Here is a 62,779-nt window from a genome sequence, read left to right as displayed (position 1 = left end):
TGTACAGTGTGTGTATGCTATTCACTCCATGGGAGGATTTCACAAGTGACCCTGAAGTGAGTGTTTTGGTGTTGTAACAGTTTGTCTTCTTGCATTTTCTCACAAGAACATAAGTGCCTGAGGGAAGATCCTGGAGAATTCAATAAAGTCGGAGACAGAATTGGGGGTATGACATGCACAAAGAGGGAGGATGTTTTCAGAGTCGGACCCGTGAGGCTGCACCAGTCGGGAAGGAACACTGAAGTGCCAGCGAGCAGAATCCAAACTGTACACCGTCTGGCAAAATGCAACATGCACTGTGGATGCTGAGGTTTTTTTTGGGGGGGGGGGGGGGGTTTGTTCCACTCTCGAAGCCTTTGGTGTCGCGGTTAGTGCTGCAGCTTCACTCCCAGTTTGATTTAAGGGAGCGATGTTACCGAAGTCTGCATGTTCTCCCTGTACATACGTGGATTTCCTCCATCAATAATAGAAGGATGCAGGTTTATAGAGCCAGACCTCCGTCAAAAAGACGAGCGCATCCAAATACATTCTGGGACTTACAACAAATTATTAAATAAATTGACCTATTGATATACATAGCAAATTCTAAACAACTCAGTTTTAGTGGACATGTGTTGCATATACTCCAGAGTGGAGTTATAACAAAAAAAAAGTCTTTCTGTTGAACTTATTTTCCTAAATTAAACTTTGAATCTTTGGGTATTAAGGCTCTAATCTGAAATAGAGTATATATAAAACACTAAAACTGAGTTTATTTGAATATGAACTCATTACCGGTGTTTGGGGGAAACACTTCAAATATAATAGAAAATAATAACATGTAACCCCTTTTTCCTCTTTTTGAGAACAATTCTATAATATTCATATATTCCATGTAAAAAGTACTGTCGTGTCGTTTAAAACAGATTTTTATATTTATAGTTTACATTCAAAAACCACCTTCCAAGGTCATAATCGTGCAGCTTCACTTGTCGGTACAATAAAAACTTAACAGCACTGTCCGTTCAGCTCAACATAAGGTAATTCCTTTGAATTAAAGTACATAACGACAGGGAAGAAGAACTTCACGCGGATGCCATTCAGATAAATCAGATGATAAAACTTTTTTGATGCAACATAAAATTGGGAGTCACACCAAGAAATGTCTTAACTGCTCCACTTCAACCTTCAATATTTTCAGAGGTACTTTATGTGTTCGCTCGATTGGAAGTGGTCATGAAGAAAAGGTTTCCTGATTATTGTGCAAGTGGATCAACATGAAGATGACTCTTTAGCGTGAAAACACACCATTTATGATATCCAGGTACCAGGTCGCCACATATCAAAGGTATGTTTGTGAGCAAACACAGGGCTTGTTTTTAACTTTACAAGTTGCCATAGTTAAAAGCATATATCCTTTTTTAACATGCTTTCTTTACAGATCTCATAAGACCTCATATTGACCAGCCGCTTCCAAAACGCCACGCATCATTTCTACAGCATAGTTCTCAGGAATACTTGCAAGGTATCAAGTATGCTTTTACTCTTGAGGCCAAAAGAACGCGTTAGCGCTGGATCGTCTATCAAACTGGCAGTCGTTCATTCATGTCAGACGACCACAAAGTAAAACTTGGGTCATCCTCTGAGAAAAATGTATCGAGCAAAAATCACCTGAAATATTTTGCATGAAATAACTCAAAGAAGTCAAGATTGGTATGCGTACCTCTTGTAATCTGCACAAGCACACCATGTGTTGTTCAGCTAATGAATCGGGGACCTTCTCGGTCGTCGAAGTCGTATTTTAGAGCGTCTTGTGAACGAACCAAAGACTCCAAATGGATGATCATCAAGGCAGAATTCATCTTTGGAGAAATGTTGGTGTGAAAGAATTAAAGGCAGTCGACTTTACGCACATTCGTATTAAATCTAGTACAATTGTAGAGCAAATCTGTGAAGTGGAAACACAGAATGACTTTTAAAGTAGCTTCCATCACAAAAGGTTTCTTCATAAATGTCGGATTGAGTGAAATGTTTTCATTTCTAAAAATTAACTGCAATGTTTGGGTTTTTTTCTTTTAGAATGGGAACATAGAGTGGGTGAATTTATCATTGACAGGAACTTGTTCATAAATCCCACTTGTATAATTTGGTCCTTTAACACACTGAACATCAAGGTGCAGTTCAACTGGCTCCACTATACCTCATTTATCTTTGAAATACTTCTTCCATTTGGTGTCAGAGTTCAAATGGCTAAAAGGGTTTTCCAAACTTTGAAATACTTTTTCTCTAACTGACCTGCGTGAGTCTCTGGGATTAATTTTAATATTTGGTCCTGAATATCAGATTGCAGAGCCCCTACAAATTCCTGTAAATTCTCAATTGTATGAAAAAACAAAACTATCTGGTCTACTGCTTCCTAAAAGCTTGGCTACGATGGAAGCGTGTGTCTTCATAAGATGCCTCCTCAATCCACAATAACGAGAGAATTGTGTCGCGGTCCTCTCCAGGCTCTCCAGGCCAGGGACCCGTGTTCAAAAAAAAAATCTGTTTCCACGCTTCTAAAACCGCCTCATGTGGATGAGGGACCGAAAACAGCACATTTATGTGAAACGGCTTCCTGGTGTGGACGGCCCCTAAATCATGTATATATTGTAAATAAAACCAGCTTCACTGCGAACACCCTGCTTTCCTGTCACTTCCTTGAGCCAGTCGTGACAATTGCAAACAAATACCAAATTGTCTGACCGTATTTTAGTCAAACATTTTTTCCCTTTCCCTACAAAACTGTACCAAAAGATGAGGTCCATAGGAAACAACTCAATATTCTGGTTCTAATGGTTCCTGCTGGTTGCACAGCGTCGCTCTGAGCGCTTCCACTCTTCCACTCTTGGGGTTTCAGCAGTTCTACCGATGTCAATGTTGTACTACGTTGTCTGCAAAAATGTGTGGCAGAGAATCCTCACAGTTCACACTGAGGGCAAAATGAGAATGAAATAGCTCATCAAGAGCCTCCAGATCTACGTGACTAACAAGGTTTTTGTTCAAGACAATATAAAAGGTGAAAACCTCTGCTTTTAAAGTCCCTCTGGCGAAAAATATTAAATAAATAAATTTGATTCACCGCAGTATTTTGAATGAAACTGTATTATTCACGAACCTTTTGGAATTTCACGAGATGATCTGTTGCCTCTTCAAGGCTGGTTTTCTTTTGGCGGTGTGAGACGATGCAGCAGGACAAGAAGAGACAATAAATCACCGTCCCTCTCTGGGAATAAAAGGTATTTATTTTAAAATGGTTTATTTTATGCTTGTCTAAATTCAGTCATACCTCCATTTCATTTTGTGATAATCCTTTAAAATAAGAAAGTCAACGTGTGCTACTTATAAGCAAATGTTTGTCAGATAGCAGAAGGTTAAAAAAGAGCGTTCTTGAAATTACTGCAGAAACACTGAGAACCACGTCGTTAGCATGTTGGGCTCCTCGTACCTCCTGGCCCCTCTGAACCTCGACAGAAAATTTAAAGAAAATTATTTTTTTGTACTTTTCATGAAAAGACTAAACTGAGTCAGTTTCCTGGACTGACAGAGACCAAACGACACGTTAAATGTTGACCGTTTTAACGAGGAACGTTTCTGGTTTTCTCTCCTAAATGTGAGGATCAGTTGTTGTTGTCGTTTGTGAGGAGCGATGGTCTGTTGTTTTCAGGAACAATCGGCTCCTGCTAGAAACACCTGTGGCACCCGGTGTGGAGCCTGATCCCATTAAGACCAGCCTGCGTCTTCTAAGACGTCCACGACGTCGTTCTCATTTTGAAAGGACCAATCGGCTTTTAAACATGCCTCTCTAATGAATGTAATAAAAAGCCCAATTAACAGACTGAAGCTTCAAGACTAGTCTATTACACACACATGTGGCAGAGCAGGGACTCCTGTTTGATAACAAATAACACGGTTGGTGGTTTTCAAACTCCCCAGAAGGTCATTTAGCAACACAACGCAATAATCTGAAACTATTAATACTTTAATCCTCGGAGACGCTTCCTCTGTTTGTACGAACAATTCGACCCGCTTTAACCTGCTGTTTGGGCCTCTTCCTGCTATTTCCTTCCTGGGTCTTCTTTTCTCTGCGTTGACGATGAATTCAAAGAACTATGTTACATGTTGGGGGCGGCACAGTGGAACAGTGGTTCACACTGGCCTCCCACGCAATTTCATGGTGCATATTTTGTACAGACCTATGTTATTCATGAATGGAACATCCGCCCTGCCTGCCCATGGCTGGAAAACTTCAATCAGCCTTGAATTCTGATACAGACTCAAATAGTCATATTATCTGTATAAAGTGTTTGGTTTTGAACGATGGAACTCAGAACAGTGGCGTTTGTTGAATTTGCATGTTTATTCCCACCTGACATGCTTTGTTAAGTTTAAAGGTCACTGCGTGCTTGAGTGCGTATAAAAATCATGTCTTGGAAAATCTACGAATAGATTTATTCTTTCGTTAACATGACGTTTCAAGTTAAAACACGTCGTTCTTGTGTTGTCGTTTCAGAAAAGTTTCACGTTTACACTGTGAGACACACTGAAAAATGACGATTTCCATGTTGAGTGGGTGCTGGGTTTTTTTCCCTAATGAAACCACACACACATGTACAGGCCTGGGATGTCAAACATAAGGCCCGTGGTCCAAAACTGGGACCTGAGAGAGGCTCCAATCCAAGCCGCTATTCAAATTGGAAAAATGTTGAGTTGTTTTTTATTGTTTTTTTTTTACATATTCCTTTACAGTAGCAGACACTGAGACCTGAGCTGAGGTATCAGCAATGCTGCCGTGAAAGATAGAAAACTGGCATTAGACTCAAAGCCCTGCCGTCAGGGTGAGTTTGTAAAAACATGAACACTACAACAGCCACAGGAGTTTTTAGGACTTTTCGCTGTATTGCGCTCCATAAATTATCATAAAATTTGGCTTGAGATTGTAGCAATTGTTTGGGGGTTTTTTTTGTGTGAAAATATAGACATTTTCATCGAGTATCCTCTGAGCCACAACAAACAAAAACATTAAAAGTTTAAATTTAAAGGTTATTTATGGCACTATTTTACCATCCTGGCCCATTCAGGAGGAAAGTGGCCTGCATGGATCCTGAATATGTTTGACAATCCTGGTAAAAGGGCTGCGTGTGGTCTGCCAGCTGGACCTGTCCGGGCCAGAAGATATTTCAGAATGATTTTCAAAATGTAGGTTCGTGTGTGTGTGTGTGTGTGTGTTCATATATATATATATATATATAGATAGATAGATAGATAGATAGATAGATAGATAGATAGATAGATAGATAGATAGATAGAGATGTATGCTTTTAAATACTTTTATTACAGACTTTCTTTCAGACTTCTTTCTTTGATATCAGTGCTTATTTATTTTTCAAGAGGAAAATGGCTCCTGTGACTCAAATGTTATGGTAATACACAGGAGGAATAATCCTGGGCGGCTGGAGTTACTGTTGCATATCTCTTTTTCAGAAAGACGCTTGCAGCATTGTGTGTGTGTGTGTGTGTGTGTGTGTGTGTGTGTGTGTGTGTGTGTGTGTGTGTGTGTGTGTGTGTGTGTGTGTGTGTGTGTGTGTGTGTGTGTGTGTGTGTGTGTGTGTGTGTTTGCTATAAGCAAGGTTAAGCATGTGACGGAGGTATTTCTTTACAGGGAGCATAGAGATGTAATTGATATGGCTCTTATCATCTAACTCCTGGCAATCTGGCAAACAAGAGAATTTCCCCGCCATGCCGCAGTTTTCCTCAAATGTCAGAATCAAAAGCGCGAGAAAAGAAAGCACCTCGTCCTCCCGGGTCACAGATTGGAATCTCTGCTTTTAATGTGACTGATATGATTGTTAAAAAAAAAAAAAAAGCGCCGGCGTCTCGGTGGCGTCGCCGAGGGGAGAGGAGGAGATCAATGTGTGCTGCGGGATGTTTGGAGGCCCAGCGGCGAGCGGCGTGCGCTGCGATCCTTTTTGTCATTACACTCTTTTTTTTTTTTTTTTTTCATCTTCCCGCAGAACACTGGCGGAGGCCGGTTCCTGCACAGATCTTTAGGACCCAAAGTGCCACTTGTTTTCTATTGTAGAAGGTAATTAACTGCATTCTCCTGGTATCTCGTGTCTTTTCACTTCTCATTAAACAGCTTGAATGGAAACCATCGCTGCTGAAGCTCCTGATACCCAGAGCCGAGGAGGCGCACGTCTTATAGTAAGAAATTGCCATAAAATACAGAGTCCTGGGGTTTGGGTTTATTAAACTGCTTGAGATAATTTCACTGGGTGTGAACGATCACCCCAGAAATCGACGAGGTCGCGTATCGTTTGCGAGAGTAAAATGCAGCTAAATGTGGCTGCATCAGGTGAGCTCGTAGTAATTCTTCGGTCGTGTCACCCTTTTCCTCTGCAGGACCCAAAGAAATTGCGTTATTTCAAATCCGCCTAAAGAACACTGACTCCCATTTATCAAAGCGAGCCACAATTGGCCCTCGAGGGTGAGCGGCAGTCAACCATAAATCTAGAAATGTCAGATAAAAGCAGCGTATAAAGCACTTCTCTCACCAATTATGTAGAGGGAGTCCTGGTGCATGTAGTAGTTATAGTCAAAGCAAAAAGAAGGCCTGAATATACCTCACCGGGACTAGTGTCACTTCTTTCTGTGCATACCATAGGATCCCCTGGCAGCGACAAGCCCGAATCTTGCAGTACGTTTGTATTGTGTATCAACATCCAGGCTGACATGAGAAGATCGCGACACGCCGCCGCAGGAAGCCGGATGGAGCGGAACAGCTTTGTTTACCCCCCCCCCCCCCCCCCCCCCCCACGGAGACTTTCGCGACTTCACAAGCGACCCATAATCTCCCGATGTTGTGACTGTTTGACTGTTTGCATGCGACCGTGAAGGGAAGGAGGAACAACAGTGGAGAAGATGTCAACATATGCATGCAGAAATGAAGACGCGGCTGCAGGGTGCACTGCTCCTTCCACGTGGAGGATTCCCTGGCAAAGAGCGCCATCTAGTGTCCAACACTCTGACGTTTCCGGGTGGAGCCAAGCAGTTCAGACATACCAAGAGGCTGGTTTACGCACACCTCCGTGCACGTGCGTGTGCCCCTGCCACTGTTTTGTAAAAAAAAAAAAAAAAAAGTCAGTCAGAGGTGGAGTCGTGCTAAAAAGACGGAGAAGGAGGCTTTGTCCATTTTTGCTGATTGGCACCTTCTTAAGGTAAGTAAAACCCAACAGTGATCTTTATAATAAAATACATGACAAAACGAGTGTGCAATGAATGTTAAAAGGGTTAAACAGGCGGTTGCGTGTTGAGCCATCCATGTGCGTCCTGCTGCAGATCCTGGAGGAAGCATTGCGCACAGTGTTGGGAGATGAAGCGCAGCTCAGGCTGACGCAACAAACACCCCGTCCGGGAAACACACACTGAAACTACAACGTCTACAACTTTTTACACACGTATCGTGACGATCCGGAGCGTTAAAAAAAAAAAACAAATTTTAGTGGCACCTTTGCGCACGTTTTGCTATCTGCTTTCAAAAAAAAAAAGAGGGGAGAGGTTTGCGCCCAGGGAAACATTGCCTTTTATAGCAGCACATCATTTTTAGCAGTTTTATCACTCCCAGCTGTTGTCTGGGTGAACTGGTGTGAACCCAGGCTACAAGTAGATGAAGACTCACCCTCGTCGTTTAGTTCTTCAGTAACGTGATTTAAGTTGTGGAAAATATCCCCCAATCAGGTGTCCCATTCCAATTTTCAATGTCATTTTATTTTGAAATGACACATTACAATTCCTTCATACTGACCGAGTGGTATCCTGGGATGGTGTACTATCAGTGTGATGTGGAATGACTCCGGGACAACCTGGAATTTTGGAGTTATTCCGCCTTGAATTAAGGGCGTGTTTGGCTATATTCAAAATTTCGAAGGTATTTTATTTTGCAATGTACCATTGTATAATCAAAAATAGAAATACAAATAAGTTTTACTTGATATCATGTTGAAAAGAACATTTGATTTTCCACACAAACATGAATTAAATTAACCTTTCGTCCCACTACTTGGTTGGGCATTATTTATTTATTTACTTAAATTTGGCTTTGCTTTGCTCTGTTATGTTGGCTTGCTTTGTGTGTTTTGTTTTTTTCAATTTTGTTGTTATTGATGTGAAGCATCAAATTTGTGTCCTCATATTTGCAAATATGGGGGCACAATATTAAAAAAATAATAATTCAAAACCTTTTATAAGTGAGTTGTACTTTGAATAAATCATTCTTTATAGAAATTCACAACCATTTCGGGCGAAGTGATTGGAGCTTTTATTTCGAAATTAGTCGGCGGTAGGATTAATAGTACACTGCATAGTTGATCATTGACAATAGCCCACAGCCGCACAGACGTTTCACCTGACTTCATTTTTGAAACAGCAGCCTGGCTTAATCGTAGTCAAAAAGAGTAAATATGTTTTACATTTTTATCGTACCTTTGCTAAAAACTCTGCTTCGTGACTTGTTTCCTCATTATTGAAATGCATTGTTTAAGGTAGCGTATGATAATTGTTTATGCCATTAAAGCATACACAATTATAAATGTACTATACAAAAATACAAATATTCAGATTAAAACTGGAATTTTCAGTTGGCAAACAAATTGTTCTGTAGGTTTCAGCCAATAACATTTGTTCTAAGACTCGCATGCTAATCCCAAAATAAACAAATTCCTAAGTTTCTGCTCAACTTCATTTAAAAAAAAAAAAATTAAAAATTTTTGAAAACTTCACAAATTTGTCATTTCACCATCGAGGTGTCATTCATGAAGAATACGGGGGCATCAAACAAGTTTTTCTTGTCGTAGTCTAAGGTATTGGTGCTGAAAATGTCTACAAGAATATTAAGAAATGAGAGATCTGAGTTTCAGGATCAGAACGAGCCACTTCATGGTTTTTACTGATCGACTTGAAGCTAAAAGCAGAGTCGTGTAACTTTGCCAAATCGACTGACTCTGGACCAGCTTGTCTTGGTCGTGGACGGAAAGGAAGTCGGAACGACTTCCGAGGTTGAGCCCGGAGGAACAATCAAGATTCTCCGGAAGAGTGAACGACTTGCTGGGATGTGTGGCTGGCGATCGGTGATGGGCTCGGCTTCGGCAACTGAGGATGCATCCGTCAGTTTCGTCTTGAGGAAAGGAAAAAGATGTAAATAAACAAGGTTCTTATAGAGGAGGCTGATTAAAGAATGAAAGAGCTGTTGTCGAAGGAAACTGAAATGGGACGTAGTGAACGGAACTCCATGAAGGTCGTCTCCGTGTGAAACTGCAAAAAAAAAAGAGAGAGTTGACCGACACAGTATTCTGTCCTGCTGTCGACAAAAGACATCGGAGGACTGATAAGCAGTTGTGAGGCCTGCCGGAAACAAAGATACGAGCGAAGCAGAAAAGCCCATGATGCTTACTGATGTGCCTTGCAGCACCGTGGACAAAAAACAAAGTAGGGACGGGACTTGTTTTATCTCAAGGGCAAAGACTGTTTAATCATCGTAGATTAATATTCAAACGTCTCTGAGCATGCAAAGTCGATTTCATACTAAATACAGTCATAGCTGGTGATAGACTTTGCTTCAAGACAAAGAGCGGGATGAGTTTAGAACATTCTGAGACGTGCAGTCCTCTGCGTGCAAAGTCAAGTGGAAACACTCAGAAGAAAGTCCTCCGGAAGAGCGGCTGCAGACGGCGTCTCCAATCCCTACCTTCACTCGGCTACAGAGCGTCGCCACTCGAATGTGGATTGTTACCTGCTGAGCTTTTGATGAATGGGGAAAAAAAAACTTCAAACTGCACCGCCGAGCTGCTCGCTGCGAAACAAACATCCCCCCAAAAAACTGCTGCAAAAATTACAACAGCTTAACATCAAACGGAAATCTTTTGTATGACAAGACAGCCAAGCAGCAATGGCACAGCCGGGATTACATGTCCTCGGGGATTTAAAGCTGCTCTTCTACCAAGAAGTCGCTCCCAAGATCAGTGACTGCGACGATAGAAAGACGGATTCGCCGACGGGAACTCTCCAGGCGCTAAAGACTAATGGACAGCACAGGATAAGGCTGAAACAACGACTGGATTTAACCAACTATAATGGATTGTTTAATTTAGTCATCAAATTGTTGGTTAATCCCTTTTTTTTTTTTTTCATTTTTTCAACCAATGTGTTCCAGAAGCCACCACTGGGTGGCAGTAATGAGCCACCTGTAACTGTTCCAGGGTAAACGACGGTTCAACAAAAATGTTTCCTTACAACAATAACAAAAATATTTAATTATTAAAAATAATTATAATACTACCTACAGATTTGCATGTCGGTGTTTGTCAGTTGTGTGAAGTGATTGTATACGGAGATTTTCATTCATGTCCTCGTCCTTATCTGACCTGTTCTCCCTCTTTCCACCGCTCCAGAGCTTCTATATCTAATGATCTTTAAACACTCAGCTGCTGCTGCTTGTGAACCAGTTTTTCAGAACTTGTTTTATTTAACTACATTTTTGTCGAGTTGGGACGTGTTCAGGTTTGTGCAGTAGATGTCAGATAACGGCGTGGCCAATAAATTCACATTTATCTGCGCTTCTTTATAATAACTTGTTAAACCTCTCGGGACTTTCTTTTAAAAAAAAATTCAATTTGAGAGCATTTTAGAGGATCGATAACTTTGCTTTAATACTTCTGGATCCAGAAATGAAATTATTGATCAGCAGTGTTTTTCTTTGAATCAGTCTGTCCTTAAACTGATACATGACATTTTATTGTCCGGCGTAAACATTTGTCTTGTTCATATTGCCGTTACGGTCGTCTGAGAAGAAGCACTGAATATCTGAGGAAGATTTACAACAAAGAATCAACTATCTGTTTTATACTTTTTTCAAAATGTGCTGCAGTAAAAAGCAGTGACCTGTGAAAACTATGTTTTCCTTCTTCTCCAAGTGCACTTTGAAGGTTTAAACTCTGTTGATGCGTCGGTCTGTTCATAATGATGCAGCGTGCGACACGACCTTGTGTTAACCTCCGCTGCACCACATGTTTTACATTTTAATTCTAACCAAGCAACATGAGGTTTGGATGGGGAATCGGGGGAAGCTGAATTTGCCTCATCTGAAGTTTAAATATACAGAATGTGAATGTGACAAGGCAGCGGGGGGGGGGGGGCAAGGTGTGAGTTCCGTCCTGCATTATGTAGACCCCCTGTTTGCATGACGACGGCGCTCGGAGCCACTGAAAATGCAGGTTCTTGCCACCTGTTTAGTTTAGCCACTAGCGGCTAACCGCAAACGGGACTAGAATAAACTCTGAACCTCATCTGATTTACAAATGACCTCATGTTTTATTTTCAATCTGTCATGAATCATTGCTGTGCGGCATGGAGATGTTTGGCCTCATGATGTTTTTTTTTGTTGTTGTTGTTGTTTTCCGTGTGAGTAAAGCACTACTATGCTATCTCCTTGATTGACAGTTCCTGTGGCCAATCGACGCACGCCGAACATCCGCGCTCAAAATCTCGCTTGTATTCTCCCGAGAGGAAGCTGTTGTAGGAAAAAAAAGTGAACGGGAGCAATTAAAAAAAAATTTTTTTTAATCTAATAAATTTTTTTATGTGATTTAAAGAACAATGGCTTTGTGAAAATACCAGGTGATGACTCCTTTAATATATAAAAATGTGCACAATTACTCTGTGCCTATAGTACTAATATCATATACCAACACTATTTACATCCAAGTCAGTTTAGGAGAATAAGTTGTCATATCTGCTTGTTTGTTTAGTCGTCTCTCTGCACATAAACAATGACACGACCCAAAAGTCGTTTGAAGGAGGAAAAAGTGTTTTGTTTGCAGCTCAATAATGAAGAGCATGTGACTGACTCCCAGATTTACTCGCATGCCGCTGTTATGAGCCGGCGTCGCCTTCAGTGATTGGCTTAGAAAAGGGTCGGGCCCGTCCCTGCCCACTCGCCTTTTTTAGCCCGTCCTGCATGTGCATGCGTCTCTAATCCTGAACCAGTGACATGAATGTTCCCCTGGAAAAAGCCTCTGAGGTCCTGTTTATTCCTGTCATGCACACTCTTGATTCATGGGAGACGTACCTGTTTGTTTGGGTACAAGTGTTGTTTTGCTTTGCGTTTTTATGTTCCATATCTGAAAATGTTCATGTGTGGCTTGAAAGCTACTCAACAGTCTAGAGGAGAGATTATCAGCTGCGTTTTTTCCCCAAGAATATTTTTTTTTTTTTTTTGGAAACTGTGAAAGAAAAAATTTATTATTTTACCCTAAGTCAGTCTTTTCTCAACTGGTTCGGCTTCAGAAGCTATTTTCTTAACAATCTACTTTTCGATCTACAGTTTCAGCGTGAACTAAACTAATCGTACTTTATTAAATCCCCCTTGGAAATTCTCTTTTTTTTTTCCCCACCTTGATCCACCATATTTCTAGGATGCGGAGGTGGGCGTGAACTCACAATCCCAAGTCTGCTTCTCTAACCTTTAGGCCACTTAAATGGTCAGAAAGATTATTTCGATATGTCAACACCAACTTGAATGACAAAATAACCAGTAAAAAGTGAATGGAGAAAAAAACATGCATTATATTCTCAATTAGCTGCATTTTGATGAATACCAAAATGCCTCCTTTCACGAACTTCAGACATTTTTGACAGGCTCAGCCATGTTGTATATTTATTAAGATGTAGTTAAGTACTTAAGTAATACTGTGATATATATATATATATATTCCTCTAAATTCTCATCTCCCTCTGTCAGTGTTGAATTGGTTATATTATCTCTGCAACTAAGAGGCGATTTTCGCCTTCATCATTTTTCAGTAAGCTGTTTTAATATCTTTTTTTTTTTTTTTAAAGGACTCTCAAAGAGAATTGAGCAAAATGTTAAAGCATTAATGAAGAATGGACTTATTAGTCCATCAAGCCAACTTCATGTCATTTGTTAAACTGTTATGTGGCTGAACAATCCAATGTAATCTGATCACAAGCTTTAAACTCTGAATAATCCAATCTCCTCAGCATTAATCCCACCTCAACTTTCAAAAACATGTCTGGTTTGTGTGGAGTACTACTACGTATATCTATATAAATCAAACTTCTCCCGTTAACCCAACATGAATGTTTTAGTTTTGTGATTTATTTTTGTTAATTTGTTGGATCTCAGGCTACTTTAATCTGACGTAAGCGTGGCTTTCCTGCCTATCTCAACCTATTTGCTGATGTGTGAAGCGTCTTATTCAAACATTGTAAAAAGAAAAAAGAAATCTCGGAAAAGAAAAACATTTTCTCCTCTTTTCAAGACGTGAATCTTCAACTCCATCAGTCTGGAAACACAACTTGAAGCCATGGTTCTTATACTCACGCTGTAATAACACACAATTATCCAAGCTCCTGAGTTGCACCCTATCATACTAGGATTTTATGCGTTTGTGCTGTGACACCGTAAACTGTGTGTGTATGTGTGTCATGTTTCATGTTTCAGTCTTTGATGTGGGACACCGCGTGGTGGAACACGTGGTGGTGGTGGTGGTGGTGGTGGTAGTTTTCACCTCGGCTCCTGCGGCCATGTGACAGTGACACCACTGTTCTATTTGTGAGCCGGACACCTGAATGGTTTGTCCACTGAAGAGGCATCGGTGTCACATGTCCAAAGCGGCGTCCCTCTTTTAACGCCATTCTTCTCAAGCTGACCGGAAAGTGACTGCAGCTCCACTCTGCAGAGAGCGAGTAGAGAGGAACCAAAAGAGACTCGGCCAAGGCACGACTTCCTGCTTTGTGTTGTTGTGGAAGTGAGTACGACGCACGCTTGTCTCGATGGATGATCTTTATCTGTCTTTTCTTTTTTAGATGCATACAGGCGGGGCTTCGTGGCTTTATCTTGAAATATTACTCACCGTTTACATGATTTTACTGCTGTCCCGGAATGTTGCATGCAAATTGCCATTTGCGGTGCCAACCAGGAGTGATGTGCCTTGAACATGAAGGAGACTAGAAACAAATCAAAGGAAGGTTGTAACATGACTGATGCTGAAGTGTTGTTAAATCCATCCATCTACTGTTAGAAGTCTTCTGGTAGAAATGCAGACAAATTCCTCTTGGAATGTGAGAATAGCGCCACTAATGTACGACTTGTTGAGCCAAGTTTTTACATTAAATTGACTTAAATCCCATCATTCAAGGTGTTGTTCCTTTAAATGCGCACTTGTTTATGTCATGTCGGTCGTACAGGCTGTGTACGTTTTCCCACACGTGTGACGAGGGAACGCAGAAAACCAGCTGCCGTCGCGTGTCTTTTAATTTTCTCAGGTGACCTTCGTGTCGTAAACGTGTCGCCATGAGCGCGTGAAAGATATTGACCTTGTTTGTCCTGGACGGTGGTCAAAAGACGTTTCCTTCTTTGAATGTGACGTGGGAAGAGATTTATGGGGTACTTCAGACTGTGTACGCACACAGATGTCCTCGTGAACGGTTTTAATTCAGGGTATGCTGGTCAGGCTTAATTTATACATTCAGGATGATATAAGTGCAGTGTGCAGATGCATGGCTCATGTCTGGTGTACAATCTGCTGACATAGTATTCTGCGTTCTGACCGTTTCTTGAATGTTTAAGTGGATTTATAACCATTACAATGCAAAAATACAACAACAGCAGAGCAGAGGTGTGTTTTAACCAGTGCTGTCCAAACTAACAGTTGTATTTACATGAATAAAAAAAACAAAAACCATAGTAAATTATTCATTGTAAGAGGAAAAATCTAGGCATGAAAGTTTTGTTTCCAGGTTAATTTAAAAATTCCAAATATTTATGGGGGAAAGTAATATAATTCTTAATAAAAACACATTTTTGAAGCAAAATAGAGACTAAGTTTATCGAAAGATTTTTGTGTAAATATTATATAGACTCATCCTGTAATCCTGTAGATCAGAGGTCTCAAACTCAGGTGGACTGATTGGACTCTGCTGACATTGGAGGACGGCTTCACAGTTTGTTGTATCAAAAAAATGCATTTATTTCTCAATGTGTTATATATTATATTGGATAACAATAGAATAGTGGAAACAGCACTCAAATCTATTACTGCAACTACTTTTGTCTCTTCTGAGCCAAAGTAATAGATTTATTTTCACATCGTGAATTGGAAAATAAATTATTTTAATTGTCGGAGGATAAAGTCGCAGACTGGAAGTGCTACTTCAAATAACGGAACATTTCAGTGTGTGAGATGTGGCAGGCTCTGTGAGAGCGGCGGTCTCCTCTTATAAAAAAGCTGCCCTTACAAACGGAATCATTTCCTCGACAGATCCGGCGTGCGGGTCCTCGGGTTCACCATGACCCCCAGGTCAATTCCGGAGGCGCTGAAGCAGTTTGGGAAGAAGCTCCTGCGGGTGAAGGTGGTGAACTCCAGCACGGAGGAGACCCGATTGTCTCGATGCATCAACACCTTGGACCTGGTGGCCCTGGGGGTCGGCAGCACGCTGGGCGCCGGCGTCTACGTGCTGGCCGGCGCCGTGGCCCGGGAGAACGCCGGACCCGCCATCGTGGTGTCCTTCTTCATGGCGTCGCTGGCCGCCGTCCTGGCCGGGCTGTGCTACGCAGAGTTTGGCGCTCGCGTCCCCAAAACGGGCTCGGCTTACCTGTACAGCTACGTGACGGTGGGGGAGCTGTGGGCCTTCATCACAGGCTGGAACCTCATCCTCTCCTACGTCATCGGTGAGACTCTTCTGAGCACCGACGCCATCATCAAAACTGACGTGTGCTAATCCCACTTTTTCATGGTGTTGTTGGGCTAAAAAAGTCTCGTAAGAAATTGTCTTATACGACTGAAAACTCACTTTAAAGGACCAAGGAAATGAATAAGCGAAAATATTTTTTATGGAATAACCTGGAATATGTACAATTTGCAAACAAGATTATTATTAACTGGATTATTAGTCATCACACTGTGTGACATGGATTTATTAAACCATGTAATTTAATGTAGACGTACAAAAAAACGTCATCCCTTTATGACACCAATACGCGAGTCATGGGTGAAAGAGCTGCTTTGGAATCTGCACACAGGTGTTTTGGTGCAGCGTTTGTAGCCGTGTTGTTCGATCTTCAGCAGCAGCTCTTGTTGATTCACTAAGTTTCCCCACAGGAACGTCGAGTGTGGCCAGAGCGTGGAGCGCCACCTTCGATGAGATCTTTGGGAAACACATCCAGGACTTCTGCAGACGACACATGGCTATGAGCGCCCCGGGAATCCTGGCGGAGTACCCGGACATATTTGCCGTCTTCATCATCCTCTTCCTGACGGGTACTGAGCAGCTCACCGTCACGTTTCGTCTTCATTTTCACTCTTTCACAATTTGTTCTATTTGGGGTTTTTTTGTAGGAGTTCTTGCAATCGGAGTGAAAGAGTCGGTCAAGCTGAATAAAATCCTCACCTGCATCAACATGCTGGTGCTGGTGTTTGTCATCATCTCTGGCTTCGTGAAAGGAAGCCTCAAAAACTGGAGCTTGAACCCCGAAGACGTCCTCAACAACTCCAGCTTTAACCGTGAACAGAACCTTAGCGCCACGGGCAACTCCAACTCCAAGTGTGTGGAGCTAAAATCCTGCTTGAATATATAAATATTAAGGTTTTTTTTTTTTTTTTTTAATGCATTCCTCTTTTTACTTGTAGCATGTCTCACTTCACACCTGCAGACGTGGTTCTGGGGGAAGGTGGCTTCATGCCTTTTGGCTGGGCGGGAGTCCTCTCTGGTGCCGCCACCTGTTTCTATGCCTTTATCGGGTTCGACTGTATCGCCACCACAGGTGAGAGCGCCTCCATTTATATTCCACACACACGCTTTATAATCTCTTGACATCTCCCGTTATGTTTCCTGCCCAGGAGAGGAAGTGAAGGATCCCCAGAGGGCGATTCCCATCGGAATTGTGGCCTCGCTGCTCATCTGCTTCGTGGCATACTTTGGAGTGTCCACCGCCCTCACTATGATGATGCCGTACTACATGCTGGACGTGAACAGCCCTCTGCCCGTGGCCTTTAAGTACGTGGGCTGGATGCCAGCCACTTACGTCGTGGCCCTCGGCTCAATATGCGCCTTGTCGACCAGGTAAGAGTCTCCGCCTGCCTCTCGGCATGACAACTTGTAATTGTTGAGCATGCTTTAAGATGAATAACTTTGGGGTCTGGCAGTGTATTTTAATATGCTCTCTAATTTGTTCTTGCTGCGGATTTAGTGTCATGAAAGGGCTTTAGAATACCAGAAGGCAGCAAATTTTAATCCTTTTAAAGATTGTATTATTTGCTCACTAGTTTTGTTCACTAAAATGCAACAATAGTGGCAAAAATAATACATTTACAGATGTTTTCAAAGTATTTTAGTCCTAAAATATGCTTGAATCACTAGTTTTTGAACTTGTAATGATTGGAAGAAAAAAAGATAAAATACTGACAACTATGTTTTATTGTTCCACACCTTTAAAACAGTTTAGTTGCAATGAACACATTTAATATTTTTTGGGGCCGCCTTTAATTCAGCGTCATATTTTGTCGTAATTCCTAGAAAATCTGAACAAAATATTAAAAGAAATATCAGTGTGCATGTCTGTGAGATTTTCTCTAATTTACATGCTTAGATTGTTTGGTGTTGTGCTCCCTCACAGTGTGTAGCATTAAATATTATAATATTTAATTAAACATATCATTAAAAACAAAAAATGTGCAAAAGTGACTTATCACATAGGAATTATAAGGGTGCACATTAAAATAGTGTTTGTTTGTCATAACAAAGCAATAACAAAGCATATTCTGCTAAATATAAAGCACTTGACCTCCATTTGTTTCAATTATTAAAAGTACTAATATCATTTGAAGTGTGTACATTGAAGTGCAGAGCATGCGTCTCTCTTTCTCTCTCCTGTACTAGTTTATTGGGCTCCATGATCCCAATGCCCAGAGTCATCTGGGCCATGGCAGACGATGGCCTGCTCTTCAAGTTCTTGGCTCAACTCACCCCGACTAAAAAAACCCCCTTAATAGCCACGGTAATATCCGGTGTGTTGTCAGGTGAGGTCCCGAGCCTGAGCTCGCTAACTGGCTGACGTTTTCCCGTGTGAGACGCACGACTGCAGCTTCACGCAGGCCTCGAAGCGAGTTCTCAACCAAATCCACCGGGACGCAAACGACATGAAGGAGATACTAGGAAAACTAAATATTCTATGTTTTAATTCATGCAACTTTGGCCCCGTTTACATGACAAGGTTTCTTGTGAAAATGCATTGTTTTTGCATTTTATTTTCACAAAAGTTTCACGTTTCCATGACAATGTTTTTAGAAATGATGTACATTTCTATGGACACGGCAAACAAAAAAAACACTGCTGATAATGTCGCAGTTAACGTGCCAGGCCACTAGCGGGTGATGGTGTTTATGTACCGAAACCACAAACACGTGTGCTATAAGCATTGACAGTGGCGACACACAGACTTTCTTATGGACAGACGAAAGAGTTGGATTGTCATTACGGTGACTCTCGATGAATCTACTAAGTTCCAGGAGAACACGACCTGGGAGTCGTGACACTATGGAGGCTATTGGTGGATTAAGGCCGATTCATACTCCATAAGAACAAGAAGAAAGTTGAAGAAACGGCCGAAACTTCTGCACTGCCGGGTGCTGTGCATGCCTGTTCCAGCTCACTAATAACCATCAGTCATATTTTAATCATATTTAGCTTGTAACCTCGCTACTGTATGAGCCCTGCAGCTCGTTAAAATATCGGCGGGCGGGATTACGTGATGCATCTGAACGCACCACTCAGCTCCTGCGGTTAAAACGGGACCGTCATGGTGGCTCAGACACAAACTTTGTGTTTTATGACTGAAACGGTTCAGCGAAATGTATTTCTGAAAACAATGGAAGCGATAAATAAGGTGGGCCGCTTCACAAATGTGTGCCTGCCATGAGGGGGCGTGGCCTACAGGTTCGACAGCTTCTTCAGAGTATGAACTCTCCTGCCAAAATTTTTTTGTTTGTTTTTCAGCAGCTGGCTGACATCACAGCCCAACTTTTCTTCTTGTTCTGGGTTCTTCTACAGGAGCCTTTAGGGTCCATCTTCTCGCACATGTACACAAGAACTATTTGCCACGGCCGTGGTGCGCATGCAAAGTGGCCGTAAAGTCTTTCTAAAAAAGTTGTGTTTTCAGTAACTTGTAAGCCGCCGTTGTCATGGAAACAGAACCTCTAAAATGCGTTTTCACTTGAAAGCGTTGGTTTGCACGGAAACCTTAAACTGATCGGTCTGCTCAGCTGTTCAGGTGGCCGCGGTTGAGGACTTGTGTGAAAGCAGAGATGTTTCCTCAAATTGTAAATCTCTTGCCTCTTTCCCAAATGATAAATAAATCATTTTCTATTCCTCCTCCTCCTCCTCCTCCTCCTCCTCCTCTGGCTCAGCCTCCTTGGCTCCATGTTTCCACTCCCTCGCATTATCTTTGCTATGGCTTGCGACGGTCTGCTCTTCTCCGGTCTGGCTCGTGTCAGCGAGAGGAAGATGCCCATCGTCGCCACCTTGGTGGCGGGGTGTATGTCTGGTAGGTAGCTGACAGGCGGGCAAAGCTGACGGCACCCTCTTGTGGATGGATGATGGTAGTGGGGAAAAAAAACAGCATTTCACTGTGAAGGGAGGATGTTTTTCACAGTTGTGCTTCCTGTGTGTGTGTCTCTCCTGCAGCTGTGATGGCCTTCCTGTTTGATTTGAAGGACCTGGTTGACCTCATGTCCATCGGCACGCTGCTGGCTTATTCTCTGGTGGCGGCGTGTGTGTTGGTCCTCAGGTACACTCCTCTTCCTCCTCTTAAGCTCAACACTTGACAGGATTGACAGGAATCCAGAGGATCAGGTGGCTCAGCTGTATTATACCTTTATATCATCTCGCTGGGGAGTCGAGACACAAACACACACACAACTATCATCTCTGGTGTGTGTGTGTGTGTGTGTGTGTCAAAAAAGCCAGTGAACTGATCTGAAATATATTTGTATATAAACCGGATGCTTTTATAAATAAGATTTATTGAATGAGCATCAGTTTGAGTTTATTGGTTTACTTGAAGCGTTTATTATTATGTTAATTTTATCACCAAATCAACGTGTACATCTCTGCACAATCACCAAGATTACTAAACCCGGCCTGGACTTCCTGTGTTGTCGCAAGGTACCAGCCTGAACGGCCAATCAGCTCCTACCAGATGGCCAACACCCAGGAAGACGCGGACATACAGGAGCCTGACAGCGAGGGAAACCTGGACATCCTGCCCGGGTCCGGAGGTCGCTTCACCGTCAGAAACCTCCTGTTTCCTCCCAACGCCGAGCCGTCCCATCGCTCCGGGTTCGCCGTCAAGATCTGCACCGCCATCCTCGGTCAGGACGCCCGGGAGACGATGAGAAAAAGCAGCCGACTCATCAAAAACTTGTTTTCCTCACCTTTTTTTTTTTCATCCTGCAGGTGTGTTGGTGTGTATTTTCGGCGTCGTGGCCGTTCTGGGCGGTCTGGCGATCTGGTCCGTGGCTCTGCTCTGTGTCGTCATGGCCGTCAGTCTGTTGACCACCTTCGTCGTGGGCAGGCAGCCACAGAGCAAAACCAAGCTGTCCTTTAAAGTAAGTCTCTTTTTTTCATAGGTTTTTCTTTCGGGGGGGGGTTTGTTTTCTTTGGGGGTTTTTTTTTTCACCTCCGCGTTTCCTCCTCAGGTGCCCCTGCTGCCCTTCGTCCCAGTCGTCAGCATGTTTGTGAACGTGTACCTGATGATGCAGCTGGATCGAGGGACCTGGATCCGCTTCTTCATCTGGATGTGTTTAGGTGACGAACACTTTTCCTCACGGTACTTGTGTTCAATAACCAGCCACTTTTCATTTTCCCGTTAACCCCGCCGACGTCTCACCGTCCGCAGGTTTCGCCATCTACTTTGGCTACGGCTTCCGGAACAGTGTGGAAGCGACGTCCCGCAGGTCTGAGGCCTGCACCATCGAAGGAGAGCCCATGGAGAGAGAGAAAGACGACTTCCTGCTCAAAAAGCTGAACATCGACCTAGACAATGAATATGAAGACTCATGAATGAACCCCCCCCCCCAAAAAAAAAAAACAGTTTATCTTTTTGGCCTCAATATGAATCATCAACAAACAACCGTGTTGCTCCGCCGCCATCACTCATTTATTAAGTTTTCAGCACTTCACAATAAAACACTTTGCTTCCTTTGTAAATCGCATGACTACAGAAGTCTCAAAGGCTTTCAACAAAACTTCAAAATAAGATACTGGAATAAATCACAGTAGCTGTTCAGCAGTATTACTCTCATTGATAAAAGGAAGCAAATATAATTTCAATTTCAAACAGTAGTATTCACACATTCTAGATGCAGCTATCAAAGGAAAATGGTGCTGACAGAGAAATACTTAGAAATATATACACATTTAAGGTAAATAATTTTAGATTTGCACTGTGGTACATTCAACTCAGAAAACACGAGTCGTTTTAACAAAGTTTTTTTTTTTAATCTCGCTTAAAAAAGGCATTTTTTTTCTATGTTGACCATTTTCAGAAAACGTTACACAGGTGAATTTTTAAATGTATGTTAGTGTTACAGAGCTGTATTATGAACACTGCTTTTTGTTACTGAGAGGAGATGTACTACTCCAATTGTTTAAGTCAACACAGCAGGGTGCTTTAAGTAAACTGTGTGTGAAAGACTTGATGGATTTCCTCGTTCAGCTTCTATCAAAAGTACAGACCGTCAACACTTGTTGCCAAAGATCCAAAATATGAATGTAATCTGTTGCACGTTCAGAATTAGAAGAAGCATTGATTTATGACAATAATGTTTATATATTTAAAAGTGAATTTTCTTCATACATATATCTAATGTATGAAGAAAATTCACTTTTAAAGCATGTGGCTTTTTTCTGAACTTCTACATATCTTGTAAATAGCCAAAGACTATATTGCATTTGGTTTCTTGTTACTTTTGTAAATACCGCTTTAGATACGGGGATAGGTGAGGTCAAACTTTATAATACCAAATGTATTCACTGCATTTCATGACAGTTTTTGTAAATGATTAAGTTACTGAAACATGTAAAGCTTTAATATGAGCTATGATGTTAGAAATGTTCTAAACTTGCATGATAAACTTGTATTTAAAACGTGTTTTTTATACAGCTGCTGTTGTGTTGTTGAGCTGTCAGTGTTAATGTCAGCATGTTAAAATGCTAAGATGTGAGCTGATGGGGCAAATTTTATGCCTTATTCACAGGGTAAGAATGGCCTTTTTGTCCCTCTGAGGCGCCGGTACCCACTTTCCCCACTAACACATGCAATGACTGAGCAGGAAAACACTGGTTCCTCAGCACTTCTCACAAGACGTCGGCCAATAACCAATGTTGTGAACAGAACATAACCAGCGTGATGCAAAATGTGAGAGTTCTCCAAACATACCTAACAGTCCTTTTCCTTGTTTAAAAAAAATATAATCTGTGTGTAACTTAATTAGAGCTCACATTTCTAAATTCCCTGCTGTAAATAAAGAAGGCTTCACATTTTAAAGACGCAAGCTTTCTGTTCTTTACATCTTTGTTTTTATCTTTTTCTTTGAATCCCTTTCTCACCTGTTTTAATAATTTTTTCTCTCTTCATCGCCTCTTTTTGTTTTTCCCTTTTTTATAATTCAGCCTGTCTTTTGCTTTATCTTTAATTATTTATTCTGTTATCTTTTTTTTCCTGTCCACCTATCTTCTCACCCTATTCCTCTTTTCTCTCCATCTTCTTCTTTCACCCCTATCTTTTTCTTTTTCTTACCTTTTCTTACCTTTTTTTTATTTTAACTATTTATTGCCATGCTTTGCATTCAGGCCCTTTGTCTTTGTCTTTCATTCTCTTTTCAGTTATCGCACTTCTTGTTTTGTCTGCTTTCTCTTCATTTTTCTTCTTTCTTGCTTTTTCTACACTGCCACTCATTTCCCCTCCATCACTTCTTAATATCTCTTTTTTTTCTTTGTTTTTTAGAGCGTCCATATAAAATATAATTTAGTAAGTGCACTAAACACTCATATAGGTCTGTTTTTCTAATTAATAAATTGAAATATGCATGAACAAATGTGACAGTGATGTTGAAATGCAGCACATATATTTTTTCTTTTTGAGGAACAGAGCAATAAAACGTGCATATTGGACAGATATATTTATGTTGTTCCTCATGTCAGCCACTAGATGGCAGTGGTCTCACTGATATTGTATCATGAGTGGTGAGTAGGGAAAACCGTAATATTTGTTTTAGGCGATAATACGAAACCACAAACAAGATTAGGATATGAATTCGCGCATGTAATTACAACATTTCCAATGGATAAAGACTGGTTTATTTGAGAATGAAATCCTGAAATTAAGAGATTTGTCATTTATGCCTGCTGCTCTCAGTGTTGCAGTTGTTGGTTGTGAGCTGCAGGGGGCGCCATGAGCTCAGTCCCGGAGCCTCTCCTCTCCCCTTCTCTCCTCTCCTCCCAGATTTTTCCAGCGATGCTGCAGACTGTGTCCTCCTCGTCGCGGCTCAATCTGGACCAGGTCCTCTTCTGCAGCGGATCACCTGAACCACACAGGTAAAGCTTTGTCCCTTCACGTGATTGGGTTTGGCGGGGGGGGCAGTTATCTGTTTTTACCCCCCTTCCTTCAGGCTCATATCGGAGGCAGGGGGAGTTACATGTGTTGACACGGCTGCTGCATCTGCGTGAGGGACTGCGGATGCGCCTGTTGTGTGTGAGGATGTGCAACAACTCCGCATTTTTATTCTCTATATTCTATAATGATGATGATTTCCAGCTGCAGGTGGATTTTGATCTGTGTGTGTGTGTGTGTGTGTGTGTGTGTGTGTGTGTGTGTGTGTGTGTGTGTGTGTGTGTGTGTGTGTGTGCGTGTGCGTGTGCGCGCGCGTTCTCTCACACTTGGTGGTGCATTTAAAAACCTGGAGATCTGAATGGACGCACCAGTGATGTGATTCCTATCAGATCTGCTGGGGTGTCCACACTCATCCTTAAGGCCCCAGTTTTCTTACATTAACGTACATTATGTAAGATGTGCACAGGGAACTACGGAGGACCAAAGAGGATCTCAATTATCCTCTCCAGTGGAGGCTTGAAGTCAACAGATTTCTTTCTTGGTTTTTGTGTGTGTTTTTCTTTTAATTCACACTCTCCATTGTCCTTGCATGTTTGTGTGCATCCAGAGTGCAGAACTCAGCTTTGCTATTCCAGCACTGTATGACCTTATTTAGCCCTTATTTGGCGACACAAAGAAGTCAGTGAAGCATTAAAATGGGAGGTTGGCTGGTGCCTCCATTTTCATCCTTCAATATTTGATGAGGGGATCCAGATGAGCTGAAGCCTGGTGGGGAGATGAAGGATCCATCCTGTGCTCTGCTACGTTCAGACTGTGGTTCAAACGGGAGGGGGGGATACCTCCTCCATCCGAGGGCCTCGGTGGAGGTCTTGCTTCCATATCAGGAGGCAGGTGGCAGAGCGAGCTGCTCCTCGATATGGGGGTGGGGTGGGGAGCAACATTATGGTGTCACCGCAGGAACATGAGCAGCAGTGCAAGCAGGAGGTGTAATGGAGGTGAAGAAGAACCCAACAGAGTTCAGTGACTGATGGCAGGACAAATGTTCAACACTGCTGTGTGTGTGTGTGTGTGTGTGTGTGTGTGTGTGTGTGTGTGTGTGTGTGTGTGTGTGTGTGTGTGTGTGTGTGTGTGTGTGTGTGTGTGTGTGTGTGTGTGTGTGTGTGTGTGTGTGGCGTGTGATGGAGGATGGGGTGGTGAAAGACGTGAGAAATAATCGCTTCAGTCAGTAACGTCAAGTAGCAGAGTCTTTTTCTGCTGAAATCTCAAGCACAGACTTTGGCTCTTCGAACCCATAAAACAGGGTGAAGGGTAAATGAGGAATTCTGCAATCAGATTAAAATGAAATCGGGTTGATTTGTCCAACCTGTGTGCAACTGGATCAACTTGGAACAGAATTTATAATCCATCACTCCAGCTTAATCCATCACTCTGGTTTTAGAACCTTCATGTCTCCACTCTCGTCTTTATTTGTTTATGTCTTGGGGGAAACTGAAACCCTAAAATCAGACATCTGTGACCTACAAAGATCAGATACAGTGTTTTTTTTATTTAAAGAAAACACTGTATAGCATTTACTTGTGCTTTGTGTTCTTGTTTCTAGTTGAGTTCATCAATACTTTATTTCTTTTTAGGATATTGATATTGACACATAGCTAATGTTTTTGTTTTGTTTTTTTAGCAGTTGGTAGTCTTCCTCACTGATATTTGGACTTTATATTGAGACCAGGTTCCAAAATCGATGAGAGCCAGACGTTTATCTGCTCCTTGTTATGACATAATAATTGAATAACATGTCCTTATCTTAAAGAGCTGTGTTCAAATGAAGATGTGAAACATTTGGAGAACATATATCAAGGGTGTTGTATTATTTCCTCCACCTTTCGGCTGATCTGGATCTAACTTCCCTTATAAATAAATAATACATCTCGTTTGTATTATTTCCACTGAGGTGGCGTTCAGAGCCAAAACAATATAAACTTTGTAATTTCTAATGATATCGCAATTTGTTTTTGACACCATTGCATTAATTACTTTATAAAATTCTGAATAAATCATGCGATATAAAAGTTGTAACACTAGCCATTGGTCTTTTATTTAAGTTAATAAAACTTCTAAAGAAGTGAAATGCCTCCATCACGTCACTGCTGTGGCGTCTGTGCATCGGTGATGTGGAGGAGAAAATCGATTCAAAGCAGGGGGAAAAAAAACAAAACAATTATGGCTGCAGCAGAAACAACCAGACGAGCAGGTTGCAGCTTTTGTCCTGAAGATCATCTCTGATTCTTACTTTTGGACGGATTTTCTTTTTCTTCGGGGTGGTGATCCCTGGTCAAACAGTCGCTCTCTGAGAGTTTGTGACTGAACCTTGAACATGCGGGGACATGATGCCTCGAGGAAGCACGTGCAAAACCACCCGATACACTGGTTCTCCTCTGCAGAGCCATGCTGATGCAGCGTTTAGTGCAGGCTGGGTTACTGCAATGACACTCCTCTGTGTGTTTGGACCTTTATTCTGAGAAAACAATGGTACCTGTTTGTATCCGATAGTTTCCTTTCAGGCACACACACAAAATCTGTACTCTCCCTGCAGCGAGAAGGGAAATTAGATGCTGCTTCCTGCTGCGTAAGTTAATTTATTAGGACACAAATTAAGATCAAATGCATAATGGGAAGCTGTAAGTCAGTTTACGTGCTAATCGGCTGATGAGGTGACGAGAGGTTCATTAGTTTAGCTTTGCTTTGGGGGGGGGGGTTCATCCCATTTTTTACATTGAGTCTTAATGATCCAAGTGTTGTTTAAAGAACCTCTGCATACCTCTAAATACCTTGAGGCTGCAATTGCATCCTGGGATGAAAACACTTCACCTGACTCCTATCAAGCTTTCAGGACAAGAGAAAATGATGATATAATGTGCAGAAGGACAGCAGATAGTTTCAAAGGACTTTTTTTTTTTGTGTTGCTTTTATTAAGATGAAACAAGCACATAAACTCGGAGAGATGCTTTTTCTCTCTTTCCCAATTCCAAACAGTTGAGATAATGAAGGCTTCTGGGGGTCACTACTGTTATCTCCAAAACAGGCACTGCTTCACCGCGCTGTGCGAGAACTCTTCGGTTCGTGAACATGAATCAGGATGTGCTGGAACTAGTGAGCTCTGTGTTAATGGCTTCCATCTCGGCAGCACAACATTAAGGCGTTGCTGCAGTTTTCCAGTCCCTTCAGTGTCGTCCTCCCTCCCTCCTGGACTTCATCTCTTCTCACGTTCCCTCTGGACTGTCCGACCAGAGATTTTCAAAAGTCTCTCTTTATATACTTCTAATTTTATCTCACTATAATTCCTCCTGGTAGTAAAGACTCTGTAGTAAAAGCTTGACATGCCTTTAGACTGTCGCCGGTATGAAACCGCACAGTGGCCGTCCTCGCGCTTTAAGCTGAAGAGAGAAAATGAAAGATTAGGAGAACTGCTAATTTCTTGTGTTGGATTATTAAAGCAGCTTCGTGTTAAATATCAAAACAATTCTGGCACATGGTGGCTGATGATAAGTGCAGGGTCATTTAAGCATTTAAGCTCCTTTGATGTGAAGACGTGCACTACGCCTGAAATTCATTTTCCAGCTCAGTGAACCTTCATAACTTTTCATCCCTCAGTGGTACATTTGCACGACTTTATGACTATTATTTTAATACAAACAGTGCTTGACTTGGGGATATAAAGGTGCACCAGGGTGGCATTTGACGAATATAGAAAGTACATGTCAAAAAAAGAAAGAATGTACTCACAGCCAATTAGAGGAGAAACCAAACCGTGAAGAAGCTGTAATATCTGATGTATTTCCAGCAGTGTCTCTAAACTGAACGTGACAAAATTTGGAGTTGAAAATGTTTAAAAAGTACAAGTGATGCAGGTTCTCATGATGGACATCCAGTTCCATTACACACAGACGAGTTTGGGAAAAAACAAAAAGAACAGATGAGACAGAAAAACATGCACAACAGGAACACATAGACAAGTTTTATTTATTATTCAATTATATACGCTATATTTGTGTGTGGTGCATGTTTCATATTATCCTGGGTTAGTAAAGTTATTACACAGCCCGCAGTGTTACATTATTAATCATGTTAAATCGATGTGTCTCTATTGTAATGGCCATCTGTGGATTAATTGTTTTCTGTAAAGGTTCATTAAGTCGTGAGATTATTCCCATCCGGCGCTCCCACTGACGGAAAAGTTGATGTTTCCACAAAATGTCACATTTGACTGAATAGTTTTTCTCTTGAGAGGCAGGAGGGAGCATTTAATCTGTTTCTCGTCACATTCACAGCCACAATATTCACATTTTGAGTGACGCTATTGTGAATTTTCCCCAAATATAAAAACTTCTTAGACACTTACGAATGTATTTTCTTTTCTTTTTTTTCCCAGTTTGGTGCACTGTTTTCCAAAGAACTGGGTGATTCCAGTGTTTGTGTTGAACTCACTAACCTTCACTTGAAATCAGTGCAGCAGTTCAAATGTAAATGTCAGAGTCGGTGGAATTTTATTCTCAGTCTCAAAGGTCGATGCTCTCTTGTTGCTCCTCTCCGGTTCTCTGGTTGAATTATGTCCTTTGAAAAGCGTGTCTTTATTCTATTCTGTTTTTGTAATGGCTCTTTTTTTCAGACAGGGGGAAATGGATTTAGGAAAAATGACTGTCCACTAGTGAGGTTTGCCCTAGATTTAGCTTTTGTTTGCAGTTTTGTGGCTGGCTTTGGAAAAGTGGATGACATTTTGACTCAGCTCCGCTCATTATGTCAGTCCGTGCATATAGTTCCTAGGAATGTTTGTTTTTTTCCTAAATTTTGCTCTAACTTAATCACATAAACCATCACAAAAGATGGATGGCTAGATATTAACCAACCTCTAACAACATTTAAAACACCAATATAACAATCTATAACTGAACTAACATAATCTGTTCATAATCTTAACTTTATATAATTTTTCATTCCTCTTCTCATCTTTTCTCAAAAGGACATTATGAATAGGGAGTTTGACGTACCTGGTTAAATAGAGTCTATATGAATGCACAAAAAACATTAAATCTAATTATCATGACTTTCCCATGAAATTGCATTGCAGTCAGAATATATAATACGTTGGACTTTCTCATTGTAGTTCAGTCAAAACAGAATTAACAGTAGAAAAAGTGGAGAAATATCCCTGAGTTTACTGAAATACTGATCTTGATCTTGATCTTGCATTTTCTGTTCTTTTCAGACAGGAGAAGGACCCCTGATGTCATCCAGGCCAATCTTTCAAATTAAACATGATATTCAACGTTTTGTTGTCTGGAAAACTGGGAAGACGTGTGAAAACAGGCCCCTGCTGTGCCTCTAAGACACTTTGATGGCGACACAGTATTTCTCGTAGGGGAAGTCATGGATGAGTGATTTTTGAAGTGCTCTGGAGGGTGCCGTAAACTCAGAGCGGTTTCTGCAATGTGCGAGCGAGAGGAGCCCCTCAATGAGGGGGAGTTAAGGAATAATAACCAGCAGGGTGGCGTGCCGGCTGACGGCGACGCCAACGCCAATGACATCCGGGTGGAAGGTGGTGTTACGACCGGGGATACCGGCTCCCTGCTGGGCCCGTCGGGCAAAACGACGGAGCAGGACAAAGTCATCATCTGGGGCACGGATTCGCAGTGCGACGACCCTGATCTGGCCGAGTTTGAAATGCTGGAGTGTCAGGAGCTGGAGGCTTTTCTGGTCGAGGACGGGGAAGACTTTGTCGGGCTCGCAGAGCGAAAGCAGCTTCCGGAGCATCGCTCATCATGCAGCGCAGCCACGCTCGAGCAGGAATCAGATAATAGCAGCCGGGAAGAGAGGAAGCCTATTGTGTGCGACGTCAGCGAGCAGGAGTCCTCTGCCTCTCAAGCGTCTGAGAGCAGACAGAACGAGCTGAGCTCTGAAACGGACGTATTCGTGACTTGTTTGTCCACCGTTTCCAGCCTGGTGACTGCCGCGGACATTGTCGGCAGGACTCAGGTTACAGAATCCTGGCAGTTCGCCTCCGGGCCTCAATCAACCATCTCAGAAGATCTGACGCTGGCTTCTCAGATCGTCTCAGAGAGAGGCAAGGCGGATCAACCTTCCCTACCGGCGACTAAAAGCACAATACAACACAAAGACGTGGACGTGAATCTGAATTCGACAGTTCATTCGGAGGACCTTGGAACACACGCGCATGTGAGTAATGCCGCTTTATGCAAGGATGTCAGTGATGAGCACAGGAAGAACAACAACCTGGAAAAACAAGCAGGAAACACTGCTTTAGGCGGAGCCTGTGATCGAGAAAGAAGCACCGAGCACAAGTCTTTACCCAAAGTGCTTGAAGAAAGCAACACTAAAATGGATAAAAGCACACAAGCTGATGAAAGCCCACTTAAAACAGGTACAAGGTGGACTCAGTCGATTGATCCGAAAGCTGTGAAGAAGCAAGGATCATTCGATAACACCCTGAGAAAACAAAACTCTTTTGACAGGAGCTTCAAGAAGCAGCCCTCGTTTGAGTATTCTTTAAAGAAGCAGCTCTCTTTTGATAACTCCTTAAAAAAGCCGGGCTATGTGGAGCACACGGTGGGTCCCAGCTCTTCAAGTCTAGAGAGGAGGAAGCCATGGGGAAGCCCAAGTCGATCGGTATCTCCTGCAACCCCAAAGACTACCTCTTGTTCGCCCAAGAGACGACCTCCTGGTTCTCCTGCCAATGTCCAGGGCTCCAGGGCTCTGAGTCTGGAGCGCTGCGACTCCCCTTATCGAGGTCTGAGCCAGCCGGTGAAACCGCCTGGGAAGACCAACCTCGGCAGTGGCATCCCCAAACCTGTCATGCCTCAACAGAAAGAGTCCGAGCCCAGACGATCCTCTCCCCCTCAGAAGCCTAAGAACGTCAGGCCTAAAATAATCACATACGTTCGTAAGAATCCCCAAGCCAAACCTCCAGGCCCTGACGCTCCACACGAAACCAGATTGTCCCAGTTCACCAGCCCACCTGCTCACAAAGACCCAAAGGCAGCGACTCATCAGACATCCATGCCAGTGCTGTGTTCCTCCAACCTGCTCTTTGATAAGTATCGGCAGGAGATGCAGAAGGCCGGGTACTGTCCTGCGGGTGTTGCTGGGACGGGGATGAAACCTCTGAGCAGCACCATCCCAAGGCTCGGGGGGAAGTCGGACAGCTTCCACGAAGACGTGCCTGAGAAATATCTCCAAGAGGTGAGCAATATTGTGTAAATGTACACATCCTAAGTTAGCCTGGGCCTGCCCCCGGTCCTCTCCTAATATGTCGTCATATTACACATGTGCCTCTCCAGCATGTTTCCCAGGAGGGAGGAAGTGTGTACCGCTCACCCAGAACCCTGAGACCTCAGCTGGGTTTGGGGGCGGTCACCAGGCAGCCTGCGGCCAAACCTCGAGTTCAGCAGACAGGTCAAAGGTCAGGGCCGAGCCAGACAGCTCAGGCCGGCAGAGGCTCCGCTCCAGGCCACCAGGACCCGGCAGGTGAGGTTTCCTTCGGTTCAGAGTGAGCTCAACACATTTTAAAGATAATTTTAGGGGCAATCTTTTAAATCCCTCCATCTTTACTATTCTGCAGGGTTGGGAAGGTTACTTGAAAAATGTAATCTGTTACAATTACAAGTTACCTGTCAAAAAAATGAAATCAGTAACTTTAAATACTAAAATAAAAAAGTAACATTCCAGAGTACTTTTAGTTGCTTTTTGATTACTTCACCAGCAAACATTAAAAAAAAATAAAGCCAAGAAAGAATAGAATGTGTCATGTGCTCAGTGTATTGACAAATCTTACACGCAGCATACAAAAATTGCATTTAACAGAACAAATTTTGAACCATCAAAACTTCAGATGTCAAACATTGTTTTTGTTTTTTTTAAAGAATCAAAACCACAATACAAATATAGCTTTCAATTATTCAAGTGTTAGTGCTCAAAACAATTTCTATTCAAGAAAATGTGCTCATCTTTTTCAAAACACTTTCAAAACTCACTCTCTCTCTCTCGTCCCATTTCCTCGTTGGATTTAATGTTGTTGTTTTTTTTCCAGACTAAATATGAATGTTTGATGAGAGGCTGTATCTGGCAGCATAAATCACTGATTGATAATAACTGAACAACCTGCTGGACCCGCTACTGAGTCAATGAACATATTAAAAAAAAAAAAAAAAAAAAGTTATGGCGTGTGTCACCCCAATTAATCTCGAAAACATGAGATCCTCTAAACGTATTGAGAATGGCTTCCTACCATCAGCACAAGTACTGGTATTGGCAGGTTATGAGCTAAAAAAAACTAGTTGACAGAGTCCAGGTGTGTTTCAGTGAAAGTGAGCGGGTTTTATCCTACATAGATGTTTCTGCAGGTGAGACGTCGAGTCCCTGGATATTGACAGCACTTTCACTGCTTGGAGGCATCATTTGCATTGTACAGAGGTTAAGCGCCTTCTCCGACTTCAAAACAAAATGATGTCGGTTTCCAGCCAGAAAATGCGTTTCTTTCCACGGGAGCAGCCGTGACGACAGCAGCTGGCTGCAGGATCCATGGCGGCGCGTCAGCGCCGGCCATAGCGTTGGGAAGTGTCGCAATGCCAGCGGACGGCACATGTGACAGCTGCATTTCTACTTCATTCCATCTGATTTTCTATTGTAATCCTGCTCAGTAATCCCAGTTTTTATCAAATATACCTGTTACGAGATTACACATTTTTTTTAATGAACTGTAATGGATTACAGTTAAAAAGGTTTTAGTATCCTAATTACGCAACACCGTTACATGTAGTCCGTTATTATCCAACCCTGCTATTCTGTGCACATTTAATCCGGTGGAGCTGCAGAGAGGTTGTTTATTCAGTAAGCTTCTTCGGGTTGCTGAATGATTTACATTTTTCCCGTCGTGCTGAGACGCGACTTCTGCCACCTAAACTTGTTTGAAGTGCAAAGTATTTCATAGCAGAGTATCTTGCACAGTTTTTCCACCGCTGCACGGTTTCACATGATAAAATGTAATATAGTCAGCATCCACATATGCTGTTCACTTATTTATGCGCAATGTCATCACTGAGCGGAGGTTGTTTTTTTCTCACTCATTTTTACAGCTGCACAGTGAATGAAAGTGAGATCTGAAGTCTCTTTTGATTCATTAGGATGGCTGCCAGTGGTTCATTGATGGTGTAAATGACAACATCTTGTCCTCGGTGACTGATTTATTTTTCTTTCTCTTATTTCTAGAGAAAATTGAATTCATCTCTGTCACTCACTCTGCAACTATGACAGTTAACCGTAATCCCCCCCAAAAAATTAAAAAGGGAAAGATTGGGCTCCTTCCCTTCTAAGCTCCTCGTTCTTTGTGTATATAAGGTGGAGATTCACTGCTGATATTGTGCTGCGTGTTGTTTAACTCCAGGAGAGCAAAGGAGGTCAGGTCCTGAAACTACCCCCAAGAGCCTCCTGCTCAAATCAGGCCAGTCGGGCCTCCGTCCTCCAGGCTTCTCCACCCTTCCAGCGACGCGCCTGGCTGCTTTCGGCTTCGTCCGAACCTCCAGCGGCTCGTCTGTGTCCAGCAACCAGTCGAACGACAGCGGACCCTCTCAGCGTGAGTCCCTCCTATTTTCTTGTATGCCGTTCATGCAGTTATTCCACACTCCAAGGTTACGAGAACACAACAGTCCCTGCCTGGCCTTTTAGTTCTCTTTCATTCGTCTCAAGGCTGCTGTACCACAGAGCTTCTGATGGGGAAAAAGAAATTGCTCTGCTCCTCTCTGCCGCTTCTTCTCCGCCTGCACACAGGAGCATTTCATTTCTATTAGGTCCCACAGCTCAGTCCAACTCTTACTGCAGTCCTCATTACATTAATCCAGGCCAGGAGAGTACAGACAAGATCATTATCTTGTCTGCGACAGAAATATAATCAAAGTATTTTCGCTTTTTTGCCGAGAAAACTACATGATTTCACCATGATTTCTGGGTTACATGTGCAAATTTTATTTGTGCAGTTTCATTGTGTTGATTCAAACAAAGCATGAAGGTGCTGTTATAACCTGAAGGTAGAGCCACAGCCAGGCAAGGAAGATCTGAACGAATGGACAGATTTAATCCAGACTCCAACAATACGCCGCTGTGATTCGATTGGTGGAGGTGGTCAATTCCTATGTTGGTAGGTTGACCCCTGACTCGCTCTGTCTTGGTCACTCAAACCCTCCATCAAGCTGCTTTTCCAAGCAGGGATTTCCTACCATGAAGGGGGGGAAAAAAACAACAAAAAAACTGCAGATTGAACTGCTTCAGTCTATTCGAGCTTATTTTTAACCTAAAACTGTGCTGCTGAACGGCTGCGTCGTGTGATATGCGAACTTGCCGAGGTATTTTTCACTGTATCAGCACAGATACTAATGGATCTGCATCAAGTTCCTACATCGATACCGTCACCTGGACGTGCTCTCGTCGTGTTTCCGAAGCCTAATTGTCCTGCGGTGACGAGATGAGCGTCTCCCAGATCACCAGTCGCTCCGACAGCATATCCGTGACTGGCAGCGTGGGAGGGAATGTTTCCCCTTCAGGCTGGACGCTCCACCGGCTGCTGCCATATGCCTCAAATGCAGCCACGCTCACTGGGGAGGCATTCCAGGGAAATGTTTTGACTGGTAGTGAGCGGGGAGTCCACAATCAACGTCAGACAACCGGAGAGGCATCAGATTTATCTTTCCCGTCAGTGCAGGAGGAGCCTCTCAGCAAACATGTCGAGACGCACGAGCTGCTGAAATGTGTTTTAGCTCAAAGGCTTGTGAAGAGCAGAGAACTCTGAATGTTAACTCCTGCAATACACCATTTTAATCTTATTTAGAATTTGATCAAAAAAGTCAAAAAATATATGGTACAAATGATGAATGGATTTCACCTAATTGGAGCTTTAGATTGTCATTCTCTCTCTCTCTCTCTCTCTCTCACACACACACACACACACACACACACACACACACACACACACACACACACACACACACACACACACACACACACACACACACACACACACACACACACACTAATGGTGACTGCTAAGATGCTTTATTTCCATTGGGAACAATTTGTGGTTCAGTATCTTGCTCAAGGACATTTTGACATATGCATATGGAGAAGGCAAGACTGATTCATAGAGTAAAATAGCTTTATACAAGCAGTTCAAAGCTTACATCCTGTCAGACTACTTTATGCTAAGCGTCTGCTTAACGAATTGTAGAAAAGCATCATTTGATCTCACTTCTTACTGTACAATAGTATCTAACTCTGTGAACTTGAGCCAACAAAGAAATGACTAATCGCAGCAGTTATTCCTGCGGCATATCACCCTAATACTTTAACGCCACGCAGGTCGCAGAGCTTCCAGCAGGCGGTGGATTCGTGCAGTACGTTCATGCAACGAAATGGGCGTTTCGCAGCGTGAGTCAGCCTCCAGCCAAGTGCTTCGGCCAATCTCCTCCTCTCTGGCTCCGCCTCTTCTTCGGCAAGAATAAAAAAACAGAACCTGCTGACTGTCCCAGGTGGATTCAGACTCTGCGGCAATGAGAAGAGACACTAATCCCAGCGGAGGCTTCACACTGGCCTCGGGGCTTTTTGACATCAAAAGTGAATTAATGTTTTTTTGAATTTGTTCCGCTTTCTAATTCTGGCTCAAGTGGCAGCGAAATGTGACGCCGTCGTCCAACAGCTCGTGGTTTTATCAATGATTTCAGCCTCATCTGACATTCTTTGATAGGAGTGCTGGGGGGTTTCATTCAAGGTCACAAACCTGTCGAGGTTTTATTTTTTTCTGTTTGTGTTGGTGTTGTGTTACATTTACATGCAGCATGTGTCAGCACCACCATTGATTGAGGAGCTGAATATTTGATAAGTAATTCGAGCTGTCAGGGTTTTTTTTTTAATCTCACCTACACAGATAAAGTAAAACAAAAGGCTGATGTGTGGACATAGTAGTGGATTTATTTGTGTTTTTTTTTACTGTTGTTGGCTAAAGGAAAATAAAAAATGTTTTGCTGGAGTGTTTTTCTGCAACAGCCTTCATCAGTGTGTGTGAATCAAAAGTATTTTATATCCATGAATGCTGGAGGCATTTTTAACAGCTGTTATGAATAATTACGATGTTTACGACTTGCTGCTTTTTACTACTCTTGGTGAATTGGTGTAGAAAATATCTGCCAGAGGACATCTTAACCGACTAATGTTTGATTCTTAAAGGAAAATGCGCACATTTGGCTCACAGTCACAACAAATTTATTTTGAACTCAAATATGTTTAAAGTAAAACTCCTATTATTAAAGCAGATGAAGGATCTGGTGATATCTGGAAAACTCTTCAGGTTTAGATTTTGGGTTTAAGGAAATGAATGAATGACATCACAAATCAATCCGTGTGTACCTGCAAGGCGGGTAATTTGACCAACAAAGTCGGAATCATGTGTGAAATTAGATATTTTTAGTCAAAGCAAGTCTAAAATATTGATTTTAGTACATGTGCATGGGTTGCTAAAATGAAAAATATCCATGTGATGCCTGAAAGTGATTGAGATTTTTGATTATTCTGCTCATGACACACTTTATATAGAAAAAGCAAAACGAATAATAATGCAGAGAAAGATTATTAACTAAAATACACAAGTTATTATTGGGTATTTCACCAACGCATCTCAACGGTTGCTTGTTATTGCATCATAATAAAGTGATGCAGAGCCTGAGAGTTTATTCCCTCTGTGTTTTTAAAGGCAGGCCTGACACTGTTTGCCGTTTCCCCATGTTTGGAGTCTGAATGTGTGGTTTTTACTTCCACCAAGTGGACACTAGTGGAGCTGCAGCTTCCTGCTGCGGAAATTGAATGAGCAAGAGGTGCCACAGCTCCAGCTAGTGGCCACTGCACCAAAATAACCACCCTCTAATTCAACATAAAGAAATTCATCTTCAGATGATCAACTTCCAAGCTATCCTGTCTCCTATATTTCCTAGTGATATTCACCAACTTATTTCATAAACTAAGCCTTTAAATTTACACTGACTGTGGCACAAAAGATAAAAGAGATAACTTGATGTGAGTTTTTACTGTTAGAAATGTGTCTGATTGGATGCAGACCTCCTGGGAACTATTATAATGACTAGCATTTTATTCCTATTATTTAAATTATTTTCTTTAAAAAAAAAAATCTTGTCAGTTGAGAAATGATGGGATATAAACAGTGTTGGGAACGTTACTTTAAAAAAGTAATTAGTTATAGTTACTCACTACTAGTTCCAAAATGTAACTGAGTTAGTAATTGAATTACTCTCTAATAAAAGTAACTGACTACCAAGGAAAGTAACTATTTCCGCTACTGTTAAAAAGTTGCTATATGTCAAAAAATTAAGATTTATTTTTTGCAGGTTTCACAGGTCAATAGAAATGAGTAGAACAGACAGGTGCTTGTTGTTGTACATAACTATATTTATTGCACATCAACAGAGGTCTAGCCTGCACTTCAAGTATTATCGTGAAAAGTAAAGAGTGTGTTTTACTCTATATCAAATTAAATCAAATGTTCACAACCTGAGACAACAGGTCAAGTAACACAACGTGTACTTCCAAGTATTTTGTTCACAACAAAAGTAAATGTTTAAACAACAAAAAAAAAGGTGAGGGAGAAAGAGCTAGCTTTTGCTGCTTGGGCGACTTTGCTCCGTGTCCTTCTTTGCTCATCTGTGGTTGAGGCATCGGTGTTTTTGGCGACAAGCTTTGTAGACGCGTGTGTCGTTGTTAGACGCTTCATCAAATTTGAGTTGCTCACCACAGATGTCGACAAAGTCTTTGCTCCGGGACATAATGTACACTTCACATGCACGTTCTTGCCTTTGACCACAATGAGTTTAAAGTAGTGCTTGTATCACCTTGAAAATTAAAAATGGAGAAAAAAAAGTTTTCATCGGACTGCTTCACGCTGCTCTCGTGTTTGTGTGTATGTGTGCGTGTGTGCTCAGCTGACGCGTATGTAAAAAAATACGGGCTCTGATTGGCTCCCATGAAAGATGACTCTGCCTGAGCCAATCACTGACCTCGTTTTTTAGCCACCTCCTCACAGTCACTGCAGTCGTGTATGAAGCCTGGGGTGCTCCTGGATGACGTCAATGCAATGTAACGCACCCCATTTAAAGTTCAGTAATGTTAACGGCGTTGTAACGGCGTAAAAAATAATTAGTTAGACGACCCCGTTAATGAAAAAATAACGCCGTTACCTAACGCTGGATATAAAAGGGATTGAATTTACAAGTTGAAAGAATAGTGCTGAGTTAAAACGTATTTGCTGTATTATAAATATGTTTATTGTAAAAAGTGTTTTTTTCTCTCCTCCACACAGTCTCAAGAAAAGAGTTACAGAAGGACACGGAGGCAGCTCAGTCACCAAAGTCTTCCCCGAAACGATTCACGATGGTTTCACCCAAGCCTCAGTCGCCTGGTGAGTCCAAACACTTTTTTTTTTTTTTATCTTTCTTATTCGGGGAGCTGGAGCCAATCAAAGGCGACGACAAGAAAAAACAAGTCCATCACAGAGATAAACGCAACAAATGATTGTTTTTTTTTCCACTCTTTGAGTCAGAATTAATAACGGCTTTGAGAATGAAATTAGTACCGACTGCTGGTAAACGCAGATAAATCCTTTTATGACAAGTTAGAGCTGTTTTATCTTGATTTTAATGGATTTCTTTGTGTGTGAGTGCTTCTGCACCCAATGTGTCTGCATTGTTCAGTAAAAATCCCTTTTAGGGCAGTCAGACTTCTTTTTAGTTTCAACTGTAAAGTAAGTGAAAACACAATCAAATTTAATTTGCATATGATAAAGCACCATCCGTAATGACATAGTATTTCACAATTTATACTTAAAAACAATGTCTGAATAGAAATATTTTTGCCTCAGACTTTTTAAAAGGATTTTTATTGAACAACATTATGTGCTGTTAATAATACAATGTGTATATTAATATTTCATGTTTTAAAGTTTATACATGTGTTTTCATGTTAAATTACTCTCACTGGGATTCAAGTAAGCAGTTATAATATTCTGTGTGTAATTATCAGGTAATTATGTCATTAATTCAGAAAAACAGAGTCAATTAAAAAAAAATTCACGTGAACTCAATACGCTTCCATCGAAATCAGTTTAAGTGCGGCCAGTAAATAATTCACACTTCATAGTCTTAAACAGACTTAAACAGTTTGTACACGCGTTATTGTCATCGTGTATCTTTGTTTTTTCACATAGATGTCAGCAGTTCCAAATTCTCATCGCTTGACATGTGTTAATAAAAATAGCCCACTTTAGGATGCTTCCCTTCAATAATAATCTCAGTAGTTTAGATTATAGACCATTTGTCATTGTTTGTGGTGAAGAACCACCGAGGTTTGGTTCGTAAGCTCACAGAGTTTGACCATAGCGAGGTGATTAATGACTACGGTAAGTGCTGCCAGAGGGGTTTGATGTATAATCACCTCCCGAGAAGAGCAGGAAAAGCTCAAGAATCATCATCTCTAACCACATTTCTTTGTTATCTTCCTTGTCAGGTGTGTTTATTGTCATCAATGTTGCACAGCTATTACACGCCACAAACACATTATTATCTCTGTGCTGATGTCAAAGTTATTGATGAACTGCTTAACTGAAACGTGTAAAGAAATGGGTTTCCATGTTCTATTGCTCAGTGATCATATTTGGCAACGTGTGCATCTTTTTAAGCTTTCCTCTGAGGTGATGACGGTAAAGAGAAGAAAATACTACAATACAGTTGTTTTTGAAAAAAACAACATATATACTGTACACTGAAAACTACTAAGTAATAATATCTTTTGAAAAATACATATAATAATGCTAATAAACATGTTGTATTACATATGAATAGTGCTTAATAGTGTTCATACAATATTGGAAGGAGGCAGAAACCTATTAGAGGAATTTATAATTGGAAATGGTGATTTCTTTTTTTTTCAAGAGATATGATGATAACTGAAGCCTTGAAGAATGGGAATATTTTTAAGCAACAGCGCAGAATTAAACGTTTTTGCTTTGAACACTTTTAACAGTTAAATAGGTGAGATGTGGGGAAAGTTATGAGTTGGTCGCTCTCTGAGGGCAAATTACAAATTGAAGCTTCACAACACTCGTATGTTGATTCACTGAAATGGACTGACTGAAAGTCTTCCTCCTGTGTGCAGTCCGTGGGCGTGCGGCAGCCGTCCAGGGTGGCGTCCGGGCGGACAGAGCTCCGGAGCTGCACCGGGCTCTCATCCAGCAGCTGCGTGAGCGATGCGAGCGGCAGGCCCTGCAGCTGCAGACCCTCCAGGCCCAGTTAAAGAAGGCCTCACTGTGCCTGGATGTCTTCAGCATCACCACTCAGCACTTCTGTCTCAAGGTAGGAGGCCTCAAGGCCCAAAGCAGACTTTCAAACATATGTCATGTCTCATTGAAAGAATGCCAGTGCACTTTATGATGAAGCTTTCCAAATATAAAATGTATTTTTCAGATAATTTATCTTGTATATGACTTTTTAGATGCTCAGACATGTTACAAATGTTAAAATCCCACCGTGAACCGCAACCTCATAAACGTTAAGAATGCTTGGAGCATTACTGTGACCTGCTGCTGCTGTTTGATGATGTTCAGAGAGCAGCGGCTCCAGCGTTTCTTCACACCTGTAGCGTCAGACTTTTGTAGTCAACATCACTTTGTTCACGAATCCAGGCGTCGTCTTTTCAAGCCGTTGTGACTGTTTGAGCGCGGAACGACTCAGAGGCTGCGGGATTTGTCGGTTTGAAGTGGAATGCTGAGGATTTATCACGCAGTTGATTTAATCTGAGGCGGTAATAACATCAGTTTACTGTGAGATAGTGAAGATTCACAAAGTTTCCATGTATGGGATGGGACACAAACATGCATATGACAGAGGTGCGGGGCATTTTCATCTCGGGTCCACCTGCAGCTGCTGGTTGTTTGGCTCGAACACATTGGTTTCACAGAGGCTGACGATTTATCGCCTTTGTTGTGTTACATGAAAGTTGTATTATATCCCGTCTCTCAAAGCTGGACTCGCTGCTCAGTTCTTTCCTTGTTCTGGCCGTCTGATCGCTTTTCATCCATTTCATCCCTCTCCCGGGCCCCACCCACGGTTTCTCCTCGACAGTGGGCGATGATTAATGAGATTAGAGCTGCCTGCTCCGACCGCCCTCGGCTTTTAGTGCTGCTGACTGTCTGACATGAGGAGGATACCCTCGGAGGTCTGAGGAGTGGAGGACTGTGGGTCACATGCACAACGGGATACATTCAGGATATGCCTGTAAAGATTCACTTTTTTTTTCTTCTGCACATGTGTTTTTGGGTGCATGAACAGATTGTTTGGAACAAATAATTTATTTTGCACGCACACTTCAAAAGGTATAATGTTTCTCATGCCATTCATTTTTTGGAAGAAAGTTTAATGTTTCGATGTAGTCAAAAGCTATAATGACTATCTCAGCAGTGGTGTCTGTAAGTAGCTCAGTAACGGAGCAAATAATTGGTCAGTTATTGATCAAGCCCCCTCCCCCATCCTCTCCTGAAGGATGAGAAAAGACCTGCGTTGTTCCCCGTCATACGTGCAATCGCGATCCGGGGCGTGTTGGTGGGGCTTTCAGGGGAGGGCAGGCAGAGCCGGGCTGGGGCCGGCAGTCTTTGTTCCGGCAGGGAGACATGACGGTCGCAGACCAGGGAACGAGGTGAGGCTTCGGTCTTCCCGTCGCTCCTCCTCCTCCTCCTCCTCCCCCTCCTCCTCCTCTTCTTCCTCCCTGTATCCTCCTGCCTGCTCAGCCGGCGGAGGGATGCTGCTCCCCGCTAGCCCAGTATGGGCCACTGCTGCTGTCGGCTCCATCTCCTCCCTCCATGCTGTCGGGACCAAACGGTAAAAAAAAGAAGGCAGCATCCTTCTGCAGGCGGCGAGCTGTTCCCTGCACCGGGGATGCCTTTTCTATGCTTCGTGGTTGTGCGCGCGTGTGTGTGTGTGTGTGTGTGTGTGTGTGTGTGTGTGTGTGTGTGTGTGTGTGTGTGTGTGTGTGTGTGTGTGTGTGTGTGTGTGTGTGTGTGTGTGTGTGTGTGTGTGTGTGTGTGTGTGTCTGCCTCCTGGATCATTATAGCCACTCGTTTCCTAGAGACGGAGTGAGAGCACAGCGTCAAGCTGCATGATTGTGCTGAGTCAAAGCAGGCTTCTTTTTGCTATTATAGTTTGCAGAGATCCTTCCTGGTCTGTACATACAATTAACTTTACTATATTTAACTGTGCACATTGTGTCTTCACTGAGTCTCTGCTGGCGAATGGTGGAAATATTAAATTCCTGTAGCTGTTTAGGAAAAACCTTTTCATAGTTTCAATCTTTTACTAATGTTTTATATTCTTATCTATGACAAAAAAAAATGTTCCTGCCTCCTTTCTAATGCTTCTCATTTCAGTCCCACCGTCCTGTGTGTTCACTGAAGTGTTTATATCTTCAGGATTAAAACTCCAAATAGAAACACAGCTGTGCATTAGGAGCTTTTTAAGGTCCCAAAGAAACCGGACTTATCTGATAGATGGAGATAAAAATATCAAATCTTTAAAGAAGTGCCCCTTTCTGAAAAACATTTTTGGATTATATAAATTGTGACCTTTGTAATCATTTACAAAAACACAGATGGACATCAGTATTGTTAGATCTGTTCAAGAAGCAATATGAAGGGTTTCAGGAATGTCACGTTTGTACATTGGGGGCAGTATTGAGCTCTCTTAATCACTTAATCGTGGACCAGTACTTTAAGCATCACCACATTTGCTCTTGTAACATATTCTACTTCCTCCTCTCTTGGTCGACTTGGCCTCTGTGCACCACCTTGTGGTCCCAGTTGGGACTACGACTGTTGGCTGCACTGGTTAATTTGTTTGCCAAGTTATGTAAATGTCCCATTCAGCACTGCCGACAACAGTTATTGGGTCATTGTTGTGGCCAGAACAATTGATTCATCAAAATGTATTTGATTATTTTGTATATTTTTGGATTTTCTAAATCCCCAAATTTACACATTATAACTTGAAAGAAAAACATGAACATTAGTATGGTTTCAACTCCTGAGTATTTTTTTTCCTTGAGTTTAACGTCGTTGTAGGTATGATTTTTTTCTTCTTTTATTGATTGCTTACTTTTTGTCATTCTTCACTATTTAATGTAAATAAGAATCAAATGGATTAATAGAAGACCTGCAAAAGTAATAAAAGTAATCAGAGAAGCAGTTGTTGCAGAAATAAAAATAAAAATATATTTAAGCACGTTTCCTCTCTCCTGAGGCCACTGCAGCCTCTTTCTGGTGACCGTCTATTTCAAGTAAAACCCTCTCAGAGGGTGATATCATCAGCACCACGGAGAACTACTCTGCAGTGTCTCATACATTTTTTACCCGCTGCTCTCTGACTCTCATGCTTTCTTTGTTTCTCCTCAGCGGCCCTGTGAGCAGCCGTTACACTGTATGTTTAGAGATGTGATGATCGATAGTCATCTCGCTGTCTGGTGTGTGTCCCACTGTGGAATATGATATCGGAGGGTGTGATGAGTGCTGCACCATGCGTGTGTTGTTCCGAATTGTGACTTTTACAGGCTGCCACGAGGCTTCCATGTTAGTATTTGACATCTGTTTTTTTTTTTTTTAAACAGATCTATATTCATAACATAAGAATATAAGAGATAAATAGGATTTTGTCTGAATGAAGACAATAGTTTTAAATTGTTGTTACGAGCAATCTTGTTTCATGTTTCATGAAAACATGGGCCGCTCATCAGACACATCAGCAACCAGCAATGAGGCTGATGTCAAGTTACAAGCATTCGTAAGGCGAGGCTTGCTCTGAAGTCTGACGAAAACTGGCTTTCACAGAGGTCTGGCTTTTTTTCGGCCTTCTGCTTGGATTTGAAATTATATAAATGTATTATCTCATAATCTGTGGAGTGCTTTCTTTTTGTGTGGATGGTAAAAAGTCGAGGACTGTGATCGACCCAAACGTGGCAAGTTGGCCGGTGATCTGACACATTTTGGTATTTGGTGATTAATTTGGTTGTTATTGGAGTTGTTTTCTGAGCATGTGAAATTGGCTATTGCATTGTTGTGGCTGCGGATTTCCTGTCTGATTTATTATGTCATTTCTTGATATTTGCACATAACTAGAACATGGATTTAGGCCGTTTTTGACAGATCTTTTGGGGGTGCTTTAGTTCTAAAAGTGGTTTGATGATGGAGGCTCATGCAGCTTCTGAAGGGATTGGTTCAGTAATCTTGTAACACACTGATACAGCTTGTGGACTGGCATCAGTCATCTGTCCCTTTGAGTTTGTTAAATCATCCCGTATCCATCTGTAGGTGATTAGACACACAAACGTCTTTTAACAGTAAATCAGAAATTAATTAGCTGAATTAACATGAAAAACTGCATTGTACTGCCTCAGGACAGTTATATGAGGGTACCGTACTTTAGTGTTTATTACTGTCCTGACACGAGTCACTGACGTCCATCTGTTGAGGTCAGAGTCGTCTCACTCCAGTGTGTGTGTGCTTGTGTTTCAGAGCGAGAGCGCCATTGTGAAGGAGAGGGAGCTTTCCCTGGAGCTCGCAAGAATCAGGGATGAAGTGGGTAAGTGCCAGACGCCATGACAGTTACGGCGCCGCTGGGACTGAAAAGCAGCGAGACCCTCGGCACATTATGATGGACTGTAACATACTACCACATGTAATGGGAGGCACACGTAACTCATGGGACTACATGCTGCTCGATATACTTTTAGGCTGGACCATATACACAGGACTTATCTGTAGATTCTACTTTGGGATTAACCTTTCAATTGGCAACAAATACATTGAAAAATATTCACATAAATGTTGAGTTTGGGACAAAACAATACAACAATAAAGTCATATAACTCCTTGTTCCTTGGTGTGTCATACCAGAGATTATTAGGTTTATTATGAGATCTTGTAAAGTTGCTGTGGCTGCTATCAGCGGTCAAATGTTAATATTTCTCCTTTAAAAAAAAATTTAAATAACACAATAACAACTGTCTGATTCTGCTCTGCAGCCACACATAGTCTTTTCATGATTGAAGGTATCACTTCTCATCATTTATGATGGATTCAAGAAAACAAATATCTGACGTTATGCAAAACAGAGACATGGATCTGATGAACCGAACGCATCGAGAATCTTTTTGACCTGTGCTTCAGCTTCCAGCGTCGCACACTGGGAGAAACTGCAGCAGGAGAAGGAGGAACTGGAGCGGCACTTTGAGGCTGAGCTGCAGGGGCTGCGGGTTCAGCAGCAGCGGGAGCTGGGGGCGCTGGAGGAGCGGCTGAAGGCGCAGCAGGTGGAGCAGACCAAGGGCCTGCAGGCCCAGCAGCGGGCGGAGCTGGAGGAGCTGCGCTTCAGGCAGCAGGAACAGGTGTGTGTGTGTGTGTGTGTGTGTGTGTGTGTGTGTGTGTGTGTGTGTGTGTGTGTGTGTGTGTGTGTGTGTGTGTGTGTGTGTGTGTGTGTGTGTGTGTGTGTGTGTGTGTGTGTGTGTGTGTGTGTGTGTGTGTTTCAGTAGCAACCTGTTACTTCAGTTTGTGGCTCTTGGACCATTTGGAAATTATATAATACTCATATAAGAAGCCCAAGTTCATCCTGAGTGGGCTGAACCAGTGAAATAGTCATAATAATAACTTGTAAACCTAAACATTAAAGTTTTTCCTCTGTTGTGGATGAAAATCTCTATATTTTGGCGAAAGGTTTCACTATTTAGTACCAAAACTTACTACAATCTCAGCATATGGCCAATTTTAATTAATCTAATTTAATATTCTGGTTAAAAAATGTCCCCAAAAAAAACAACCTCCAATGCTGCGTTTTGCAGCCTGTTGAATGCATGTTTTTACAAACGCTAGTCTGCTGGTAATGTGTCAGCTTGGTTCAGTCTCATTGTTTGACACCCCTGCCTTAATAATAGCATCAGATTTAGGTGAAAATTTGATTTGTGTGGTTTAAATATTCTTGGATGTGCTAAATAGACTCATCTAAGTATTTTGGAAAATGTTGATTTATTGTTATTTTCATACAAAGCTGTTCAGTTCTCTGAGCGATGATTCCTTGCCTGGGTTGGTTGGAGACAACAAGAAAGTCATCGACCAACAAATGTTGTGCACGATCTGTCGCTGCATAGAAAGCATTCTGATACCTGAATTATATTGGACTTGTCTATTAGGACCACGAAACAGTCCGTCAAACTAAACAACAGTGGATTGGAACAACACCACCTGTTTGATAAGACTTGATTCCTGCTGTGGTGGAGTCATAAGTGGATTTAAAAACACAAACTTCACCTACAAGCAACCAACCTGTTCCTAATGTTGTGGCCATCGGCTGTGTGTGTGTGTGTGTGTGTGTAATCCAGGTGATGGTAAAGAGTCGGTAGCTTTGTGAATTTTGCTCGTTCATGTCGGTCTTGCAGCTGGAGGAGATGAGTGAGAACCATGAGGCGTCCCTGATAGAGATGGAGACGACTCACAACGACACGCTGGCCACTCTGCAGGAGGAACACGCCAGGACTGTGAAGAGTAAGCATGGGAAAACACGCCGCTCCATCCTTTTACCGACGTTACTGTTCCGCAGGTCAAGACGCATGGTGTTGATTCACTTCTCGTGTCAGATTTAAAGATGGCCCACGAGCAGCAGAGGAAGTCTCTGGAGGAGGAGTTCCAAAAGATCAGACTGTCGCTGCAGGTTAACATCTGGCCTGATAAACAAACCTCACTCTTTTATCAGTGGCGCTGACGCACGATCCCTAACGGGATTCCAAATCTGTTTGGGCCTCCAGGATCAGGTGGATACGATGACGTTTCAGAATCGAAGCCTCAGAGATCGGGCCAAGAGATTCGAGGAAGCTCTTCGCAGGAGCACGGACGAACAGATAGTGGTAAGAGGCAGCAGCGTCGTATCGGCAGCTCCGGCTACAAGAGCCACGTAAAAAAAAAAAAGAGCCTTTGTTTTGTTTTGTTTTTTGCAGGATGCTTTAGCACCCTATAAACACATTGAGGAGGACCTGAAGAGCCTTAAAGAAGTTCTGGAGATGAAAAATCAACAAATCCATCAGCAGGAGCTGAAGATAACTGAACTGGAGAAAATAGTAGGCTTCAAGTTCCTGCTTATTTCAGCGTCAAAGGACCAGTGCTGTTTGTTTTAGGCTGTTTTTGTTGGTCTCTCAGAGGGAGAGTCTTTAAGCGCATCACTGCCTGCATGAGGAGAATCAATATTTCTCGCCTATTATTTGAAGAATTTAATGTTGTGTACATCCCCGCCTGTGTTTTTGAGCAGGCTGAAAAGAATGTGTACCTGGAGGAGAAACTACAAGTGTTGCAGCAGCAGAACGAAGACCTGAAGGAGCGAATAGATAAGAATCTGGCCGTGTCCAGGTCAGTCAGGCACCGAACGAGTAGGACCGAAGACGTAAACTGTAGTTTTCGTGGTCTCAGATCCTCACGTCACCGCCGCCTGATCTCCCGTGTGCAAGAGTAAATGCTTTTGTTTTCCTTTTTTCATTTTGCAGGCAACTTTCTGAAGAAAATGCCAACCTGCAGGTGAACGTGGAGAAGGAGAGCAACGAGAAGAAGCGCCTGAGCCGCACCAACGAGGAACTGCTGTGGCGTCTGCAGACGGGCGAGCTGAGTCCCCGTATGTCCCCGAGCTCCTCCCCCGTCCACCGACCCCCCTCCGGACCGTGCTCCCCGGCCCGCCCACACTCCTACCATCAGTGATGCTCCAGTGGAAGCTCACACATATCAAAACGCTTTTCCTTTATCCGATTGTTTAATTTATTATAAAACTTTCTCTCACGAATGTTCGTCTCAGTGAAAAGGTAGGACGGACACCTGTTCGGGTGGAAGTCGCTCTCACTCATCGGGAACTTTAATGTCTGACCCATGAATTGTATGAACATGTGTTCCCTTCCTGGTTGTTTTCTTTCTTTTTTCTTTTTTTTTTTTTAAATTCCCCCACCACAAGTCCTGGTCGCTGAAGTTAATCCAACTCATGGTGCCTCGTTTCCATGTTTTCGCCTGCATCTCCATCCTCCCATCCGGTGCTCTGATGAGGGATGAAGAAGACGTTTTAAAAAAGAAAAGAAGAAAAGTGCAACAACAAACACAAGAAGCGCCTTTTGCCATCCGTTTTCTCCCACCAGCAACGACTACCAGGGCACAGGGAAATACTTTGAGTGAAACCTACTAAACTCCCTTCACGGAGTTACTCTCAGAGTGCGGACCCTCCTGTTTTAACCTCTTCATGCTGGAATATTCCATGTGCTCCATGTGTATCAAGCCAACTGGCACTGAACTTTCTTCTCAAGCAACCGGCTTTCAGCAAGTCGACAGAACTGCCAACAAAGTTTAACTGTACTACTGACTATTTATTATTTGTAAAATCTGTACATGAACTGCTCTCTCTAAAGCATGGTTTGTCTTCCAGTTGCGATCAACTTTATTTATGGATTCCCTGCAGTGTGGTGGTGGATGTGCAAAGAGGCAATGCATTCAAAATCGGACTTTTGACGACAATAGAAATACTCACCATATTAATAATTTCAGATTAAGTTGGTAAGCCTTCAGTTGGGAAAAGAGAAACAATTTCCCTGAAATTCAAATTTCAGGATCTGCAGAAACCACCAAAGAGGAAGTCATGAACTGCAGCAGTTCATCATGTACTGTAGCCATTGTATGTTCAGAGGTACTTGTTGCAGAATCAGCCATAAATAGTACCGAGTTGCATTGAATTTGAATATTCATGCTTCTTTCATTCCTCATTAGGAGTGCATTATCAGTGCTCTTACAGTTGACTTTAATTTCTGTTGTCGAAGGTTTAAAATTTGCTCCCAAACTTGCATTATTCCTGTGTACTGTTATTTAATCAAACATTTCATTGCAGTGTTACCTCATTTCTCATTGTAGAGAACAATCTCAGGTTGTGAGGAAAATTAAGAGTCATCAATAGGGAAGCGACTGCTGTATTTCTTTAGTGTGTGTGTGTGTGTGTGTGTGTGTGTGTGCGTGCGTGCGTGCGTGCGTGCGTGCGTGCGTGTCTGTTCACATGTTCACTCATTTCAACAATCATGCTTTGCAGGATATTTAATGTATTTATGAGTTTGTGGAAGTGTTTTGAAAAAGCTTAGGACAGTCAGGAAATGTATAAAAGTGACGTGAAATTGTGTTTTATTGCAATAATCAATATTATTGTGGTAAAATTGCATTTCAGCTCTTCGATCCCTCAAACAAAAAGCAGTGAAATTGTGAATCTGCTCGAGCGGGGATCGTTTGTTGGTGACGTGTATTTACAGGTTGACTTATGGTTGACTTGGAGGGTTTGTGCTCTGGAAGAAAGTAGAAGCGACCTTTCTGTACATCAGGTACTCCGATTGCACTGATCACCTCTGTGTCCCGTGGACACGACCGTGTAGTCATTTTACTGAATGTTCGTCCCGCTCCAGAATTCCAGGTTTTGTGTTTACAGATCACGTCAGAGAAAGTGAACCAAGTCTGTTCTTCTGTTGATCGTTTACAGCTCACGTATTGTCAAAGATCGTAATCACAATAAGTTTATATCAAAGCATGTCTTAATAAGGTTGTGCATTATCTTTGTTTTACATTTCTTGTAGACTTTATTTATTTATTTTTCTATTTATTTATTTATTTGTTTGTTTATTTATTTATTTATTTATTTATCTATCTATCTATTTATTTACATTTATTTGTTTTTTATTTTACTATTTATTTTTTATCTATCTATCTATCTATCTATCTATCTATCTATCTATCTATCTATCTATCTATCTATCTATCTATCTTATTATTCATTTGTTTGCACCATTAATTATTTGTCCTTCGCCAGACCTGCAACTGTAGCTTAGCTGTTTGAAACTATCGTGGTCAATGAATGAGAATTAATGTCTCCACTGTATATGTTGCACTTTGTATTTAAGTATTAAATCCCAATATGTATACACAATAATGCAACGTTCAATGTGAATGTACATTAATTTATAAATATATGCCGTGTTACAAAAGTCCGTTCAGAAAGTATGATACTTATACCAAAAGATCAATTTAATTTGCATAAGTTGTGAGAGAATTCTCTCAATTGAAATTAACACATTTTAAGTTTAAATACAAAAAAAGTTTATTTTACCTAAATGCACATTTTGCAGATAAATTGTCTTATGAGCAATTGTCTCTCTTTTCTTCACAAATGTGCAGCATTTCCTTAAACCACATCAACTGATTTTCCCATAACATGATGTTTTCGATGCAAATTTTAAAGAAGGGATTGCGGCATAAGAAGAGAGACCACACGAGAAAATAACTAAACAGCGTTTATTCGCTCTAAAAACAACTATTTGTGGTTGCAGATGCTTAGAAAGAGCTTTGATAAAGGCTACCAGTAGGGGGCACCCCTGATCCTGGAGGGCAGCAGTCCTGCTCCAACACACCTGAATCTAATGATTATATCATTGTGAAGCTCTGCAGGAAGCCTGATACCAAGCCGGTCATTAATCTCAGGTGTGTTGAAGCAGGGAATCATTGACGGTGTGCAGGACGGCGGCAGCTGCAGGTCCCCACCTCAGCAGGATCGTTGTGTTCTGAATGACATACTCAGAATCATTGGAGGTATACAACAGGGGCGTCAAACACATTTTACTTTTTTTTTGTTGTGGCACAGAGTATACTTGATGACAATTCCTACTGAAAATGACTACAACCTCAACATAAAGCCAGTTGTAATGAACCCTTCTGGTGCAAAATGCAGTGAAATGTCCAAAAACTCCTCTTATTGCTATTAAATTACACACGTTTTTACAAACTCTGGCTTTCATGGCAGCATCACCGAAATCTCAGCTCAGGGTCAGTGTTGTGAGAGTCTGCTATCAAGAAGTTTTTGTTTTTTAATCATTAATTTCTTTAAATTTTTGGGAGCTTTTGCTTGGTAGTTTGACAGGCAGCCTCTTGCAGGCGGGTTTATGTTTGATATCCCTGGTATAGAAGATGATTCTGTCCTATTCAGTTGACTTCAGCTTAATTTCAAACTCTGAAATTGTGTTTCACACAAATGTTGAATTCTGTTTCTGATTGACAGGGAGGTTTTTAAAAACAATTCAGCAGTAGAGCACATGACTAAAAGTGACGCCACTTTCACTTTTCAAGCGTTGATAGAATATCACCCTCCGTGCAAATAATCTGAACTCCTGCCCGCCGGCAGAGCACCGGCTTTCAGATGCGTCACTTCCTCGGCATTAGATTCTGCAGAATATCGATGGGCAGAGGGAAGATGATGGTGGAGTTCTTCTCGGCCGCGATGGTGGTGAGAGTCTGCATGTATCGCAGCTGGAGAGCGGAGGGTGCCTCGGCGATCACCAGGGAGGCTTCTTTCAGGGCCCTGGAGGCTTTCATCTCTCCCTCCGCAGCGATGATCTGAAACATAGAGCCGCCGCCCGTTTACTGATCGCCCTGATGCTCGTCTCCAGAAGACGTTCGGCCGATTGAAAACTGCTCTCCCTCACTTTGGCCCTGGCCTCCCGGCTGGCCTCCGCCTCCGCCGCCATGGCTCTCTGCAGCTGCTGAGGCAGCTTCACATCCTTGATCTCCACGCGCTCCACCTTGATGCCCCACGGATCGGTGGCATCGTCCAGGGACTCCTGTGGGGAACATTACGGCAGAATAACAAACACTCCGATTTGAAAACAATTAAATGTAATATTAAGGCACCCTCTTGGCCACATCCTTTCATTAGGCCAGGTTTTTTGCAACAGAACAAGCAAATTCGGCAGTGACAGGTTGTGGAAAATGATGAAATGTCATCTCTTTTCTCTTGGTGTTTGGGCTAAGATTCAAATATGATGGACTAAAGGCAGCCTGAACAGGGATGGCACCAGGGTCCTGTGAACAGCTTTCTAATTTGATTTTTCTAACTGAAAAGTCTGAACGTTCCCGTTTCCCAGCAAACCATGACGAGTGAAATCAGTGTGATTGAAGCTCCTCGGAATTTTTTTGTTAAACTGGTTCGACTGCTTTCAGAGACTATTTTCATTGTCAAGGCCTTTCATATCATCATAGACCCTTTCTTATGTAATTTGTTAAATTTGACAGCCTTTAGGTCCTGTTTACATGACAACGTTTCACGTGACAACACTGAATCGGTAAAAAAAAAAAAGAAAAAAGGGAGCGTTTACGCTGCTGCAGTAGACAGAGACAACAATGTAGTTCGTATGCCGAGCCATACAAGGGCGCTGTTGCTTGATTTTGTAATGAAACCGCACAGACGAGTGCAGAGAAGAAAACGCACCCGACACCGGCATGGACTGGTGACGCATGGGATGCTATCAGGGGTGAGTCTCAACTATAAAACTACTGATATGGACGATAAAACTAGAATACTGACCGCAAGTCATACCACTGCCGGTCGCCATGTTTGTTTACAAGTGAAAGAAGGGCAAGGGAGGGGTAGAGAGTTGCGTACGCACAGTGACAGGCTAAATAGCTTCCAGCAGTCTCTGCAGGAGGGATGAGTGGCCGTGAAAGAGTCTTTCCACCTTGGGAGCCGGATTCAAAACTTAGCGGATACAGTGCATCTGCACACTGGTGCCGTGTAAACGAACCCCCCAACAGTGAAGAAAGTTTTGCAGAGAGCCTCGTAATCGTTGTCGTGTAAACGGGGCCTCAGAAATGAGAAATTTCCCAGTTTTACATGTCGTAATTCTAACTTCTCATCTGCACACTCAGTAAAAGATAGCAGCTCCACAGGATGTTTTCATTAAACTAAACTAATAATAATCTATCCCCTTTGGATAAATTACTTTTTTTCCCCCCCCTCGCACTGGCCAATCCTATGGATGTGGCGGTTGGGGGGTGGCTGACGGGGGTCAAGGGTCACAGTGGTGCTACACAGCTGTGGATTCGAACCTGCAAACTCTTGAATAAAAAAAAAAGCCATTTTCTCCACTCAGAAATGGGAAAGTTCCAAATTTCCAGTTGTAAATCATAGCAATCATCCTAACTCCTCACCTGCATGCTAAGAGAAATTCCCTCTCTGTCAGAAAGCAGCTCTGCCAGATTTTTCGTCCCGAGTACGTTCCTCAGGGTGGTCTGAGCGAGCAGCCGTGTGGACGAGGCAGCGTTGGACACGTTGGCCACAGCCGAGATGGGAGAGTGGACCCGGAAGTACACCACGCCGTCCACACTCACCGTCACAGAGTCTTTAGTGAGAATCTACAAAAAGTTATAATGCAAAGAGATATGGCACATTAGTTGTGTTTTTATTTTTTTTAAGCGTATGGATAGATGATATAGAGAACATGCACACCTCTTGTGGGGGTATGTCAAAGGACACGGTTCTCAGATCAATTTTCACGAAGGTATCGGTGCAAGGCAGGACAAAAAACAGTCCTGGAAAATCACAAATGTTAAATAAGATCGACAATCAGCCTCCAAAACAAATATTCCTAGTCCCATTTTCCCACACAGCCATATAAGAGTTGGCTCCTATACGCCCACGTTTCTACAATATCAACAATAAAAAATACACACGAACCCGGCCCTTTAGGTTTCCTGTCCGTGATCCGGCCCAGTCTGAAAATGACGGCCCGCTCGTACTCCTTCACAATCTGGGAAAGTATTTGAAAAACGTTAATAAACTGCAAGAGGGACCAGAGTCCCACCCCCCCCCCCGGGGGGATTGATGAAGTATTTCTGATTGTGATTCTGAACATGACAGGAACAGGAAACGCACTTTACCTTGACACACAAAAACAAAGTAACGGGGAATAAAGTTATGACAAAGATGAGGGAAATGATGACCAGCAGCCAACCAATGCATCCCAGCGTCCCTGTGTTTTTATCTGCGGAGAGAGCAGAAAGTCTTGAACACACCCAGAGTGTATTGCCACGTATCAGACGGTTGGCGTTACCATAAACACAATCTAACAATGACAGTGATCTGCTGGGCGATACAAAACACTGACGCAGTCGGACAGATAATCACACGGGATCCTTCCTACTCATTAGTCACTAATGGAGTAATCTTTCTCTCGGCGGAGTCGAGTAACTACCCGGAGTTATGTAAAGTTACACAACCGTCACTTTAACATCTTACTGAGTCATGTGAAGGGAGGAAATAGTCTAATTCCTAATTTAAGAATCCAAGCTTGTGGGTAATGTGTTAAAGACTGTATCGTAAAAAAGACAGAGCTTGTCTAATATAAGGTACATATAGAGCAAAGATCAATCGTAAACCAAATAAATGTTGGCACTGTATTATAGGTATTCTTTCAAATTGTTTTGTTGGGTTGTTTTTTTTTTATATTGAGTTTTAGATTTTTGTTCCCCCTCAACCTATCTCAATATTATGAATCATGCTGTGAATTTTCTAAACTCACGAGTAAAAGTAAACAATTACAAATAATCTCGTCACTGTATTTAAGTAAACTTTAGGTTTTTTTTAAGAGTAGCACTTCTATTTCTATTTTCTTCAAGCATATGATTTTACTCATCATGCTCAGGTTCGATGTTCACTTTGTAACCTTTGTGTTGACATGGCCATAAAAATGTGCTTTGAATGTAAATATTTTTACATAATTGAAACAATTCATAAGGTTTAAAAGCATCAAAGGGAAAACAAAGTTATATGTACTTTAAGAGAAAATCGATGAATAAAAGAAAGGTGCTATTAAAAGTTGGGAAACAAGGAAGAAAGCAAGTTTAAAGGAGTATAGTTTTGTTGAGCAGGTCAAATCAAGGTCACATTGTTCTTTTAAGATCAACTCTTTCGGGAAAACCGAACAAAGAGTTGTCATTACTGCTCACTTTCCCCTCGAAGAATAAGATAATCTCCTTATTTGATCAGTGTTGTAACGGTTCTAAACACGCACGCTGCACACCCGAGAGCCACGACGTGAATAATATTCACCTTCGATATTCTCTTCGCTGATCTCCAGTTTTCCTTGAGTCACCATCGCTGCTGTGCTGGATGTTGTGGAGAGCATTACCTGGTCGTCCCAGTGATGGAAGGAGTGAAGCGGCGCTGCTCTTGTGTACCTGTCGCTGGTCCCTGTGGGCTGTGGCCCTGATGCTAAGGAACGTACACACACACACACACGCACACGCACACGCACACACGCACACGCACACACGCCTGGTGGCTGCCCACAGTTGATGTGAACTACAGAGGCTGTTTGTTTGTATTAGAGAGCTTAAAGTTCAGGTCTGGAGCCTCTTGTCATCTGAGAGCGCAGACTATGAATTAATAATAAGCAGCATTGAGGTCACGAAACCTGAGACGGTGCAACTAGAAGATGTTATCGTGTTGTTGTGCCCTCTTATTGTGAAGGTTCACACAGTGAGTCGCGCTGAATAAGTACATTTTTGTTCCAGTGAAATGCTTGAAATTTCACAAATACATCTTGCACATGTAATAATAATCCCATGCACACATAAGGTAAATCTATGAGTCTATGCATCTGTAAATAATTCAACACACTTTAGCAAATACAACTGTATGAACATAAGTACATCTATTTAAATAGATGACACAAATACAACCAAATCCATCGATTAAAAACATACATATTGTATAAATACATTAAATGCAATCAATACACACACATATACGCCGATGTAAATAAACCACTACATACATATTAGCACATATGGACACATTTAAATAAATGACACACACATGTAACTAAATCATAAATGCCTAAAATACACAACATCCTGTATAACTAATTCATACATGTATACATACACACACTAAAACATCAGCATTTCTGGTGATTTTTAATGATTTGCATGAATTGAATCTTGTGAAGCTGCAATGTTGTGATATTCAGCATTCGCTCTTTGTGTGAGTTTGCAGGTTCTCCCTGTAAATGCATCGGTTTGCTGTAGATTCTCTGGCCTCTTTTCACACTCCAGTATGTGTTTGAGGTCGATAAGTAATTCTAAATGTCCCTGTAAATATAAGAGTGTCTAAGGTATCAAAGTATTTCAAATAAACCCAGCCAACATTTCTTAAATTTTGTCCTTTTATTTAGCAAACATCATTGATCTCTCTCAAAATGTTCACAAATTGTTTAAACAAATACAAATTTGAATATTCAAACAAAAAAACAGTATTTAAAACACTGTGGCCAGCACAGTGAACTCCAGTTGTTACCAATAGAGGAATGTTTTAGTCTGGAACCAACATTTACACCATTTTAATGCTCATATAAAGGAACTAAATACGGATAGTGTTTCAGTAGCTCATTCTACATTTGACAGGACAGATGATCCACATCAAGCGCCGGCTTTCTCCATCATGTGTTTGCGGCTCCACTCATAAGCCAGGAAAAGAGCCCCGTTTGCTGGGAAGGTGCGAATCATGGTGGGGGTCAGGCCGGAGTACAGAGCAGTGATTCCTGCAGAGCCGGAGACAATAAAACAACCACACTGGGATCAATACAATGCAAAATGCAGTGAAATGTCCCACTATCTCCAATAGTTGTTGCATTATGCATGTTTTTACAAACTTTAGAACTTGTTGCAGGATGATTTCACAATATTGGTTATATATGTATGTATATATATATATATATGTACAGTCTTTGGTCCCACCCTGGTTACAGTAGAAGTATTCACACAGTTTATAGTATATGCATGAGTTAACATCCAGATACAAAGCTGTCCTCTCGTCCGTCCTTATGGCCCAATACTGAATCTGAGTGTAATAATACGTAAGCGCTACCATTAAACATTCTAAAAAGTATCTTGAGACGTCCTACCTTCAGAGCGAAGGATTCTCACCAGGCTCTGGATAAACCCGTCTTGTCTCCCTGCTAAGGAGTGCACCTGGATCCTGGACTTCACGCAGTCTATTGGATAGACCGCCAGCCAGAGACAAGCTCCCCCGAATCCCCCGCTGAACATGAGTGGAAGAATACCTGCCGAGTAACTACAGTCAACTGGTCTCATCCTGAACGGGTGATAATGCGTCCGAAATGTAGAAGTAAAACATAGAAGCAAACCTATACTGTCTTTGTCGGTGCCCATGTACTGCGCAAAAGTGGAGCGGCTGAGTTCGTAGCCTCCGAAGAAGCAGAAGTAACCCGGCATCTCCCGCACCATGGTGGAGGTCAGACCCTGGTAGAAGCCCAGAGGACCGTTTGTCTTCAGCACCGTCTTCACGACGCTCCACACGGTGCTGCAGACACCGAGAGAACCAGCCGGAGGTCAACACGCCGCTCCCACCGAGCACGTTTGGGTGACACGTTTCACTCCATTGTTGGATTACGTACACAGGTAATGACACAAGACTCAAAGTTGCTGTCGTTTTATCCCTTCAGTTACCAGACAGTGGTTCCTCACCTGCAGTCTGGGTATGAATCCACCCACACACACTCAATGGAGTTTAATATACACCCTGAGCTTTGAATTGAAGTGTTTGTAAATGTTCACATCTTTAACAATTAAGAGAATGTGCCGTATGCGATATTGGGTCAATCTGATGGTTTCATGCATGCAGAGATAGGACACACGGGAAAAACACTGGAGCGCTGGATAGAAATCCAGGCGCGTCGACCTGATAACAGACGTCGTCGCCGCATCTTGTGAACGAGGTCACTTGAAATGGTCTGAGAAATCCAGTAATTGGCCGATTTGATTTTCTTTGGCTGTTTTCTGCTCACACTTACCTTTTTTGTCCTCTGGCTATCTTCCCCGATTCCTCCATTTCGTGCATGGCCTGCAGCCGACACTTCACCAGCTCCGTGGGACACAACACCAGGGAGGAGAAGATGGAGGCGAAGGAGCCTGCAGAGGCCTTCTGGACGTCACTGGTGAGGAGGAGCGCAGAGAAAGGTCCAGTTAACTGTCAAACTTTCTGCCTTTGTACGATTGTACGTTCCATCGTGACCCGTCAGTGGGACAGCAGAAACTCCTCCTAAAAGTTTCGCAACACACGTTGACCCCGAACTCTTGATTTTCGTCAGTCTCGGTATAGTAAGCAGATTAAGGTTAAATCAATTTTTCTCTTCCGTGCGAAAGACATCCCAACCATTATTTCTCACCTTTGTTGCCACAGAGTCTTTAAATCAGATGGTACGTTACATAAATATACCGTTTGAAAGTGATATTCAGCTTTTATTTCTTTTGATTACTTTCAACCAGTGAAGTTGGATTTCCAGGGAAAACCCCAGACGACATAATAATGGTCAACCTTCACAGTATTACTTTGTCTCCAGCAATGTCCAAATACCGTTCTGCCACTCTGCTGATACGTTGACAGGAAGACAAGGTCACCAGGATGTCATCTTGCATACAGACATGTTTTATACTTCTCTTACCTTGAATGAAATCCCTCTCATTTTCGGGTCTTCCCTGACTTTCTTTTGAGCCATTTGCTTTAAACTGGGCCACTGGTGAATCGTGTGGATTTAAAACATCTTCGAATTGTTTCATTAAAGCTGAAACGTTGCCGGACTGAATATAAAAACTCCCACCACATCGAGCAAAGCTTCTTGTCAAAGCTAAAGGCTAAAGATTTGGTGTTCCTTTAAGCTCATAATATTCATAAGATGTATTGTCGTCTTGTGTGCGCCTGTTTTTAACAAAACGACAACATGTTAAACATAATATGCAGCATATTTGAGACCAAAAATTGTAAATGGAAGACCTGAGCTCCGCCGCTTTATCCAGCCCGGACACGAGGCGGACCAGGTGTTGGCAGAAGCCGTAGCTCAAGAAAAGGATGGAGTTCTCGCTGATGTTGGCGACGAGGGCCGGGGTGGCGCCTCTGTAGAGGCCCCGGATTCCCACCTGTCTGGAGGTTGAGACGAAGCAATCGACGAAGCCGCGGTATTTGGCGGGGAAGGTCTGCATCTTGACCTTGGCGGTGTCGAAGGGCTGGCCGCACAGGACGCACGCCACGCCACCTGACGGCCACGTGACGAGCAAATCGCACCACAGTTTGAATGAGTCGAAAATACTGCGAAACACAGAGACAAACTAAAAGGCGCCCAAGAGGATTATTATTAGTGATTTCATTGTTTTGTTTAATTTTTTTCCACCCAAAGGGTCATGGTTACATTTCACCAATCAGGATTGTGGTTGGAAGCCAGAGTTCCTGAAGGAGACCTACACACTACAGCAGAATAACTGTTGTGATGAGTCTACACTGCCTGTCATTTCTAGTTATGGGGACAGACTTTTTCCCTTGTACAGTAAAATAATCCTGCATGAGGGGAGAGGGAAGCCCCCGGATAAGCCCTCACTGAGGCAGATGGTCACCACCTCTGAATCCAGTCCTGTGAAAAGATTTGTTGTTTATTATGCCGATTGGTGGCTTGATATGAAGCCATTTTATTATTGCAGTTATACTGAAAGGAAAATCTGAATCACTCAATAGCCTTTTATTCTACAGGATCCCATATGATCTAGTTGGTATTCCCTGTTATAAGTAATTATAAATACTCAACTACTTTGCTGTTATTTCTTCCTGTAGTTTAGTAGTATTTCTTTGGGTACTCAAAACTTTGCAGATCCTGTGACGTGCATGTTTGACTTGGCACACAATTTGCATTCCATGTATTCCTCATTTCACTCATATTAACAGTACCGTATATGTATTCTACAAATGTTTAATCGTTTTGATTTGCATGCCTGGATGCAACATATATATTTTTTGTATCTATATTTGATTACCAAGTGTTGATTTCCCATACTTTAGTCTTTTGTCTGTCGTTGTTTTTTTTTGTTTTTTTACGTTGTGTGCAATAACTTCGATCGAATGGTTGTACATCTTCAATAAATCTCTGCACTTAACTCGTCATAAAAGTTAGTCATTTATGGCTGAACTTGAACTCACCTGCAGCTCCAGCTGAGAAGTCGATGAGTGCCTGGACAGCAGGGTGTGGCGCCATGACTGAAGGAATGCGCACCTGAAAGTCTGAAAAGCTTCAAATCAATACACCTCTGCACCCAAACAGACACAAACCTAGAGAGCGGCTACAAAATCAATCAGCTATTGAGAGAAACAAATCGGAACTGGTGCTCCTCCCTCACGAAGAACTCAAAGAAAACTATAAAACTGCAGCACGCGCTCCCGAAGCCCCACATGCGTAAAAAAAAAAAAAAAAAAGCGCTCATACGACTTTCCAACGTCGCGAAGAAACTGTCCAGTAATCCAACAAATCCCAATAGCGACTGAAAAATGAAAGTGACCTGAGTAGTTCCGGGTCTTACCGCACTACCCCTTTTCTTGACGACTTGCTGTCGAGAGAACCGAGATGAAATACAACCTGAGCTGTGCGCACTTTACGCACGACAAGCGCGCAAGGAGCTCCATCTTAAATGCGTTTCCGTTACAAAATAAAAAATAAATAAATGAGTACAAATCTGAAAATTATCTCGTTATCTGTTGTGATTATGTTTTTTGTTTTTTTTTATGAACCGTTTAAATATTAAAAAAAATAGTAACCGAGTAACAGAAGTGGCAATACAGATTAAAAACGACACTTGTTTTTGTCTCAATCTGAATAAAAGTGCGGAAAGGATATACCTGCTGACGACACAATAAGTATACTTTATTACTTAGTTCCGTATTTACTTTAGGTAGTTGGAGAAAAAATGTTGATGGGGCGGGCTGGATCTGATTGGTGCAGGTCTCCTGTCAATCATGTTACTGCCGTTAAAAAGTGACGTAACGACACGAGGACACGTCGAAAGCACAACACAAAAAAAAAAAAGATTATTGAGAGATCTTTAATTATCTATGCCGAGCTTTCCATTTAAAAATATTTTTTACATTCAATCCCTGTGTGTGTGTGTGTGTGTGTGTGTGTGTGTGTGTGTGTGTGTGTGTGTGTGTGTGTGTGTGTGTGTGTGTGTGTGTGTGGGCGGGCCGATTTAAGGGAGGTCACTTTAGGTCACTACAGTCATCCGAGTCTGGCCTGAACTACACATTGGCGTGTTGTAGTATCCCAAAATGACCACAAGATGTCAGCATTGTCCAGATTTCCATCACAGCGCAAGATAAACAGCTCCCAGCTGAAAGAAGCAGCAGAAAGCAGTGTGGAATACCTCACGACTGCACTCACAGCCGAGTTTTAAGTCAAAATCTACTCCCACATCAAACATCTTGTGAGTAAATGTAAAATGTAGCTGTAATTATCAGGGGTGCTTCTTATTTTCCAGGTTTAGTGAACACACTGCTGACTTATTTAATGTTATCCTGCGTTGGCTGTGACGTTTGGGGTGCAACAAGGTCGTCCAAGATTAAATTTACTGCTAAACTGAAGTGTATAAACTAAGGTGCCTATTATAGGTCATATGAACGGCATATGATCAGAAATGTGGTGAACCAATACAATGATGACATTATCACATTATCACTTCGAACTCTTTCTATAAATCCTGAAAAAGTCAAACTGGTGTATGTCATATCTACCACCGTGTTTCTCTTTAGGCTGATGTTGGCTAAGGCTGGGCACATGAGTTCTCCAACCTTCGGTTTGATTTTGCAAGTTCATCATCACAGTATAGATTTGATGCTAATGCTACTTTGTCACCCACAACTGCTTTTCTTAGAAGACCTTTCAGCACACGTCTCGGTGATGAGACACGTCTGCTGCTCTTATTAAAATACTGCAATCCATCTGTGAATTAATTAGAAAAGAAAGTTGCTTTTATTGAAAATAGAAAATTTCATGGTTTCTTTGTAGTTTTTTTTTTTTTTAACACTTTGCAAAGTCAGGAAGTGACATATATCACAAGGACCAGTCGTGGCTTGTGTGGCGATACATTTCACGCTTGTCAAAAAAGAGACAGCTTTATGATTAATTATTGACTCCCGGTGGATCGAAGGAAGACGTCCTTGCAGTATCTATTCAATCATGGTTTTCAAGAATGCAAAAAGATGGTGGGAGGTTTATTTCTTTTTTAAATGTTAAATGTATACCTGAAAACATTCTTCTATCAAATATCTGAACTGATTTATATCCTGTGAAAAACCAAACATGGAAAAATGTGCTGTATCTTTCAGCATTTACATTAACTGACATTGGGAAATGCCTTTTAAAAAAAAAGTTTAGCAATTAGTAATCCTTTATCCAGGTAACACATCTTTCCACCAACCTACAGTCTATCTAGTTTTACTAATCTGTCAGATGTCATTGCATGTTTTCAAAGACTGACATTATGTCAGTCATTTCCTCAAACTGTGAACAGATACTGCAACTTGCATTTCTCCAAGTACTGGAGTGTTTCAGATTTGTATTTTATTTTATTTTTTTGCTTTATTAGCATGATAGCTGATGTTTCGTAATCTATTTGCTCTCTCCAGCGATGCAGTGTTTCCCGTGGCTGAACCCTCCACCCCTGATGGAGTATTTCCACACACCAAACATGTACTTTTAATGGAATACTGAGATGATGCTTTATCTCCAGTATTCAGTAAATGTGAGTTTAATTTCAATTGAAAATTTTGCAGGCCCCTCTTGACAACTTCTAAGCAGATCCTGGTGGAGCTCCAGGGTGGTGCCCCTCTACTCTGATATTGTCATAAGAATATTAATGTTAACAGAATGTGATCGGACCGCCAGCCTGTGTTTTGCCATCAAAGCTCTTTATTTTTACTATAGATTAAAAAAAATAATCACAATGGAGACTCCCTCCCATATAAAATCCCCCAGTATGTACATTTGAGGAAACTTGAAATACTGAATGCAGTTATTTGTCAATAATAAATACTAAATCATGCTTTTGTAAAGCCATAAAACTTTCTACCCTTGAACTTTCTCTTGGGGAAAATGCTCTATTGATTGCAACCCCTCCCCTGTTTCCACTCTGGATTTTGAAATACTTGGCCAGCAAATACATTAACCACACAATAGTTATAAATTGACAGTTCCGAACAAGATGTCTTGACCTCTTGC

General features: G+C 42.0%; 4 protein-coding genes across 6 annotated transcripts; 2 read left to right on the top strand and 2 right to left on the bottom strand.

Moving 5' to 3' along the window:
* The first annotated feature begins 7,173 nt into the window (after window positions 1-7,173).
* Window positions 7,174-23,046, top strand: LOC308138601 (high affinity cationic amino acid transporter 1-like). 2 transcript variants are annotated; one of them, XM_080507794.1, is made up of 12 exons: window positions 7,174-7,235; window positions 15,354-15,763; window positions 16,194-16,352; window positions 16,431-16,635; window positions 16,722-16,855; window positions 16,932-17,154; window positions 19,497-19,633; window positions 19,774-19,876; window positions 20,254-20,459; window positions 20,545-20,696; window positions 20,787-20,895; window positions 20,987-23,046. In XM_080507794.1, exons 2-12 carry the CDS (start codon window positions 15,382-15,384, stop codon window positions 21,148-21,150), a joined length of 1,974 nt encoding a protein of 657 aa, XP_080363920.1. In that variant the 5' UTR covers window positions 7,174-7,235; window positions 15,354-15,381; the 3' UTR covers window positions 21,151-23,046. The 2 variants fall into 2 exon arrangements, with proteins under 2 accessions (XP_080363920.1, XP_080363919.1); XM_080507793.1 differs by lacking the exon at window positions 7,174-7,235 and adding an exon at window positions 13,685-13,841 and having other exon boundaries at window positions 20,987-23,043.
* A 6,136-nt stretch (window positions 23,047-29,182) lies between these two features.
* mtus2b (microtubule associated tumor suppressor candidate 2b) lies at window positions 29,183-47,801 on the top strand (the record flags this gene model as incomplete). The annotated part of the gene is made up of 13 exons (XM_080510766.1): window positions 29,183-30,952; window positions 31,051-31,237; window positions 33,153-33,341; window positions 38,121-38,219; window positions 39,971-40,167; window positions 44,370-44,436; window positions 45,024-45,238; window positions 46,283-46,388; window positions 46,481-46,554; window positions 46,649-46,747; window positions 46,838-46,957; window positions 47,146-47,243; window positions 47,378-47,801. 13 exons carry the CDS (start codon window positions 29,183-29,185, stop codon window positions 47,583-47,585), a joined length of 3,429 nt encoding a protein of 1,142 aa, XP_080366892.1. The 3' UTR covers window positions 47,586-47,801.
* A 3,294-nt stretch (window positions 47,802-51,095) lies between these two features.
* LOC308140005 (stomatin-like) lies at window positions 51,096-54,853 on the bottom strand (the record flags this gene model as incomplete). Its single annotated transcript, XM_080509641.1, has 7 exons — window positions 51,096-51,287; window positions 51,377-51,511; window positions 52,878-53,081; window positions 53,176-53,258; window positions 53,404-53,476; window positions 53,607-53,710; window positions 54,778-54,853. The coding sequence occupies 7 exons, from the start codon at window positions 54,851-54,853 to the stop codon at window positions 51,096-51,098; spliced, it is 867 nt and encodes a 288-aa protein (XP_080365767.1).
* A 1,095-nt stretch (window positions 54,854-55,948) lies between these two features.
* Window positions 55,949-60,145, bottom strand: slc25a15a (solute carrier family 25 member 15a). Of its 2 annotated transcripts, XM_080513569.1 has the most exons (7): window positions 60,090-60,145; window positions 59,713-59,793; window positions 58,522-58,780; window positions 57,542-57,682; window positions 56,876-57,051; window positions 56,633-56,791; window positions 55,949-56,269 (listed from the first exon to the last, which is right to left on the bottom strand). In XM_080513569.1, exons 2-7 carry the CDS (start codon window positions 59,765-59,767, stop codon window positions 56,148-56,150), a joined length of 912 nt encoding a protein of 303 aa, XP_080369695.1. In that variant the 5' UTR covers window positions 59,768-59,793; window positions 60,090-60,145; the 3' UTR covers window positions 55,949-56,147. The 2 variants fall into 2 exon arrangements, with proteins under 2 accessions (XP_080369695.1, XP_080369694.1); XM_080513568.1 differs by lacking the exon at window positions 60,090-60,145 and having other exon boundaries at window positions 59,713-59,969.
* Between the last annotated feature and the right edge of the window lie 2,634 nt (window positions 60,146-62,779).

The sequence above is a fragment of the Blennius ocellaris genome, assembly GCF_963422515.1.
Source record: "Blennius ocellaris genome assembly, chromosome: 2".
Lineage (NCBI taxonomy): Eukaryota > Metazoa > Chordata > Actinopteri > Blenniiformes > Blenniidae > Blennius > Blennius ocellaris.
This window is presented reverse-complemented; position numbering and strand designations above follow the sequence as displayed.

Excerpts from the sequence above, each read along its gene's own strand:
- slc25a15a (XM_080513569.1), bottom strand. The coding sequence starts at position 59,767 with ATGGCGCCACACCCTGCTGTCCAGGCACTCATCGACTTCTCAGCTGGA. Across the intron at positions 57,052-57,541 it reads ATAGCCAGAGGACAAAAAAG|CACCGTGTGGAGCGTCGTGA; the intron begins GTAAGTGTGAGC and ends CGGTGTCTGCAG. Across the intron at positions 56,792-56,875 it reads CACCGACAAAGACAGTATAG|GTATTCTTCCACTCATGTTC; the intron begins GTTTGCTTCTAT and ends GTTACTCGGCAG.
- LOC308138601 (XM_080507794.1), top strand. The coding sequence starts at position 15,382 with ATGACCCCCAGGTCAATTCCGGAGGCGCTGAAGCAGTTTGGGAAGAAG. Across the intron at positions 19,634-19,773 it reads GGTGGCGGGGTGTATGTCTG|CTGTGATGGCCTTCCTGTTT; the intron begins GTAGGTAGCTGA and ends TCTCTCCTGCAG. Across the intron at positions 20,460-20,544 it reads GATCTGCACCGCCATCCTCG|GTGTGTTGGTGTGTATTTTC; the intron begins GTCAGGACGCCC and ends TTCATCCTGCAG.